Here is a 72,089-nt window from a genome sequence, read left to right as displayed (position 1 = left end):
ACATCGTATGTTCGAACGTCTTGGTGAAACGTTCGAACGTTACGACACAGAATGACTGAGTCGACTCAGCCATTATTGAAATCTCGAAAATTACTCTACAAGGTTCTAAATGCTGAAATGCCACCGTAGAAATGAAGTATACACTTCAAGAAATATTTCTACGGTGATTATTTGGCCAATGGCAAGCCGTAGTGGCCGGAAAATAGAGTAGAAAATTCGGCCACCACTTATCCCGTTTTAAACAAAACTCAATCCAAATATAAAATAAAATACATATTATTTGATTAAAAGATGAATGCCTACCTTTTAGTGACGGTTGTGGCGGAGTTTGACGGCGGCGGCGACGGAGGAGTGGCGGCGTACAACAGAATGATGATGATAACAGTGAAAATGACGTTTCGCCGTTCGGTTTTGGCCTTATATATACGAAACGTTCGAACGTAATTCTTATTACGTTCGAACGTTCTTCGATTTACTTTTCAAAATATTAACTATAATATATTATATTAAAAATGCTTATGTTATATATTATATTGTTATATTTAGCATACTGTATATAATATTATACTATAATATATATAGTATATTATAGTATTTATATACTGTGTATTATATATATAATGTATTATATAGTATATTATATATATACTGTGTTATATATATAGTACAGTATATATATGATATTATATAATATAATATATTATATATTATATGATCTATTATAAACTAATGAAATCAACATTAGAACCACATGCTCTTATTACTAGTCTAAAACAATATACGTTATTATTACAATCTAGTACCCAAAATTCTAGTGTACAAATTCCTAAATAGATTGATTGGAATCAAATTATTCTCCCTAATGAATGACAATTAGATTAATTGGTTTTTTTTGAATTTGTGAGTGCTAGTTATATTTCTAAATTTGAAATAATTGTGATTATTGTTTGTGGATTTTGTGAATAGTTTGCGAGTTTATGGTGTTCATTGATGAATTAATATGTGTATAAATATTGTTATGAGAATATTGTGAATATGTTGTGATATGAATTTAAAATATTGTGATTATTGTTTTTGAATTTTTATTGAATATGTTTAACAAGAAAATTATAAGTTTATGATCTTAATTTTAAGTAAAGATTAAAAACATTTTATATATAGATAATATGAAGTTTAATATTTAACATGGAGTAAGTATATATATACATTCATACTAATTTAGTTAGAATATGATTATTATTCAAATTATAAGTATAGTATAAATTATGTCTTAAAAAAATAAAAAATAAAAAAGTTCATAACTTAACTATATATAAAGTGTAATACTTTTTTTTTTATATAGAAGGAGATCAAAGACGGGGCTGGCCATTAGATCAGTAAATAGCAATGTGCATTTTTTTTGGGAGGATCGATCACTTTTGTTTTGAAAGTAACGTTCAAACACCCTCCATGATTGTGTACGTTACAAGTAATAAATATATAGAGGACCGACTAGCTAGCTATCTTGGTGATCACGTTGTAGTTGCGTACCTTCATTTGTTGCGTTTGTGGTTATGAAGTGCATTATATATATTCATAAGTTTTGTTGTTCGTTTTATTAATTATATATTATTGATTTATATATATGGTATAGTATATATACTATATTATTATGTTATCATATAAAGTATTATGCTATCATACTATATATTTATATATATATATATACATAAAATGTAGAATATATACTATACTATAACATAGTATATAATGCAGAATTTAATAAGTAACAAAGAATGATATATTATTGATTTATATATATGGTATAGTTTACATACAATATTATTATGTTCTCATCTAAATTATTATGCTATCATACTATATATTTATACTATAATATATGCTATAATATAGTACAGTATATGTACTATAATATAGTATAGTATATTAGGAAGGGTATGTTCGAACGTTTCAAGCTAACGTTCGAACGTTAATGGAGGTTTATGATAGTGTATTTCCATGTTTGGACGTACACTTACGCACCTCTTCGATGTTCGAACGTGGAAGAGGTTACTTTCGAACGTTAAACTAAAAGGGTGGAAAATTTCCCGCTCGATTAAGGTATCTCTATGATGATCTGAACGTTCGGACGTTTATACTGTACGTTTGAACGTTAGTTGATGAAAATGACTAGAAAATTATGAATGTCCGAACGCCAAATTTCTTAACGTTCGAATGTTAGGAAATTAGTGCGGGAAGTTTCCCGCTCAATTATGGTAACTCTGTGATGATATGAACGTTCGGACGTTTAAGTTTTACGTCTGAACGTTAATTGTTGAAAATCCATAAACATTCGAACGACAAATTTCTAAACGTTCGAACATGAAAATAAAAGTGCGGGAAATTTCCCGCTAAATGTCATGCTCCATTATCGGAAGGGTACGTTCGAATGTTTATAGAAAACGTCCGAACGTTATGGGTAGGAAAAATTTGTGTTTTTCCTTAAGTTCGAACGTAATCTAAAAGTTGGGTGGGATAATATAATGTTCGAACGTACAATTTAAACATTCGAACATCTGAGCTAATAATTTTAGAACTTAATGAATACACGCACGAGAGGAAGCAGATCATATCTGCTTCTCTCGTGCGAGCAACAAAGAGAGAGAGAGTTGAGAAAGAGTCTTCTGCAGGAGAGAGAGAGGGTTGAGTGAGAGAGGGACGTGAGTGCTAGAAATAACTCTTTAGAGTGAGAGAGTGTTGAGTGAGAGAGACGGTTAGAGTGAGTTAGAGTGAGACATTAGTTAGAGTGAAAATTGTAACAGTTAGAGTGAGAGTTGAGTTGAGTTTTGGTAAGAAAAAATTATTTCTTTTTTTTTTTTTTGAATTTTATGATATTTCTATTGTATTTTTGTTATATAATATTTCTAATAAATTAGTGTTGTATTTTTTTGAATGATTGATTGTTTTGGCAAGTTGGAAGATTTTGATTTGTAAGAGGATATTGTGAGTGCTAGGTATATTTCTACACTTTACCAATATGTTTATACATTTTATGCTTACTCTTGAAATATTGTGATTATTGTTTGTATAGTTTGTAAATAATTTGTGAGTTATTGTGAATATGTTGTAATATGGATTTGAAATATTGTGATTATTATTTATGAATTTTGTTTGAATATGTTTACATGCTTGGAAATATATTGTCTTTAGGTTTTGTTAATACATGTTTATTGCTTACTCAAGTTTAGGATTATGTTAATACATGTTGTGATTTTATGCTTACTCTTGAAATAATTGTGATTATTGCAACAAAATTTTGTGTTTAGTTTTTTGTATTTATGGTATTTATGTGAATATATGTTTATATGGTTAGAAATATATTGTGTTTAGTTTTTGGTATTTATGTGAAATTTTTTTATAAAGCATTTTTTTTGGTGTTTTTTGAATTTGTTCTTTAACAAGAAAATTATAAATTTATGATTTTAATTTAAGTATAGATTAAAAACATTTTGAATGTACATGTAATATGAGACTTAATATCTAACATTTAATAAATAAAAATAATATATTCATACTAATTTAGTTAGAATATGATTATTATTATAATTATAACTATAGTATAAAACTTGCTTTTAAAAAAAAGATAAAAAAAGTATATAACTTAACTATATATAAAATATAATATATACATACAATAACTATAATTAATAATTACTTATTAAATATAAATAACTCACTCAATTAAAATTATATAATAACATTTGAAATTAAGTTTAACAATTAAAATAACTCTTTAAAAATTATAATTTTAGAAATTATATTATAACCTTTGAAATTAAGTATAACAATTAAAATTATACTTTAAGAATGATAATAATTAAAATTATATTATAACCTTTAAAATACTCTTCAATAAAAAAGTCTTGAACCTACCAAATAAGTAGAGTTGGAATATCTAAATATACTTATTTATTATAAACTAAAGAGTAAGTAAATAAGGATAAAATAAATGCTTATATAAAAATTATATACTTATTGCCTATATAAATAAATAACTCACTCAATTAAGTATAACAATTAAAATGATACGACTTTAGGAATAATAATAAGTAAAAATAGTTTATAACCTATGAAATTAAGTATAACAAATAAAATGATACTTTAGGAATGATAATATCCTTTGAAGAAATTATATATAACAATTATAATAACAATTATATAATAAGAATTAAAATTACATAGGTATTAATTAACAATGTCCTAAGATATATAATGACAATTAAATTATAATTGTGATGCATCCGAGATTAAAAAATTAATATTCCATAACTATTAATTTTTTTTATAAGTATAACTATTAATATTCGATACACTGCATGCACGGTTCGAGGTTATAGATTCTATACTCTGGACTGTGAACGAAATAGAAAAACTCAAAACTGTGGTGTGTTGGTTGAGGGAAGTCATGGAACAGATGATATTGACTATTATGGTGTCATATGTGATATTATCGGATTGAAATATCTGGGTGGGTCTGTAACATATGTCTTTAAATGTGATTGGTGGGATCTAGGCGGTGGTCGGGTTTCGATACATAGGGATAATCACTTTACGAGTGTCAATACTGCATCTAAATGGTACGAAGATGATCCATTCGTATTGGCTTGTCAACCTACCCAAGTCTACTACTTGATTGATCCAATGGAAAGTGCTGATGAAGATAGTGGAGAGATAACTTGGCGAGTCGTATAAAAATTTGTCCCTCGAAATATATATGAAGCAGGATCAAGCGCAGATTACGAGAATAGTGGAGATGAAGATGACACTCCGATTGTAGAGGCATACCAGGAAGATGGAGAGGGTATTAACTTGTTTGTTGACCTCGGTGCACTCGAGTTGCTCCCCTTGTGTAGAGATACCCGTCCATCTTGACCCGTCTGTATTAAATGATCATTTAATTCAAGTAAGTGAGGAGGAAGAAGAAGAAGAAGAGTCAGAAGATGAAGACGAATCAGAATCCGGACAGGAGGTGGATAAGGACGATGAAGAAGAGGTGCATGATGATGATGAAGATGTTATTAATGGAGATTCTGAAACAAGCATGGAAAATTCATCCGAAGATGAAGAATAAAAGTACTAAATATTTTTATTCATATAAGTGACTATAAAATATCTTGAATTTTCATAATTTCTTTTAATTAATTTTCTTTAATATAATTAATTATTTTCAAGAATGCCGCCAAAACAAGCGTAAAGAAATGTGCCTCCGCCAAGTTCAAGTCCTGAATCCATTGAGGACTCCCCACTCGAGCAATTCGTTCCTAAAGATCAAGTTAACACAGAAGAGAACAACAGCTAGGCGACACCTACCAGTAAGGAAATATTATCGTTGATAATTATAATTATACTATCTATTATCATGTAGCTGATGCATCTACACGTCGCGGTCGTAGCTATACACATGACATCTCTCTTGAAAAAAATAGAAGGCACGGAAAACTGAATATCACAATTCCTAATAATTCCACAGGAGGAGTGGATGATAGTGCATCAACGCTTTCCTCCTATATTGGCACAGTGGTTCGAGCTTATGCTCCATTTTATGTGCGCTCATGGCGAGATGTTCCGAATGAGATTAAGGAGCACATTCGAAGTCGTGTGTTGGTGAGTTTACTTTGAGAGTACATTTTTTTCACCTAGATTAGTATATCATATTTTTGACCTGATTCTCTTGTTAGGATGAATTCGACCTCGACTTTGGCCGTAGCGAGGATTTGAGAACCGTGAATGAGTTGATGGCTACACTATTTCGACGTCACAAAGAACGATGTCATAACCACTTCAAGAAGTTTGAGACGTTGGAAGAGACTGCGCAGTCTCCTTTTCAGCAGATGAAGTTAGATGATTGGAGAAAGTGTTGTGATCTTTTCGCATCTCCAGATTATCAGGTATTTTACATTTATATATTTTAATTATTTACATTCATATTCGTTCTATATATCATATGTATACATATTACAATTAACATTCTTAAAATATTTTGTAGCACTTGAGTTCTACAAATGCACATAATAGATCCGCTCTGACTGTCCACCATCATGCCGGTTCAAGGTCATTCCACCGTCTTACTGAAAAAATGGTAATTAAAAAATTAAAAAATTAATTTATTTTCCTGATATTCTTTTATTTAAGTATTAACATTATATTTTTAAAATTGCTAATGTCGCTTTGTTAGAAACGTGTGATCCAGAAAACTTTTCCCTCATTCATGTCTATGCTGCTGCTCACACTAATGAGCATAGTGAGTGGATGGATCCTGTCGCTGCAGATAATTATGTAAGCAGTGTTAATTTTGTTAAATAAATTATTTATGTAACATTTGAATAATTTATTTTTTATTTCTATTTCTTTTAATACGTTATTAATTATTTACGATCATTACCTTTCAAATTGCAGGCAAAAATGATGGAGATGCAGTCGGCTTCTGGGGAATCCTCTCCTAATGACATAGACATATTCACGCAAGTGCTCGGGTTGCAATCTAGTATGACAAGAGGTTTGGGACGATCTATCAAGCATAGATGTTCATCATCCTCAACCTCATCAGCTTCACAAATTAATAATCTTACGCAGTGAAGTGCAACGGGAGATGATGGTGCAAATGGAGCGTGTTATGTCGTTGCAACAAAATATCGGTGGACGAGGGAAAAAGAAGAAATAAATTTTATCAGTATTTGTGGCTAGTTTTAATATCTAATTTTGTGCTTTTATAAGACATTGTTACTTGTTAATTGATGGTATGTAATATGATACAACTGGTATTATGTTTTTAAATTTTATGAAATTAGTATTTCTGATATTTACGTTTGAATGTAAATTAAAATCGTTCGAACGTTGGCTCACATTCGAACCAACGTTCGAACGTGAATACATAAAATTCGATAGTAACATTCGAACGTAGGCTTATACGTTCGAACGTACTCACACTCAAACGAACAAACCGTTCGAACGATTAAACGATTAACGTTCGAACAAATCTCCGAACGTACCACTTGCATTCGAACGCTCCTTCGTTTACATTAGAAATAACGTCTGAACGTTAAGCGCGTTACATTTGAACATTTCCGTTTACGTTCGAACAAAAATTCGAACGTTTATTGCGATTAACGTACAGACGAATAAACGTTCAAACGTAACTATGATACGTTCGAACTATAATCAACGAACGTCAAATTCTCTCATTCGAACGCCAATCGGTCGGGTTAACGTTCGAACGTTTATTTTGACGTCTGAACGTTACTTTCTGTGACAGTTTTCAACCGTCACAAAAAATGGAACGTTTGAACGTTATACCAAACAGAACACCTCCAACAGTCACTAAAAATATTTTTTGTGACGGTTGAACAATAAACCGTCACCAAATGTATTCTGTGATGCACTTTAGGTGACGGTCGTGATGACGGTTTTAAACCGTCAACAAATATATTTAGTGACGGTTTGCCATTTTTTTGTGACGGTTTCCTCTGTCACAAAAGATACATTTTGTTGTAGTGATAAAAATATTATAATGTTAAAATATTGTTAGAATATAATTCTTTAATATAATTTTTATTTTGAGATTTGAAAATGTTGAATTATTTTTTGTATTTTATTTGGAAGTTCAGAAAAGTTGTAATAATCAGGTAATGATTAGATGAAAAAGTTGAAGATTTAAAATTAAAAAGTGTTTGTACTTATTGTGTTTGAATATTGATATGAGATGGAAGCATCTCTCCATCCAAACTGGGCCTTAGCCTAAAGAAAGCACGATGCATTATTGCCCTTAGTGTACTCACAAAACACGTTGAACATATATTACCAATCTTTGGACGACCTTGACTAATGATTCTGTGATAGGCGACTTGGAATAATATAGATACGTATTTAAGGTGCAAGTCTTGTGTAGAAATTTTAAAAAAAGTGGGACTATCATGACAAAGTGAAGTTTTTTCATATGGGTCCCACTTTTTACAATGAGCAATGCTTGCACACTCTCGACCTTATACAAATCATTTTCCAAAATTCAAAAATTGAACAAAAGATATCTATTTTAGTGAAGTGCCAAAAAATATTATTTTTGTATAATTTTATGCAATATAACATGAAATAAGTATGATATTACAAAACAATGCAATGCAAGTTTGAGAATTGTAGCACCATTCAAGTGGTGAATATGCCACAAGAGAAAATTTATTTATAAGCATTATTTTTTACATATCGCCGATGTAGAAGCTTTTCAAATTAGCTATGCTAAAAAATGATACTTTTTTTGGTTTTCGTAAAATTATAATGCCACAAACATGATCGATACAACAATAATTGGCATTTTAGTTGGTGACAGACCTGATATGCAAATGTTTACATAGAGGGACTTGGGGGGCTAGTCTTGGATGACCTTGACTGATGACTACTCAACCAAAAGTTAAAGGTGTAATGCTAAAGATGTTCTTTGCAGGGAAAACATAGATTAAGAGACTAAATCATAAATATATATATTTTTTCCTTAATGTTTTCAAAAGCCCATGTGAACTCAACAAAGCCATTAGTAATTATCATGCGCACACACTTTTTGCGTCGCTTTTCTAATTTTTCCAAACTCATCAATCCATGTTCTTGTAGAAGCAAAGGACAACGAATGGAAACTCCCTTCATGGGATATATATATATATATATATATATATATATATATCACACAAAACTAAACACACAAAATGATATGATTTGATTTGATTCCATGTCTAATTAAAATAGGGAGAAGACAATACTAATTATCATATTATTGGTGAATATATATATATATATATATATATATATATTTTGTGTTTTGTTTAGATGTTTAAAAAAATTATAATCGTTAGGTAGTTATTAAATGAAAAAATTAAAAATTATTTATATTTAAGCAAGAATACGCAATGCATTATTGCTTGCCTTTCCTTGACTTGACTAAAGACTTCTATCAAACTTTAGAAGACTTGATTGATGACTCCGTGATAGGGCTAAAGACCTAGAGTCAATGCTTTCCTTTCCTTCCAGCCAAACTAAGACTAGAAATTTATTAAAGAAAACGATACATGGACCGATGCTTCCAGATGGTTTTGACCGAGACTTTATTTATGTTTTTAAAATTTTTTTTATAATTATAATAATTAAAACAGTGATTATCAATAAATTTGTATATTTAAAAAAAAATATTTAAAATAAAAAAATAAAATTTGTTACTATGCGTGGCTGTGTAGATTTGATAACTATCACCCATCAGGTTGCGATTAAGGTCCACATCCTTGCATGAACGTAGATAGACAATTCATCTTTAATTTGTGTAGTCTCTAGTTGCTTTACGGCTGTTTGGATATTATTAAATATTTTTAGATATATTTTTTTCAAACATTACTAAAACACAAATATTTTAAATTTTAAATTTTTAACTTTTTCATATAATCATTTTATACCTAATCATTACAATTTTTCCAAACTCCTAAATAAAACATAAAAAACAACACAAATTTTCAAATTTAAAAAAAAAATGTTAAAAAATTATATTTAAACAATTTTTTAACTTTATAATATTTTTATTCAACTTTTTCTTTTTCAGTTCTCAAAATCCAATAAAATCTTTTAATTCAAACTAATTTTTTTATTATTCACAAGTATTCTAATTAGAAAGTACGATAAAATTAAAGATATTTAATTAGAAGTATGTATATAAATTTAAGAATACTTTAATATTTAACTTTTTGGGATTAATACTTTTAAAAAAGAGGTTTTATTCTTAGGCATAAATTATTTCTTACTATAATTGGTTGATTAGTTTGTACGTTTGCATGTGTTTTTCTTGAAAATGGAGACAATGCATGCTGTCTTGTTTAGTTGCTAATTTGTCCAATGCACGAAAATTATTAAAATTATTTTTAATATCTAAATTTTAAATATTTCTTAGTTCTTAATTTTTTAAAATTTTTAAATTTGAAGAAGAGTTTTGTGAAGACTTTGATTATTTTTTACCATAATCGCTTGATTTGTATACTGCATCCACTGTAGTGACCACTTTTGATAATTTTAGGTCTCCCCCATAATAATTTTGAAGAAATACTGTCTTCATGTCTGGCAAACATGACACCACTTGAAATCTTTGATATCTCTCTTTTTTTTTTTTTTTTTTTTTTTTTTAAAGAAGAGGAGGGCAGCACCTCCGTTTATTGAAAGGCAGCTCCATTTATTGAAAGGCGGAGAAAAATCATGTACAACGACAAGGAAAAAACAACGCCCAACAATCAAACTACGACTAATGGCGAATGTAAGGAATGACCCATCTATCCATATGCACAAGTCCACGAAGTCTCCCTAGACCAAAACCATCTCCTAGGAAGTCCATAACACGTCTCTTAGCCCCTTCTTTAGTCAAAAATCTGTGAACATATTAGCCTCTCTAAAAATATGCAGATGTCGAGATCTATAAATATTATTTTTGCATAATTTTTATGCAACATAGCATGAAATAAGTAATATTACAAAACAATGCAATGCAAGTTTGAGAATTGTAGCACCATTCAAGTGGTGAATATGCCACAAGAAAAAATCTATTTATAAGCATTATTTTTTACACTTCACCGATGTAGAAGCTTTTCAAATTAGCTATGATAAAAAATGATTGATTTTTTGGTTTTCGTAAAATTATAATGCCACAAACATGATCGATGCAACTATAATTGTATTTTAGTTGGTGACAGACCTAATATGCAAATGATTACATAAAGGGACTTGGGGGGTTAGTCTTGGATGACCTTGATTGATGACTACTCAACCAAAAGTTCAAGGTGTAATGCTAAAGATGTTGTTGAGCCTAAAGAAGACCGATTCATTGTTGCCTCTATAATTGCTCAAATTAAAACAGGTATAATGTGTATTCCCAAACTTTAGAAGACTTGACTGATGGACTACGTGATGGGCTGAAGACTTGGGGTCAATGCTTTCCTTTAAGAAAAGGCCCTAAACACGAATATTTTAAAACTTCTTCATGCATCACACAAATATGCAATTAATTTTTGTATAAAAGTTTTGAATTTCTCTTATGTTTGGTTGGGACAAGATGAATTGTGAATAGTAATGAGATAGTGTGTGAATAATATTGAAATAGTTTGAATTAAAATGTTTTATAGAGTTTTGAAAGTGGAGAGAGAAAAAGTTGAATAAAAATATTATAAAGTTAAAATATTGTTAGAATATAATTTTTTTAATATAACTTTTATTTTGGGATTTGAAAATATTGAATTAATTTTTGTGTTTTATTTAGAAGTTCCAAAAAGTTGTAATAATTATATAATGGTTAAATAAAAAAGTTGAAAATTGAAAATTAAAAAGTGTATTGTGCTTTAGGTGTTTGGATATTGAATGAGATGGAAGCATCTCTTCATCCAAACCAGGTCTTAGCCTAAAAAAAGCACGATGCACTATTGCCCATAATGTTCGCACAAAACACGTTATATTACCAAACTTTGAACGACCTTGACTAATGATTCTATGTAGGGTTTTTCAAAAAAGTGGGACCATCATGACATAGTGAATTTTTTTCGTATGGGTCCCACTTTTTACAATGAGCAGTGCTCTCACACTCTAGACTTTGTACAAATCATTTTCCAAAATTCAAAACTTGAACAAAAGATATCTATTTAGTGAAGTGCCAAAAAATAAAAATGGAAAAAAAATTACCCCATTTGTTTTTATTTCTTTGCCGGGAAAACATAGATTAAGAGACTAACCTAAGACTTTGGCATCAATAACATTATTAAATAAGACCATTCTATGAAGTACTTGTAAAGATGCTCACTAACCTAAGACTTTGGCATCAATAACATTATTAAATCTTGAATTTGAATTCTATTCTACATTCAATTTTATTTAATTAGAGAATAAATATAGATAGAAGTCATTATTGGGAACATCCATTTTGCACATATGATGTGGCATCATTTAGACCACACATCTCTCCAAGTGAGTGTTGGGAACAATCAACTAGAAGCAGCCACGCAATGAGTGCAAAGTGTGCACTGCTATATTGATTTCTCTCTAGCATTACTCTTAATTAGATATTTTACGTGCTCCCATCAACTAAATTGATGCTGAGTACTACTTTTACCAAGTCCACTAATAGCTCGTAGAAAATTTGTCTAGTTTATTTGTTAAATCAAGAAAACTCATAAAAAAATAAATTAATTAATATGTTAATTTTGTGAAAACTAAAAATTAAATATCAAAAAAGGCTTTATTGATGAAAGATTTCAATCAATAATTTAAAATTCTAAATTAGGAATAAAAAAAAATTGAAATAAAAAAACTTAAAAAAATCTTGATCTTAAAAATCTCAAAGAAAGAGGCATACGCTATCCTTGGATGAAAAAGTGGATATGTTTTAGTAAGCACTTAGTGACTAACAATTAATTCAATATAATTTACTAACTCCCAATTAATTCAATTATTGGACATTAATAATAACAGTAAGAAAATCTAATTATTAAAAAATACTAACAAATTTCAAGGTTAATTAGGTTATTATTTAATTAAATCAACTGTATTTATTGAAGAAATATTTCAATGATCAGAAATATTCATCTCTTTAATCAAGCAGGTGAAGACAATTAAAAAGTAGGGAGGTTGAGAAATTGGGTAGGACCTCATATTGAGTACTCATCAGTCTACAGCCTATAATTGTTTTTCCAAGTTTATCATTTTTGCTTGAAATAATTTAATATATAACGCATTTAAATTTTATAGAGTTTGGCCTTAATTTCTAAGTCATCGGTCAATGTTGAGGTGTTTATATAAACCCTTTAAGAACAACTTCGCTTATTACCCGTTTTCCGAATGATTGGCTAAACGGGTAAATGGCCAAATGGTTAATCAGAACTGTGCTGTTTTTGGATTGGGTCAGAAATGGTTATTTCGGGTCGGGCTGGGTCGGATGAACAGCCCTACTTATTAGATACCTAAACGTGAAATGGAGTTTGGAATTTTTGGGTGGTGGCTAATGTTGGCGGCCTTGTTTCATATGGGTCCCACTTTTTATAGATACATATTTAAGGTGCAAGTCCTGTGTAGGGTTTTCATATGGGTTCCACTTTTTACAATGAGTAGTTCTTGCACACTTTAGATCTTGTACAAATCATTTTCCAAAATTCAAAAATTGAACAAAAGGTATCTATTTAGTGAAGTGCCAAAACATAGAAATGGAAAACAAAATTGCCCCTTTGGAGGGAAAATATAGATTAAGGGTTAGTTTGGATTAAGAGATGAGATGAGACGAGACGATTTTAGATGAAAGATGAAAGTTTTTATATTATAAAGTTAAAATATTGTTAGAATATAATTTTTTTACATAATTTTTATTTTGAGATTTGAAAAGGTTGAATTATTTTTTATGTTTTATTTGGAAGTTCAGAAAAGTTGTAATTATCAGATAATGATTAGATGAAAAAGTTAAAAATTTAAAAATTTAAAATTGAAAAGTGTTTGTGCTTGTGGTGTTTAATATTGAGATGAGATATAAACATCTCTCCATCCAAACCAAGCCTGGCCTAGAAAAAGAACGATGCATTATTGCCCCTAGTGTTCGCACAAAACACGTTGAACATATATTACCAAACTTTGGAAGACCTTGACTAATAATTATGTGATAGGCGATTTGGAATAATATAGATACGTATTTAAGGTGCAAGTCCTATGTAGGATTTTTCAAAAAAGTGGGACCTTCATGACAAAGTGAATTTTTTCGTATGAAAATCAAGGCTAATAAGCCTTGAGGAGGCTGCTAGGAAATTATGAGAGAAAATGGAAACCCAACAGCCAAAAGACGTTTCTTTTTTTGTTTTTTTTTTTCCAAAAAAGAAAGAGGCAGACGCTATCCTTGATGAAAATAAAGGATCTGTTTTAATAAGTACTCAGTGATTAAAAATTAATTCAATATAATTTATTAACTCCCAACTAATTCAATTATTGGACATTAAAAATAACCGTAAAAAAATCTATTTATTAAAAAATACTAACAAACTTCAAGGTTAAGGTCATCATGTTTTGCATGAAGACAGAGACAATGCATCTTGTCTTATTTAATTATATCAAAATTCTTTATTGAAGAAATATTTCAATGATTAGTAATTTAAAATTTTAAAACTTTAATTGAATTCTATTTTGAAAATTCATCTAAAATATTCATCTTTTTAATTCCAAGCTGATTGCTACGTATTATCAAAAATCAAGAAAGTGAAGACAAATGAAGTAGGGAGATTGAGAAATTGGATAGAACCTCATATTGAGTACTCATCAGTCTACCGCCTATAATTGAGCCATCAGTCAAGGTCTTCCCAAGTTTATCATTTTTGCTTGAAATAATTTAATTCACAAGTTTATCATATATTATAAAGTTAAAATATTGCTAGAGTAAAATTTGTTAGAATAAAATTTTTTAATATAATTTTATTTTTGAGATTTGAAAAGATTGAATTATTTTTTGTGTTTTATTTAGAAGATAAAAAAATTGTAATAATCAGATAATAATTAGATGAAAAAATTAAAAATTAAAAATTAAAAAGTATTTGTGCTTATTGTGTTTGGATATTGAGATGAGATGGAAGCATCTCTTCATTCAAATTGGGCCTTTGCCTTAAAAAGACACGATGCATTATTGCCCCTAGTATACGCATAAAACAGGTTGAACGTATATTACCAAATTTTGGGCGACCTTGACTAATAATTATGTGATAGGAGACATGGAATAATATATATATATATATATATGTATTTAAGGCGCAAGTCCTGTGTAAGAGTTTTAAAAAAAGTGGGACCATGATGACAAAGTGAATTGTTTTCATATCGGTTCCACTTTTTACAATGAGCAATGCTTGCACACTCTAGACCTTGTACAAATCAATTTTCAAAACTCAAAAATTGAACAAAAGATATCTATTTAGTGAACTGCCAAATAATAAAATTGGAAAATTACCCCATTTTTTTTATTTCTTTGGAGGGAAAACATAGATTAAGGGCTGGTTTAGATTCAGAGATGAGATGTGATGGTTTTAAATGAAAGTTTTTATATTATAAAGTTAAAATATTGTTAGAATATAATTTGTTAGAATATAATATTTTAATATAATTTTATTTTTGAGATTTGAAAATGTTGAATTAATTTTTTTGTTTTATTTGGAAGTTCAAAAAATTTGTAATAATCATGTAACGATTAGATGAAAAAGTTAAAAATTTAAAATTGAAAAGTGCTTGTGCTTTGTGTTTGGATATTGAGATGAGATGGAAGCATATTTCCATCAAAACCAGGCCTTAGCCTAAAGAAAGCATGATGCATTATTGCCCCTAGTGTACGCACAAAACATGTTGAACGTATATTACCAAACTTTGGACGACCTTGACTAATGATTATGTGATAGGAGACTTGGAATAATATAGATACATATTTAAGGTGCAAGTCATGTGTAGGGTTTTTCATAAAAGTGGAACCATAATGACAAAGTGAATTCTTTCATATGGGTCCCACTTTTTACAGTGCTTGCACACTCTAAAATTTGTACAAATCATTTTCTAAAATTCAAAATTTGAACAAATATCTATTTAGTGAAGTACCAAAAAAAAAAAATGGAAAAAAAAAAATACCCCTTTCTTTTATTTCTTTGCAAGGAAAACATAGATTGAGAGACTAACCCAAGACTTTGGCATCAATAACATTATTAACTAAGACCATTCCATGAAGTACTTGTAACGATGCTCACTAACCATATATAAGTACACCACCTGCATGCGATATGCATTTCAAATAAAATTTGACAACTCGGTTCCATGTCTAATTAAATTATTTATAATGCAGAAATATCTACACTTCAAAAGTATTTATCTTTATTTTACAGATTCTTTTAAATATATTTTTATTCTAATTTTTAGATTTTGTTTTTTGTAAGGGTGTTGCATGGCATTTATATGTGATCATGTGTTTCGAATAGATGAATTGACAGTAGAAAGACGAGGACTTAGTTATAAAAATTTGCACACTCATTGAGAAAATTATAAATAATTTAAACCCGATGGAGTGATTTACAAATAGACTAAGGTCTCGTTTGGATGTTGAGAAGAGATGATAAATTTGTGAATAGTAAATAGTAGTAAAATAGTTTATGAATAATAATAAAATAGTTTGAGTTAAGATATTTTATAGGATTTTAAAAAAAGAAAAAAAATTTGAATAAAAATATTATAAATTAAAATATTATTAGAATATAATTTTTTAATATAATTTTTATTTTAAAATTTTAAAAAATAAAATATTTTTGTGTTTTATTTGAAATTTTTAGAAAATTATAATAATTAAGTAATTATTAGATGAAAAGAAAATTAAAAATCAAAAATTAAAAATTAAAAAATATTTATATTTATGATATTTGAATATTAATACTACCTCCAGCAAGAAGACACAATGCATTATTGCTTTCCTTTCCTTAAAGACTTGATTGATGACTCCGTGATAGGGCTAAAGACTCGAAGTCAATGCTTTCCTTTCCTTCAAGCCAAACCACCATATATATAAATATATAAAAGTGGTGCTAGGTTGCTGTCACGGATTGTTGGGCGTGCGGTCTAATATAAATTTAATATTTTATTTTATTTTATTTTTCATTTTTTTAACATATCTAAATATTTTTAAAATATATAAAAATAAATTAATACATTAAAATCACTTCTTTAATTATTAAATAAAAAAAATCAAAAAAATTAAATACATAAAAAGATCAAAATGAATAGACAAACTCAGAAGACATATTAATATTTTCCATATTTTTATATATATATATAGTCTACACCTTCGAGATTCCGTCTCATCGTTGCATTGTTTACTAATTTAATTTCTAGTCAATAGAAATTTATTAAAGAAAATGATACATGTACCGATGCTTCTAGATAGTTTTGACCGAGATTTTAGTTATGTTTTTAAAATTTTTTTATTTAATAATTAAAAAAGTGACTATTAATAAATTTTTTAAAAAAATTCTAAAAATATTTAAAATTAAAAAAATAAAAAATAAATTTTGAACTGGTTGACAGATTGGGTGTAAAAGCAATATCGGTTCCCTATCGTTATCCATTTATTAATACTATTGCATAAAAATAATCCTAATAACTTGAGGTAAAAGTTTTAATTGTTAATATTAATATAAACGTTTAATTTGAACTTTTTAATTAGTTTAAACTTTTCAAATAAATAGTGATTTAATTGTAAGATTTTAACGCATAGGTCTTGAATTTGAATTCGGATTCTACGTTTAATTTTAATTAATTAAATATTTTACCTACTGGACCAACTTATTAAGAATAAATCTACCCACACGTGAGCCCCCATCAAGTAAATTGATGCTGAGTATCACTTTTATCTTGTCCACTATTAGCCCGTAGAAAATTTGTCTAGTTTATTTGTTAAATCAAGAAAACTCATAAAAAATATATTAATTAATAATTCATGTGCCGTTCGTAATTCATATAATCTGTTTTTATATGTTAAGTTTGTGAAATCTATAAATTAAATATATAAAAAAAAAAATCTTTATTGAAGAAAGATTTCAATCAATAATTTAAAATTCTAAATTAGGTAAAAAAAATAGATTTTGACAAAAAAAAAAAACTTAAAAAAATCTTGATCTTTTCCAAGCTGATTGCCACGTATCGAATCTCGAAGGTGTAGATTGTTACCATGCGTGGCTGTGTAGATTTGATAACAATCAGGCTATCAGCCATCCGGTTGCGATTAAGGTCCACATCCTTGCATGAACATAGAAAGACATTTAGGCCTTGTTTACTTTGAGAGATGAAACATAAAATTTTGAAAATTTTTCTAAATTTTGTACGATCAGATTTTTTTAAAAACAAACACTCATTTTTATTTCATCTCATTTTATTTTTTATTATTTTGTTACTATTTATCAATTGTATTATTCATACAAAAAGATGTCAGTGGGCCATCCTTTCTTTCTTTCTTTTGGCAGCTAACCCATCGATACATATTAGTGGGTTCCAGTGACAATAACGCCGAAATCTATAATAATAAAAAAGAACAAAATGCCGAAATATGTTGAGTAATGCCGAAATGTTAGGAAACATTAAAAAAAAAAAAAACACAACTCAACGCTGTCCAGGAAAAAGCAAAAAAAAAAAGTACAAAAGCTGCAAAATGGATGTAGGTCCCACAACTATAAATATTTCACAAAAAGGTCAAACTAATCTCATCTCATTTATATAAATAAATATAATTTTATCATATCTCATCTATACTCAACATATCTCAATACTATTCACACATATATCAAAAAATCTTATCTCATCTTATCTTTGAATGACAATGGGCAATTAGACAACTGAACGACAATGGGCAATTGGAGAAGGAGTAATATTACATACAGTCGTGAAGTGTGTAAGTGTCGTACAGTCGTTTTGAAAAAGAGTGTGGTTCACTATTAAAAAATTAATATTTTTTCATGTGAGTCCTGTATATATTCACTTTTTTCAAAGTGATTATACGGCACTTGCGCACTCATGACTACAACTATCATTTCTCTTAGAGAACAAAAATCAAGGATAAAAAGGTTTGAGGAGGTTGCCAGAAATTATGAGTAAATATGGAAACCTAAAAGAAGAAAGAGACAGGCACTATCCTTGGATGAAAATAGAGGATCTCTTTTAATAGACTAACAATTAATTCAATATAACTTACTAACTCCCAATTAATTCAATTATTGGAAATTAAAACTAAGGGGTAAAAAAATCTATTTATTAAAAAATACTAATAAATTTCAAGCTTAGGGTCATGTTTTGCATGAAAGACAGAGACAATGCATCTTGTCTTATTTAATTAAATCAGCTGTATTTATTGAAGAAATATTTCAATGATTTACACATAACTACTTCAACCCAATCACATTCTCCTCATTTTTTAATCTCTCCAAGCTTGAGGTCATCTTTAGTGATGGCAACAACCTGATTGATTAAAAACTGTCTCAAAGATGGATTCCAAGCTTCCAATTAAAGGTTTTCAGTTGTTCAAGCAGCTTTTCTACCAAGTCTAGTAGAATAATTACTAGATTTCTTCATTACCAGTTTGACTTGCAAGAACTACATCTCTTGAAATCACTTTCATTTCTTGACCTTTCCCATAACAATCTGGCTGGCTCTATACCCTCTTGCTTCAACTGGTCCAATATCAAACATGTTCATTTGAATATTGCTAGTGCATTCAAGGGTTGCTCTAATTTAGTCACACTAAATCTTAGAGATAACTACCTTACTGGCAACATTCCAGATTGGATTGACAACCTTTCAAGTTTGAGCATTCTTCTCTTGAAAGCAAATTATTTACAAGGAAAAATTCGATTTCAAATATGTATTTTAGAAAAACTAAGTTTGTTGGATCTTTCCAACAATAGTTTTTCTGGTCAAATACCTCATTGCTTGAGTAACATTACATTTGAGCCAACCTACACAAAATCTGATATATCAAACCTTGGCAATGTCTATTTTGCTAGTTTCGACATTTCGTCATTCTTGGAATCTGCAATGATAATAAACAAAGCCCACATACTTGTTTTCCGTGGTCAATATTATGTGTTACCATTGGTGGAAGTACTATAAGAAGTGGAGTTCTCAACAAAAAGTAGCATTCACTCCTACAAAGGTGACATTCTCAACTTCATGTCTGGGATTGACCTCTCATGTAACAAATTAGAAGGATAAATTCCACCCGAGCTTGGAGACCTGAGTAACATCCATGCGTTGAACCTGTCATTCAACAATCTAACCGGATCAATCCCCACCTCATTCTCGAAACTTAATCAAATTGAGAGTTTGGATCTATCCAATAATAACTTGGATGGTATTATTCCCCCACAATTGATAGAGTTGAACTCTTTGGCCGTCTTCAATGTGGCACACAATAACTTTTGGGGAACAAAACCAGAAAAAAAAAGCTCAGTTTGGTACCTTTGATGAAAGCAATTACGAGGGAAATTCTCTCCTGTGTGGACCTCCACTAGATAATGCTTGCACTAAAATTCAACCACCATCCATTCCAACTGATGACTAGGTAGATGAAGCATGTGGTTTTATGGACTTGGAAGTTTTCTACGTTAGCTTTGCAGTGTCTTACATGACAATGTTGCTGGGAATTGTTACTATTCTCTATATAAATCCGCACTAGCGATGGGTGTGGTTTAACTTTGTTGAATTGTGCATCTCCACTTGCTACTATTTTGTTGTGATCAACACCTGTAAGCTATCTAGCTTTAGAATTGTGTAGTTTTGTGTTTTGATGTTTGAATTTTCGTATGTCATGTGTTTTTCTTTTCTTCAATCACAAGCTTGAAGTTTAAGTAACATATATGAGACTTGAAAGTTCACCTTAGCATCATAACTTTAGTAGTCAATTACTTACCAATAAGGCAAGATGCTTGAACGATAGATATTCCTTTTCAAGTCAATCTTATGATTTATTTTCTGCCAATGTTGGTTCATAAAAGCTCAAGAAAACAATAAACTATTTCTTGTCCAAGTATCAAAGCTCAACTTGGAGAAAACAATAAGCCCAACATATGCAAAGAATTGATAAAGTCAAACTTAAACAAAAATGTAAACATACTAATGTTGAGCTATAAGTCATAATAAGAAATTAGTCAAAACCAAAAGTGTACAACTGATGGTGACTATATTCTTGCAAGCAATAATAAGAGGTTGTTGACCTACTAAATTATTGTTAGAAATACTAGATCAAAGTATCCACCGGAAGCAATATTACATTGTTGGCAAATTGTAGATCTAGTGCAGTTGTTTTAAGGATTCTCCGTCGTAATTGTTGTTCATCTGAAATTCTCTTGTATCGATAGTGGAGTGTGCTACGTGGTACTACCAGAGCAACACTCACAAATTCAACAACCTAGATTCTAGGACTAGAGATAATTCTTTTGAGAGAGAGATCATTTTTTATTTTGTTCCACACACACACTTCTCATCCAAAGGGGGGAGCCTCTAAGTGTAACCCTTGGCTGGCCATTAAGGGACAACCATCAAGGCTCATGAAATGGATTAAAAGCCACTTTGTAACCCCCAAGAGAAGGGAAATGGGTGCCCACTATGGGTGCCCCTTTCTTTCATCTCCTACACACATATAGTGGGCAAGACCCCAGGTCTGTATTTCTCAATATGTTCCCAATCTTGTTCATACTGGCAAATAGGTTGTACGAATATCAAGCCTAGCTGTAAAAGAAAAATGGGAGTACTATATCAAATCTCTCTAAGAGAAGACTAGCATAGTAACATCCCTAAAAGTATCTCATTATAGCCCGACTCATTTGGTCCCATCATACTAAGCATCCCTAATCCCTCTCGAGTCTGAATGACTCATAGCAATGCTCAATCTCCATAAAACATGATGTACTCATAGCTATGTTACAATTCCCAAGAAGCAACATAACTTGCCAGTAGTGAGTACACACCATTATCGATGTGTTATCAAATAGTCTTCCATTCGCCCTAAAGTCATTTAGTTTCAGTTCTATCGCTTTTCTAGCAATATTTCTTTAGACCGTGATTCATGGTCATAGATAACATGCCAAAGTAGCAAATACTAAAACATCAACCTCGTGACATAATCAAAAGTCTCCTGAAGGCATAAATAAATTAAGGTCATCAATTATGACCTACAGAACTCACAGTGTAAAAAAGCAAGGATCCATTCACTCACCTCTATTGTTTGTCGCAAAAGCACATGTAGTATAAAATATATACTACGATAGAGTTCTCTTTCCAAAGAAAGAACGTATATCTAATCTCAATTCACTGTACATATGTTAGTCTAGTCTCTATCTCAACGCCCAATCTGAGTCCCTCCATTTGCTTGCTATCTAAAGTGCCAAAGATGATATCGCATCTGGGTAAACTACAGGCTACATGAATTGTGGGTAATCATACACGTTCCTTTTAAACTTGATGGACCTCATTTTGGCTTTCACTAAGGCAACATATCTTTTGTATCATACAACTTATCCCTCTCTAAATAAGTATCGAGTGACACATTGTCTCATATTTGCTTGCTATCCTTTTGTAGCACCAATGACGATCGCTCATGTGAGTGAGTCGATCTCTGTCTGTCGACATACCTTTTTCATCATAACTCTCAAATCTATGGTGAATGTGTGTGCTTACATTAGAAAACAAAATTACACCCACGCCACACGATCATAGAACACATCAGTGTCATGTGCACGACGAGCATAACCATGATAGAGAGAAATCACATGGTCAACTAAAAAATAATCAAACCACAACTCACAAGTGTTGTTTAATGACCATTTTTCTTCATATGTAGTAATTTTTCAAAACATGCTCCAACTAAGAGACTATATTTTTATGTATAAAAGTTCTTTGTGCAAACATGAAGTTAGCGACTCATCACGTATCTCCTTTAAGGCCAAACTTACAGTATAAACCTTAGATTTTAGTTAGCCAGTCCAACTGCGATTATTAAGAATCTACAAGGTGACCACAAATGTCATTCAACAAACTTAATTTGAGACTTCAAGGTTTCATATAAATCTCTTGTACTCAACAAAATCATGTGAGATGACCATCATTTATTTTTCATTAAGGGTAAAGCGATTAGGGTCTTTGCCCCCAAAGACAATCACAATAGTCTAATCATTACTTTTAACAACAATTGCATCACAAACTCACTTTATCAAGTAAGCCATATTTACCCTCTAACAAAATGTCAACATCTATCTCCCATGAGCAAACCATAATGGAAACACCAAATAGTATAAGCAAAATTAGATTTTTTAGTATTTTTCATTTTATTAATTGTCTATGGATGTTGAACAAGAACTCATAGAAACTGTTTTTCTTATACATAGTCTCACAAGATGTGAAATCTTAGTTACTTTTCACAATCCATGTTCATCACCTCGTAGTATGGAAAGCCTCTCATCAGGCTACAATTAATAATCTAAGATAACCAGATCATCATATCTCTTAGGAGGACAATTTTCTAAGATTATCAACAGCGTTCAAAGAACTTCATTTTATTCAATAGGTTGTTAATAAAATACTACTAGGTACATTGTGTATCTTTGAATCGATGGTTGGTTTAGGCTGCACGAAAACTGTACTAGCATTATTCAAAGTACTTTGTGCCTAAACATCACAAACTAACTAACCATCTAAACGAAGCTATATTACAAATATTCTCTTCTAGTCTCTAAACAACAAAAGAATACTAATATATAGCTATCACACTATTTATAAGGATCTTTATATTCTATAACTTTTGAGAGTCAATATCACTAAAGGTACAACATCACTAGTTAGTGAATTACTCCTACTATTTTCAGCGATCTTTTATAAAAAAAAATTAAAAATATTAATATTAAGGTAATGTGGAAGAAAATGTTCTTTCAAAACAATAAATGTTATAAAAATCTACAATACCACACCCTCGCCGAAAATACGAGCAATTTTTTTGATTCAACCAAAAATGATCAAGCTTAGATTCTCTAGGTTTTTAATAGAATTTATGTTTGTACAAAATAATCACTCAACCTTTCTTAATAGCGAATGAACTTGATCTAAAGACGACAAGTCAGAATTAAGGCCAGAATCCCACGTAACGAGTGCTTTGTGCCATAATTTATTTAGAATTTGGTGTCATCTTCCAGCCTTTTCTGCTCAATACGATGTTTCCAATACGTTGGCTGTACATTTGGATCATTCAAATGTACGTACAGAATCAAACTAACATAAAAACCTCAAATACTAATAATTAAATATTAAGCAAAGATGTTGTTGGGCTATTCGTTAAGCGTCAAAAGGTTCGGAGACCAATGAAGACCAAAACGTCCCTTTCAAAGGAGGAGGTACATTATACATCCTAGGATTCCTGGTTATCATGTTTTACCCAATCCGATTAAGGGAATTGTTATGAATCTCGAATTTAGAATTCGTTCCGAATAAGTTTTTTATTTTTTATTTTTTTTATGTATTTTTTAAATCATCATAAATATTTTTTAAAAAAATAAAAAAATCACAACATCATTAAAAAATATTTTTTTAATCGTTCAGTAGAAAAAAAAAAAATTACATTTAGGACACATTTTAGATTTCGAATTCAAGACCCAAAGCATTTCCGATACGATTAATTGAAAACAGTTTTGTGCTTTCGGTGTAAGAAAATTTGTATCACTTTTTGTCGGTCTATAAAACGACTTAATGGGAGACATTTGAAGTCAAAAAGTATTATAACTTGATGTCGTACTTAATATTATAAAATTATTTTTATGGTAAAATAAATTTATAAAATTATATAAAAAATTAAATTATTATAATCGTTTTGCGTAGAAATTTCTCTTATATAAAAATAATAAATCTTAAAATGTGATCCTCTTCTTAAAAATGTACGGACACCGGTGGTTTTTTTTTTTTAATTTTTTTTTATTCGGTCAACCTTTTACTTTCCACCATTACGATACAACATGTTGGGTTACCATGCAAGGGACCCAATTAAACATAATCTTTCTGGGTACAGAAGAAACCTATTTAATTTGATTCTTGAGCCTCTCTTGTCTGTCCTATTTCCAATCATTATCTTGAGATTTACGAGTATAAATTAGTTATTTTTTTTCTATTTTGGTCTCATATTTACTTATTTTTTTAAAAAAGATTATGTAACGCTGGTACGATAAATATCATTTCTTGAGATTTACAGGATGAAACCTCTCGGGAGAAAACCATGCTTTGTCTGCATGCTAATAAAGTCTTATGAAATACAACCACCCTACTGTTAACAGGGGGGCATTATTTTAATTGGGAGAGGGCCCTTGGATGAATTAGAACCCAAAAAGGTACTAAAAAGTAAATTGAACCCAAAATATTAATAAATGTAGTTTGCATAAAGTACATACACACCGCACCCTATCATTCCATGATAGCACACCAAAGTATTGTAGGACAGTGGCAATGATATGTGTAGAGGATGATTAAAATATGATATTATATGCTAAAGAAAATCTAAAAATGGTGGCAGTAGCCCGATCCAAGAGAAACAAAAAAATACAAAAATGGAAGGGAAAGGAATTAACCTTCAAAGTTTGCGTAAACTAAATCTGTGTACAGTGCAGATCAATCTGCTCTCACCCTGTAATTGCAGGGTAGCTTCCATAGATCTCTCAGGCTTTCTTGAAAGTTTAACACATCCCTATAATCTTCTCTTCATAACAAGTTCCTTCTCTAATCATTTTAACCCTGTGAAGAGACCCATCTATGCCCAAACAGCTAGCACTGTAGGAGAACACTGATAAATGTATGAATCTCCCAACATAATGGTCACGTACTACTCAATGATTCGTCCGATGGTAGCAAACACTCTTCTGGGTTGGCATAGAAATAATCCTCTTCTTTGGGTCTGTCTGGGATCACCACCCTTTTACTTGGCCTACCCATGCGATCCGCATGAGTTTTCTTCACTGCTGATGAGAACTCATCCCAAGTAAGTGATCCAATATTGTACTGGTCTATCAAGTTTACCAGCTGTTTTCTGTCCAACAAAATTGTTTTCTTCAACCTAAGAAATCTGAAAAAGACAACAGACGTCTCAGTTAAGATAAAATGTTTTGGTACAATTAAAATGGATTAAAATAAAGATCATAAGCCACGTCCAAAGCCTCCCCTTGATCTGCTTAACAATTATCTTGACACTAGCCATGAAAAAACAATAACCTCTGGTAAGATAAAAGGCCCAGCATTGGCAGTCTTTTAAGTAAAAAGAGCACCTTGCTTATGGTGTTTTTGACTTCTGCTTTAATGGTCATGCACAAAATGCAGTGGGAAAAAACCGAAAATTGGGATCTCACTTATGGTGTTTCAATTCCAACTCATTTATCCTTGACAAAATGAAACCACTAAAATAGTTAAAGCAATTACATCACACTTTTCAGAACAGTACGTGCGGTGGCCTTCAACAACTTTGGCTGTCATGGGTGCCTTGTGGAGGCCTTGAAGAACGGCAGATCCTTATGAAGGCTGAAGGAGTTGTATGCAAGAGGAGTTCGAGGGAGTAATAACGGTATTAACATAATGGGGTCTTTAATGAAACGGAGAGTTTTGAGGTTTAATGTGGAGGTTTCGTTCAAAGTGCAAGCAGCTGCGTTTTCATGAATGAAGTTTAATGAAACGGGGCGTTTTGATTGTTGTAGCCTTTTATAGTTGCGTTTTATCTTTTGTTGTTAGCGTTTTTGATTCCTTCATCTCAGCCTGCGTGTATATAAGCAATGCTGGGGGAGCTTTTCGATTGTTGATTGATATTTGAAAGAATAGTGTTTGGAGGTTGAGAATCGCTCAAAGATTCTCTGCAAGTTTCATAATGGAATCTTGCTAGTTCCCTTCTTGATCCGAGTATTCCTTCTTGTGTTTGATTGACTGCTTGTGATTAGTTGAAATTACAGCAGATCCTTAAAAGAATCTTACAAGTGGTATCAGTAGTAGTCGATCCTTGCAACTGTGATTCTGACGGTGGAGGGCACACGTGCAGCATTGAAAGGTCAGATTGAAGGTTCTCAACGACAGCAAGAAGTAATGCAGAAACAATTGGAGCATCATCAACAAGCAATTTCTGGTATAACGGAAAGGTTAGATCAAGTTTCTGAACTGTTGAAATCTTTGGCTGATGCTATGAATGTTAATACACGTAGAGATAGAGAAGTCTCTCATGAACTTAGGAATCAGGAAGACAGAGGTAGTTTTCATAGAAGTGTTAAATTGGATTTTCCACGTTTTAGTGGTAATGATCCTGCTGGTTGGACTTTTAAGGCTAATCAGTACTTTGATTGCTTTCAAATACCTTTCTATCAGAAGTTAATGGTGGCATTGCACCATATGGAAGGTGAGGCATTGGTGTGGTACCAAAATGCCTTAGATGCTGGACAGTTTAATTCATGGGAGTCTTTAGTAGTGGCTTTACAAGGGAGATTTGGACCATCAGCATTTGATGATCCAATGGAGGCTATAACAAGGTTGAAACAAACTACTTTAGTTAGTTTGTACACATCACAATTTGAAACCTTATCTAATAGGTTGATAGGGTTGTCTGAGAAGCATAGAATGAGTTGCTTTATTAGTGGATTAAAGGATGAAATTCGGATACCAGTGAAAATGTATAATCCATTAAACCTAGGGGCTGCTTTTAGTCTGGCTAAGTTGCAGGAAGAGCATGTACTGTCTTCAAGAAAATCTTGGAGGCCGAATAATCACTATGCTGATAAATGGCCAGTAGAGCAGGTGGCACTTGCTGATCTAGCTAATAAAGGTCCAAAGAATTTTTTTTCTTTGAAGAAGGTAAATTCTTCTTAGATTGATGATAAAAGGAGGAAATGATTGTGTTATCACTGTGAGGAAAAGTGGAATCCCAACCATGTTTGTAAAAATCCGAGGGTGTATTACTTACAAGGGGCATGTAATGCTGAGCAGGACTTAATTGACAGTTCTGAGGCACAGTTGGTACCAGAATTGCAGGAAGAAACTGAAAAAGAATTTGAGCAGTTAAAGATTTCAATCCATGCCATTTCTGGATGTATCGATAACAATGCTATGAAGTTGTTTGGGAAAATTGGCTTAGCTTCTATTGAGATCTTTGTAGATTTAGGGAGTACTCATAATTTTTTGGATCCAATGGTAGTGGAAGCTGCAAAGTTAAAGGTAATTAAGGATGAGGCTCTTCAGGTAAGAGTGGCAGATGGTACTAAAATACTGACTCAAGGCAAATGTGAATAGTTGGTTACTGTCCAGGGAACTAAGTTTCTAGTTCCTTTCCATGTCCTTACTTTGGGGGGCTGTGACATTGTCTTAGGTGTGCAGTGGCTCAAGACATTGGGTTCTATCCAATGAAACTTTATTGATATGTCTATGTAATTTGAAACAGCTGGAAGTTCAGCCTTAATTGGAAGAAGTTTTGCAGCAGTTCAGCTCAGTATTTGAAGAACCAGTGGGGTTGCCACCCCCTAGAGCCTTTGATCATCAGATTGTGTTGAAGGGGGGTAGTGCACCAATTTCAGTGAGACCTTATAGGTATCCTCATTATCAAAAATCTGAAATTGAGAAAATTGTGCATGACCTGTTATCCAATGGTTTTATAAGACCAAGCCAAAGCCCATTCTCATCACCTGTTTTGCTTGTTAAAAAAGCTGATGGTAGTTGGAGGATGTGTATGGATTATCGAGCCCTTAATCAAGAAACTATCCAGGACAAGTTTCCAATTCCTATCATTGATGAGTTACTTGATGAACTTTATGGAGCTAAGTTCTTTTCTAAACTTGATCTTAGATCAGGTTATCATCAAATAAGGGTAAGAGAATAGGACATTCCCAAAACAACATTTAGAACTCATGAGGGTCACTATGAGTTCTTGGTAATGCCTTTTGGGCTTACCAATGCACCTACCACCTTTCAAGGATTGATGAATCATGTTTTCAGACCTTTCCTTCGAAAATTTGTTTTGGTCTTCTTTGATGATATCTTGGTTTACAGCCAAGACTTTGGTGAACACCTCGAGCACTTGAAGTCAGTTTTATCTGTTTTACATCAACACACTTTATTTGCAAAAAAATCCAAATGTAGATTTGGGGTGACTGAGGTTGACTACTTGGGACATATTATCTCTGAAGATGGAGTGAAGGCAGATCCTACAAAGATCTCTTCTATGTTGGACTGGCCTGTTCCCAAAACAGTGAAAGCATTGAGGGGCTTTTTGGGCCTTATTGGCTACTATCGAAAGTTCATCAAGAACTATGGTTCTATTGCTGCCCCCCCATTAACAATGTTGCTAAAAAAAGAACTCCTTTGTCTGGACTCTTGAAGCTGAAGGGACTTTTAAAGAGTTAAAATCTGCTCTTGCAAGTCCTCCTGTCTTAAGACTTCCTGATTTTTCTAAGGAGTTTACTATTGAGTGTGATGCTTTAGGGGTGGGATTGGGAGCTATATTGATGCAAAACAGCCAACCAATAGCCTTCTTTAGTAAAGCCTTAAAAGAGAAAGCATTGTTTTTGTCAACCTATGAAAATGAATTTTTAGCATTAGTGTGTGCAGTGGGGAAATGGAGACCATATCTGTTGGGTCAGTCCTTCAAGATCAAAACTGACCAACAGGCTTTAAAACACTTGTTGGAGCAAAGAGTGGCCACTGAGGCTCGACATAAGTGGATCTCAAAGCTCATGGGTTATGATTTTCGTGTAGAATATAAAAGAGGCAGGGACAATAAAGTTGCTGATGCACTTTCCAGAAAGTCTGAAGAAGATTCAGCTACCTTGGCTCTTATCTCATTTCCCACTCCCTTGTGGTTAGAAGAACTTAAACAAAGTTATGCTTTTTCTAGTGATATCACTAATCTGGTTGTGGCTTTGCAGCAAGGGCAGCAGGTTTCTAAGGAATTTTCTTTACAACAGGGTCTCCTTTTCAGGAAAGGGAAATTGGTGATAGTTCCTTCATCACCATTTCATGCTAAAGTCTGCAACATATTCATCACAGTCCAGAAGCAGGTCATGTAGGCTACCATAAAACATTACAAAAGGCTAAGATGGATTTTTTCTGGCCAGGCATGAGGAAGGATATTAAAAAATTGGTGAGGGAGTGCCAGGTTTGTCAAGTGAACAAGCATGAAACTATCCTTCCTGCAGGGTTACTTCAACCTTTGCCTATTCCTCAAAGTCCTTGGCTTGATATTGCCATGGACTGTATTGTTGGTCTTCCTAATTCAAATGGACTGACTGTCATTTTGACTGTGGTGGATAGATTGACTAAGTTGGGGCATTTTTTTCCATTGGCTCACCACTATACAGCTTGTAAAGTAGCTGAGGTTTTTTTCCAAGGTGTGTTTAAGCTCCATGGCTTACCAAAGACTATTGTCTCTGATCGAGATGCAATCTCTACTAGTCCTTTCTGGACAGAACTGTTTAAGATGTAGGGAACCACTTTGGCTTTTAGCTCAGCCTATCATCCACAATCAGATGGTCAAGCTTAAGCATTGAATAAATGTGTGGAGGGTTATTTGACATCCTATGTGGGGTCTAAGCCAAAAAGTTGGAGTTAGTGGCTACCTATGGCTGAGTGGTGTTATAACACTACTGTCCACTCATCAACTGGTTTTTTACCCTTTCAGGCCTTGTATGGGATTCCACCCCCTCGGTTGATTTCTTATATTCTAGGCACTACTGTACATGCTGAAGTGGATCACCAGTTGAGTTCTAGAGAGGAAATATTATCCCTTTTGAGGGAAAACTTGAGAAAGGCTCAAGAGAGGATGAAATTATATGCTGACAGAAAAAGGACTGAGAGAGTTTTCCAAGTGGGGGATTGGGTTTTTTTGAAGTTACAGCCATATAGACAGAAGTCTGTGGCTATGTGGCACAATATGAAACTGACTCCAAGATATTATGGCTCCTTCCAGGTCATACAGAAAATAGGGACAGTAGCATATAAATTGAACTTACCTTCTTCCTCCAAAATACATCCTGTTTTTCATGTTTCATCCTCGAAGCAAAAGCTGGGGGACCAAATTTCTCCTTCACCAACATTACCACCAGTAGATGCTGAAGGCAGTGTGCAACCTGAACCTGAGTTAATTCTGGATAGAAGGATGAAGAAGCTAGGCAATCATGCATCCATTGAAGTCTTGGTCAAATGGTTAGGTGCTTCTAGTGAAGATAGTTCTTGGGAATCTCTGTGGAAGCTAAGGTCATTGTATCCCCATTTACTGGGTACAGTCCTTTAATAATTGTCACGGGTGCCTTGTGGGCAAGGCCTTGAAGAAGGGGGGATTGTCACGGGTGTCTTGTGGAGGCCTTGAAGAACGGCAGATCCTTATGAAGGCTGAAGAAGTTGTATGCAGGAGGAGTTCGAGGGAGTAATAACGGTATTAACAGAATGGGGTCTTTAATGAAACGGGGAGTTTTGAGGTTTAATGTGGAGGTGTCATTCAAAGTGCAAGCAGCTGCGTTTTCATGAATGAAGTTTAATGAAACAGGGCGTTTTGATTGTTGTAGCCTTTTATAGTTGAGTTTTATCTTTTGTTGTTAGCGTTTTGGATTCCTTCATCTCAGCCTGCATGTATATAAGCAATGCTGGGGGAGCTTTTCGATTGTTGATTGATCATTTGAAAGAATAGTGTTTGGAGGTTGAGAATCCCTTGAAGATTCTCTGCAAGTTTCATAATGGAATCTTGCTAGTTCCCTTCTTGATCCGAGTATTCCTTCTTGTGTTTGATTGATTGCTTGTGATTAGTTGAAATTACATCAGCTCCTTAAAAGAATCTTACATTGGCCATGTTTCCATCATATGTAGGAACAAAAATATCACTCTCCAGTGAAAGTAGATAATCCAATGCAGCCATCTGGGATGAGTGATTTTTGAAAAACCTAAGGTCAGTTGATTCCAACAGTGTCTCTTTTCTTACCTGTATTAAAAAGCCAGAGGGGCTCAGTAAAGAGAAGAAAAACAATAACCAAGTATCAAAAGCCAAGGATTTTGCTTCAGCATTATCTACTCACCAGCTGCAATAACCATATATTTCAGCGCCCTCAGAGTCAAAGCATTTTCCTCAGGTGTCAAGGGGCATAAACCATCTTTCCTTTTCAATTCGGAGTTAATTAGTTTCTCTTTCCACCAGGGATAAGCATACCTGTGAAAATATGCAACATCAAATTAATTTTGGGAGTTCAGAATGCCTGGTGTAGTAGCTTGTTAAGAAAATACACACGGCTTACCTCATTCATGTCAACTACTCCTCCACCGCCTCACTGTTACAACCTTGAGTACAGCCCGAAAATGCCAACATGGGATCCCCATATACCACCTACCCCTATCCATATCATATATCATATGGGGTATCACAATCTACCCCCCTTAAATTCTCGACGTCCTCGTCGGGCCTGTCCATTGTAGGTGGCACGGCTCAAGTCCCACATTTCTGGTTGGGATAGGCTCTGATACCATTTGTAACCCCCTAATGAAAGGCCCAAATCACATGGCCTATACTCCAAAAGGACTAGTCAATGATACAATTGGAGCCCCATTAGATTCTTATAAAGAGCAAGAACTTCTTCTTCCAAAGTAATGTAGGATCCCATACACCACCTACTCTTATCCATATCATATATCATATGGGGTATCACGATCTACCCCCCTTAAATTCCCGACGTCCTCGTCGGGCTTGTCCATTGTAGGTGTCACAGCTCAAGTCTCATATTTCTGGTTGGGATAGGCTCTGATACCATTTATAACACCTTAATGAAAGACTTAAACCACATGGCCTATACTCCAAAAGGACTAGTCAATGATATAATTGGAGCCCCATTAGAACCTTATAAAGAGCAAGAACTTCTCCTTCCCAAGCAATGTGAGATCCCATACACCACCTATCCTTATCCATATCATATGGGTATCACAATGCAAGTCGAACAATCCTTGTTAAAGGTTGTGGTAGATCCTACTGACGGGTCATTTTCAAGGATGTTTTAAGATTTGCAACTTCCAATGTTCTGTTACTCTTGCCTGACATAAGGGTCTAACAAAAGAACAATATAAACCCCTAAATAAGCACAAAATTCAGGATTAGAAAGAAACAGGATTGATCACAACTTACGATGACAATAACTTAGAACATCATCTCTCTATTCACAATTCCCTGAAACTATCAGTGTGCCATCAGATTTAGCTCCATTCTCGAAAATCAGTTCCTACCTCCAATGCTAGCAGGCTAACTGAAAATGGAGCTACTCAAAATTCCAGTTCCTACCTCCAATGCTGGTGAGTGGGGGGTCGTGTATTAACTTCATGTCTCCCTTCATGTGTCCTGTCCAAATAGACCTGGTTAGGTGGCGATTTGTGCCTCAAGAATAAATTGGGCCTCTAAAATTTGAGCCTGGTGGTGCTGCACATACTTCTGATCGTATGTTTGGGAATTGATAGTGGAATTTACACCAAGTCATAAATTCATGTACTGCTGTAATGTAATAATTGACATTATCTCCCTTGTTTGTAACAGAGGAACAATCACAGACCTGTGGACTGTTATGCTGATCAATCTCGAGGCATAAATAGTGGGTCTACTTCTGCATTAGTGTTTGCTGGGAAGTGTGATGAGAAAAATATCTGTATCTCTCCAACCGTTGTTGGGAGTGCACAGAACCCTGTAGAATCTGACATTAGTACTGCCACTACCTTTAAACAGAAGGATCATGATCCTGGAATCACCAATACAGCAATGCCCTTTCCTATGTCACTGCAGCCAAACTTCTTCACACCTGTTAGGACTAGTGGTTCAGTACCTGGAATTATAATACACCATTTGGGAGCAAGTAAATATGACTGTACATACCATATTTTCCAACTAGTACTTGATTATGTCATCGATTCATACATCGCAACTCCTGTGTTTGGATCCACCTGCAACAGAGAAAGATACTTTCACTTTAGTCACCTTGGTTTTCTTTATTAATCATACAAATCTCTAACCAGTCCACTTTGTATTCCTTAATTTTTCCTTGTTAAAAACATTAGCATGACCTCCTGGCTAAAGATATTCTCAAACCAGTTTCCAATCCACTTGTGACTGCATCAGCGTTCAGAAATCATATTCTCAAGATCTGATGACTAAGCATGTAAAAAATAAGCTATGGAAAACCAGAGACTGATTATGTTGAATTGGAAAGTTACTTTTAACTTATTTTGTGGTTCTCATTTCTCAAACATGTTCCAATGGACTTTTCAAGACATCAACAACTTAGGATTTCTCAAGACATCAAGCTGAGGATTTGGTTTTATTCATCCCCAGCAACCTCAAAAGTCTTCTGTCTTTAAGATTAAATTTGCTATTACAATCTGATCCTAAAATCACAAGATTCGACTTTAAGATTTGGGATTACTTAAATGGCTCAAATCATTCAGATTTGATATGTGACACGCCATCAAAGATTTATGTGGCAGTTGAAACTGTCCAAAACTATGTGATAGTGTAATCGTGTGCATGAAGTGTGAGATAGTTTCAGTTGGGTTATGTTTAACAAAATTATGCAGAAGAAAGGTGAAATAATTTATACAGAAATTAAAATATCACTTAAAATCAAATGGAAATCCTTCCGACAAAATGGACAGCTTTAGTTGATCCAATATATAGAAAGATCAGGAAAGAAATATGTCGTTAGTCTTTATCCATCCCAAAGGCAATAGAAAATCATAGTTGGTGAATGAAAGTAAGGATGATAAAACGCCTATAAAGGAAAGTCAGCTTCAAGGTAGTTCACTGCCTACTAAATCCAGCAGACAAGAAAATGATACCTTTCAAATTGATATATCTCAATAGGCTTCAAGGTAGTTCACTGCCTACTAAATTGAGGACCCAAGGTAGTTCAATCTCATTCATTTCCCAATAGACTTTCTCAAGACTATATGTTCCAATTCCAATTGTACCATGTGGCTATAGTGCATATTCTCTAGTGCAGAAAGCTGTATAGAAGGAAGGTTTGCTTCAATGGAATTCCTGCAATACAGGATCTTAATTTGCTCTGATACCATGACTAATATAAGATTTGGGAGAAAAGTAACTAAGAAAAACAGCTATCATTAGAATACTTAATCTTTGACAATCGTTGATACTTAATTTCGTAGAACCAATTATTTCTCTTTGATGCTTTGCCTGCATGGACACTCATGCATACAGTCATGCATTAATCTTGAAACAGCACTTAATTAACCACTTTCTAGCTTCCATTTGATAGGGGAATGCTTCTCTCACTGTGAGATTGAAGTTTTTTAGTTTAAAAGAAATGAAAAGGATCATTGAATTTGAATTGAATTGAAATCATAATTTAAAATAAGTGATAAGTTCATAGAATATTGTTAGCACAAGCAACTTAATAGCTACAACTCAAGGAAATAAAGCATGGTCAATAAGACGATTTTAGCAGATGAACTACCTGAAAAAGTGTGATGACATTTGCACACGGGAAATTGTAAGAAGAAAGGGTTGCTTTATTGAACATTATCAAGAGAATTGCAGGATGGAGGACAACATTCTCATTCTCATTTTCACAAAATATGGCTACCAACAAAAAACCTATTAACCGGTAAATGGTAAAGTCGGTAGCCAATACCTGGCACAATTATTTGTCAAAATATTTACTCTGTATTCATCAATCATCTACACAATCGTTTGTTACAAATATATAAGACCAGAATAAATCTTCTATTTTTGGCTTTACAAATCAAGTTCCTATAATCATGCTCTCGTGTGATGGAAAGAATTTCTCCTCTTCCTATAATTCCTCCCATCTACCCATATATTACAACTCACTCCAACACTCCCCCTCAAGTTAATGCATACAGATCCCTTATGCACAACTTGACTAGTAAGTTGTAGAATTCTTTGCTGGACACGGCTTTGGCAAGTATATATGCTAGCTGGTCTTCAGATTTGACAAATGGAAATCGAATTGTCTTTGCCTCGAGGTTATGTTTGATGAAGTGCCGATCCACCTCCACATGTTTAGTTCTATCATGCTGAATCGGATTATGAGAAATATCTATGTCAAAAAAGTTCACACAAACCCTTGGCCATCCCTCACAACTCTGCTTCTGCACTAGAGAGTGTCACCACCTTTTGTTTCTTTCTTCTCCATGTCACAAGGTTCCACCAACATGTAACGCCCTAGACCCAGATGGGTCGGAGAGTTACCTCTTAACACTTAAAATCATATCTCATTGTACAAATATAAACTCAAATTCCTCAATTACTCATAGACCTCATTACTTTAAACCATTTACTTCAAAATAAAGAACTAAGAATACAAGCCAACTACCCAAAGTACTAAGTCAATAGAGCAAAACGAAACTATTCAATAAAAATTCTCCAATAATAAGTACCCTCTTTGTATTTAAAATACTATGCTCAAAAAGCCTTACCCATACTTCCTATTCTTGAACCTCCGTTGAAGTATCCAAAATATCTGAAAAATATTGTGGAGATAAGGGGTGAGTTATCAACGACTCAGTAAGCAAAGGACATATGCTAGCGTGCAAACATGAGTATTTACAAAGTACAGTATGCAAAACAAAATATTTTCCAAAGTTATCATGCAGAACAAAACATGTTTTCAAAAGTACCAGAGCGGTAGTTTTAAGACCAGTAAAACCCAGAGTACTTTGGCATAACATAACCTGAGCATCATCATCACATCAAAATAGAGCATCTCATAGAGCAGAGACCTTGTTTCACCCCCGTGGTAGGGCTGTGCTAACCCCGGTGGCCAAACTAGGCAGAGACCGAGGTGAAATCTTTCCCTTATTACTCTCGGAGCCCTGAGTGTGCACACAGGAAAGACCACATAAACCACTTTGTTTCCAAAGTGGGTGCACTCAGAGACGGAGAAGTTGGTACCAACCCAAACAGAGCAGAGTAGAGCATAACAGAGCAGAGCATGACAGAGCATAGCAGAGACACAGTCAAATACAAAATCAGTACACCATGCCAAAGGTTTTCAGATGCAGTATCAAAACAAAATAGAGTACCAAAACATAACCAGATCATTCTCACTTACTGAAAAACAAAATTCGAAGCATCTTTCTAAATCAATGCACAATTTTTCAGATTCTCAATATCGCTCTTTTTCAGATTTCAGAGACAACATGAAAAAATTTAGCTCATGTCTACACAATGCATGTCAGAAAATATTTTTCTTTTTTTTCATAAAGATTTCATGAGTAATGCAAATAAGTAACTGATGTTGGTTTTTTCCAAGTTGTCATTTCATCACAAAATATGTAAAGTTTTCAGAAAGTCAACCTCAGTCTCAATAACTCGTATAAAGCCTAGAATAGGAACCCCGCTTACCTGGACTTCTTAACTTATCAGAAATTCTCAACAGCAGTACTAAATGAAAATCAATCGTCACCTATAAAATAATAATGTAACTTCCATAAATTTCCAATCTACGTATTTTAATATCTAAACCTGAAATACCTATTTTAATACCTCAAAACCTACAATTTCTCTTAACTCTAAAATACCATCACTTTTTAAATTCATCATTTTTCCGACTTAAAAACTTGGACTAAAACATTAATAATAACTAATATAATTTTGTACTAAAATATTTATTGAAAACTACGTAGCCCCATGGAAAAACATGTCCTATCGAAAACACTTGTTCAAGAAACATTTGGCTAAAAGGGTAAAACTGTAATTATCACTCAAAATATTTACTAAACCCATGGAAGTTTACAGGAACAACTAAACATCTATACTAGAAACAAAGCAGCGTCATTGCGGTTGGAGAGAAACAAAGGACTTACAAGAGAAGTTTCGATTTGCGAAAAGTGGCTAGGCACGGCGGTTGGGGTGGATATGCTGGCGAGCTGGGCATGGGAGAGAGAGAGTGAGAGAGACCTCACGTAGAAAGAGTGAGGGACCGAGAGAGAGCTCGGCGTGAGAGAGCTCGGCATTAGAGAGAACAGAAACTCACCGTGAGGCAGCGAGGCATGCAATGGTCTAGGGCTGGGCGTCGACCAGGGCAGCGTTTGAAGGTGGAGGCTCGTCCTCCGGCGTCTTTTGATGGCAGTGGCATCGAAGTGGAGGGGGCTAACGACGTGGCTCACGGTGGGGATGCTTCCCCTGTTTTGGTGTGCGAAAATAGAGCCCTTCACGTCCAAAGCATATCAGCAGCTGGGCACGGAAGTGTAGGGCAGAATAGGGGTGGCTGACTCGAGTTGGGCTTTTGCGATGAAGCGGCATGCAACAACTGGGCTTGTTGCTTCTGGTGGAGATTTGTAGTGGCGCGGGTCATGCACAAAGGTGGTTGGCCACGGGTGCTATGGTGGTGGCGTTAGTTTTCATTTGATCAAAGATGGAGGCCGATATGGGTCTCGGTGATGGTGGTTGAAGGAGGTAGCAGCGACTGCAAGGTGGTTATATGAAGGTGCTTGGTGCTGCAGTTACACGTTGGTTAGGTATTGGGCTGGCGGATTTGGCCGTGCAGGATAGAACTAGCGAGCGTGGAGATGGAGGTTGGCGTCGAACCAGGAGAGGTTGGGTGATTCTTGTGGTTGGTTGCAACAACGATTGTAAATAGGCAATTCCAAAGGCATGAGATATATGTGTATATTTATATGGGTGATATGAAAACCCTAGAGAATGAAAAGGGGCTTGACGTGCATGGGTAGTGTCGTGCGAAGGGGGAGTTGGATATCAAAAAATGAGGGATTTTCGGGATGGAGAGGAAACTGTTGGAAAAATCTGCTGATCGTTTTAAACGGTGCGCTTTGCACCAAATTGGGATGGCTGTGGCATTGGGCCATACGATGATCGAGTAGAGCCCCTTTCAAAAAAATTTAACTACAATGACGAGTCTATTAGAAAAAATTTGATAACAGTTAAAAACTAGTTTGAGCCCATAAAATAGTATTCAAAAGATTTCAACTGGGCTTATCATATATGTAACTCAAAAATACAAAAATAGGCTTGGCGCTAGGCCCGGGTGTTATACAACAAATGTGAAATACCCTGAGGTTGACTTCCTATTTGAGATGTTCCCGACCCAATTTGCGTCTGTATAACCCTTGACTTCCAAATGATTATTATTAGAAAACATAAGCCTTTTCCCTGGAGATGACTTCAAGTATTTCAGTATTTGAGTTACAGCCTCCATGTGTTTCTCACTTGGACAATGCATAAATTGACTCACCACGCTCACGGCTTATGCAATATCTGGACGAGTATGAGATAAATAAATTAGTTTGCCAACTAGCCGTTGATATCTCCTCTTATCAGTTGGTTTATGATCTGGATAATTCCCAAGCTTGTGATTCTGGACAATCGGGGTATCTATCGGTTTGCACTCCAACAATCCAACCTCAGATAATAAATCTAGGATATATTTTCTTTGGGATAGAAAGATGCCATGGTTTGACCTGGCAACCTCGATCTCTAGAAAATACTTGAGCCCACCTAGATTTTTCATTTCGAATTCACTAGCCAATTGCCCTTGGAGCCATGATATTTCTTCTCTATCATCTCCTGTTATAATCATATCATCAACATAGACAATTAAAGCGGTTACTTTGCCCTGTTGTCTTTTTAGAAATAAAGTATGATTTGAGTTGCTTTGTTTGAAACCATACTTCTTCATTGCCAAGCTAAATCTCCCAAACCATGCCCACGACGATTGCTTTAATCCATACAAAGCTCGCTGCAATTTGCACACCTCATTAGTTCCCATGGTCACTGAGTAGCTTGGAGGAATGTCCATATACACCTCTTCTTCAAGATCACCATGAAGAAAAGTGTTCTTCACGTCAAACTGATGTAGTGGCCAATCTAAGTTCGCTGCAAGAGATAACAACACTCTAACAATATTTAGTTTAGCTACTAGTGAGAAAGTTTCTTGATAGTCTACACCATATGTTTGTGTATACCCTTTTGCCACGAGTCTTGCCCTGTACCTCTCTATAGAACCAAAAACAAAATAAAAAATTGATAGAGAACACCGACTTGCACCCAACTGTTTTCTTTCCTCTTGGTAATGGTACTACGTTCCATGTCTTATTTTTCATTAAGGCTTCCATTTCTTCTTTGATGGCTTGAGTCTACTTCAGGTCTTCCATGGCTTCCTCCACCCTTGTTGGAACATGATGAGTAGAAACGTCATGCATGAAGGTCTTGAGGGGTTCGGTCAGCCACCTTGTGGACACATAGTTGGCAATGGGATATAGTGATCTTCTTTCTTCGATATCTAGTGAGTAGCGGCTTGGTGGTTTGTCACGATTGTGCCTATGAGGTATGAGGTAATACATAACCAGTAGGAGATTCTATAATATTGGCATTCAAAAAGCTTACCTTAGGGTCATTCTCAGGAGTTGGGTCTTCAGGTACTACAAAGGGGGAAGAAATTGCAGCTTCATGATTGACTTCTTGATGATTAACTGCTTGATGTTCAGGAGCTTGAGAAACACATATTGATTGCATCGGCTCCACATGTGCTTTGGACAAGCCCGATTGGTCTAGTTCCACCCATTTCGGCAACTCTTGGCCAGTCTCCACCTAAAGAGGAGAAGTGGGTGGGAATAAGGTTTCGGTTCCGATGAAGGTGACATCCATGGAGACATAGGTGCAATGAGAAGTTGGGTCATAGCATCTATAGCCTTTTTGGTGAAATGCATACCCCAAAAATAAGCAGCGACGAGCACACGAGTCTAGCTTAGTCCACTGGTTCTTATGGAAATGGACATAAGCAACACACCCAAACACATAGGGTGGAAGCATCAAGACCGTGGGCAGGGGAGGATGTGCCGCAAGAGCTTATAATGGTGTTTGGAACCCCAACACTTTAGAGGGCATTTAGTTCAGAAGATGCACGGAAGTAGTAACGGCATCAGCCCAATATCGAGGACGAGCGTAGGCACCTATTAAGAGAGCTCAGGCAGTCTCAAGAACGTGTCGATTTTTTCGCTCAGCAATACCGTTTTGATGAGGAGTTTGGGGGCATGAAGTTTCATGAAGAATTCCATGATGTTCAAAATAATCCCGAAATTGGTGATTAACATATTCACCACCATTGTCCGATTGAAACACTTGAACCTTAGCAGAAAATTGTGTGTTTACCATAACATGAAATGACTTAAACACACCGAAAACTTCATCTTTATGTTTTAGCAAATAAAGCCAAGTCATGCGGGTACAATCATCAACAAACAACACAAACCATCTGAACCCATACACGATAGTAATTGGGGAAGGACCCCACACATCGGAATGTATCAAGGCGAAAGGAGTGTCTTTTTTATTCAAATGCAAAGGATAAGAAACCCTATGACTTTTTCTAAAATGCAAGTTTCACATTGAAAATCAAAATGCTTCAATTTAGAAAGCAAATATGGAAACAAGTGTTTCATGTAGGTGAAGGACGAGTGTCCTAAATGACGGTGCCAAAGCCAAATCTCCTTCTCTTTGACACCAATAGAATGCTGCATGTGATGAGCTCTGCCCACACTAAAGTCTTCCATATAATAGAGCCCCCCTTTCTTAGTACCACGCCCAATTATCTCCTTGGTGAGAATGTCTTGGAGAAGACAAAAAGCAGGGTACATAAGCACAATACAATTAAGGTCAGACGTCACTTGGCTTATGGAGAGAAGCTTATGAGATAGTGATGGAACAAGTAACATATTAGGCAGCCGCAGAGTAGGGGTTAAGGTCACGGTGCCCACGCCAGTAATAGGGGAAATAATGCCATTTGCATTGGCAATATTGGTACGTCTCGGTAAGGAAGTCTGTGTAAAATCCTTAGCATCAAACGTCATGTGGTCAGTGGCGCTGGAGTCCAGCATCCATCCACCACGTTTAGCATTACTAGGTGAACTAAAACAAACACAACCAAGATTACCTGAGTTAGCAAAAGAAGGAATGTCCGAACTATGGGAAACCGATGGTGTAAAAGACAAGTGAGGTTCTGCATTAACCACTACTGTTGTACCAACCCTCATCTTTGTGAGCTATGTCACGACGTTTCTTAGCCTGGGATCATTCCACCAATCAAGATACCCATGCAACTTAAAAGCAAGTTTCACGTGTATGCTTCTGATTTCCACAATGAGTTCATTTCAAGCCTTCAGACGACGCATGAGATTTCTACTTCCCATTGTGCACAGTAGACGTGGGGTTGGCAGGCCCAAGTCGAAGTCCTTTGGTGGCGAGTGCAGCGCTAGGAACAGCATCTGCACTGCCAGTGATAACAACAGTTTGGCGAATTGCTTCGCGGCGGAGAAGGCAAGTAAAGACTATGTGGACAGGAGTTTGTTGAATGTGATCCTTGAGGGCAAGGATATTCTTGAAGGAAGGGGGAATGTCAAAATCATCAAAAACCGCCCTAGGACAAGGTCCTAGGCATGCATGTGTAGGCAAGAGAGGGCCAATGTCGTGGGCCCCACACCGCTATCACTTATTTATTTATTTATTTTATTTATCAAGAGACATATTAGGGTTTCCACTTTATTCTCTCTATAAATAGGACCCTTAGCACCTTAGTTTGAAATCTTTGATCATTTGACATTTTCCCTATGTGGAACTATTTGGCTTGTTCTTGTGAACACTTCGGTGCTTTTGCACTTAGGCTACTTGGGTGAAATTTTTGAATCCCTAGTAGAAGATCATCACCTTGCCATTCATGAATAGGTGTTGTCCATCTATCTATTTTTGATTCATCACCTTGCAATTTGAATAGGTGTTGAATCGTTTATCTATCAATATATGAGGTTTCCTTTCATCTATGTGCAATTTGTGAATCAAAGGTGATTGATTTATCTTTTGTTATCTTTGTGTTCCTTCATTGTTCTTATATTTTCCATATTATTCATCTACACTTTCTTGCATATCAAATTATCCATATAAATAAAAAAGAGTCTTCATATTCCTTTGTTGAGTCTATTCATCTTTGTGCATTCTCGAATTGGTGTTGAAGTTGTTCATCATGGTGTTCTTGAATATTCATACGTGTTCATCCATTTTTCTTGATGTTCATATCTTGTCTTGCATATCAAAATATCCATATAAACCAAAAAGAGTCTTCATATTCCTTTGTTGAGTCTATTCATCCTTTGATCATACTCTTCCATCTTGTTCATCCATATTGTTCTTCCATATTGTCATCCATTTTGTTCAACCATATATTTCCATTGCCCCATTCAATCAATCCATACACTATAATTCGACCACTATAGTGTTTGCCCTAGTTGTCCATATCCCATATTTACCCTTCATCTATCATAGCCGTTAGCCCTAGCCGAAACTCACTAAGCCTCCATCTTGCCATACACAAATCTTGCCTTAATTGGTAACCCTAGCCTTCCATAAGGATTTCCTAAACTCCAGGAATCTTAACCCTAGCCACCCTTCATCCAATCCATAAACCCTAGCCAAAACACTTGTCTTCCATAAACCCTAGCGATCCCTCAAGAGTCACACTTGACAACTTCCTTAATCTTAGGGAAGTTGACTCATTCAAATTCCATTCATCTCTTATCCCTTAAATCTCTCCATCCCTCTAATCACTCAATCAATCCCACCAATCACTCATTCCCTAGAATTACTCTAATCAATTAAGACCTTCTTCACTTACCAAAACCGACACCCTATATTTCCTTGATAGATTCCTACCACTTAGGAATCTTTCCTCAATCATCTCTATCTTTCCAAAATCCTACCAATCCCTAAATCATCTCCTACAAGTTAGGAGTTCATCTTCCATCTTCCAAGTCCTCCAAATTCAAAATACATCCATTGCCATAGTCAAACTTCCAATTTCTAACAACTCCATACATCTTACCATATCCAAATCCTCTTGTCATATTCAAATCACATCTCCCTTATCTTATCCTAGCCAATCCTTTAATTCTAGGAATTTCCCTCCAATCACTCCATCAATCCCTTAAATCTCTCCAACTCCTTCAATATACCAAGTCAACTAAAGACTCCATCCTCTTACCATATTCAAATTCCATCTACTACATCCAAATCCTATCTTGCCATATTCAAATCCTATCATCTGACTCCAAATCCCTAAACTCTAGGAACAACCCTAGACTCATTCAAACACCATCCATCTTCATCCACTTATCTTATCTAAATCCTTTCTTCCTCATCTTACTTTTAATCAATCCCTAAAGTCAAGGAGCAACCCTAGACTCATTCAACCACCAAATCCTAGCCACCAAACCCTAGCCTCATTCTTCCACATCATTTCCAAACCCTAGCAACTCATCTTAGACTCCAACTCTAGGCCAACTCTACCAATCTCGAAATCCTCCTTAGCCACCACACAAAACCCTAACTACACTTCATCAAACCTACCCTAATCATCATCCAATTGGCCCCAACATCAAGGGCAACCTTCCATCCATTCCACATTGCATCAAACACTCATATTCTTCCATTAGATCACCCGAACTCATCATCATCATCATTCCATCACTTAAACAATAAATCTTCATCAACTTAAGAGCCCATCATTACCACCATACACGGCCATTATAGTCCAAAGACCAAGGAAGTTGGTAAGGTCACTCGGTCATCATTCACACCAAGGCAAACTCGTGGTCCTTAGTGTTAGGGACAAGACCGAGGTCCCTAACACATAGACCTGAAACGTGTCACTACCATCAAAATAAGTGGTAGCAATGGAGTCCGACACCATTTTGGCAATAGGAATCCGAATGAAATTCCCTATCAATGAGGAATCCATTGAGTTAATTAGCCACCCTTTGACAATGGTGTTATCTGTACGCCATTTGCGAAAGGAGGGATCCGTCGACAGTGGTTGTGGAAAATCACCATTGATATATCCCAACTTGTCTTGCCTGAGATGTATATCTCAACAACTTGGGACCAGAGGGCATAGTTGGTGCCATCCACCTTGATGCCAATTGGAGCAGTAGGGGGTTCGGTGGACAGGGTCGGTGTTTGGACTTTGCTAAGAGCTTCAGTGATTTTTGAAGTGAATTCGGTAAACATGGATTAGTGCTATGTATCAGAATCCGACGACATGGTTGGCGAGGTAAGTGAAGGCAAGTATTAGGGTTTTCAGGAACGAGAAGGCCCAAGGTTATTCTCTAATACCATGTCAAAATATTTACTCTGTATTCATCAATCATTTACACAATCCTTTGTTACAAATATATAAGACCATAATAAATCTTCTATTTTTGGCTATACAGATCAGATTCCTATAATCATGCTCTCGTGTGATGGAAAGAATTTTTTTCCATCCCTCTTCCTATAACTCCTCCCACCTACCCATATATTACAACTCACGCCAACATTATTCAGACCAAAGTCTTCCTTCTCTCACTGTGAAATTGAAGTTACTTAAAAAGCAATAGTGGAAACACCATAGGTAATAGCCAAGTTTAAACAGATAAAATGAGCTTCGTTGTAATTAGATTAAAAAATCTTTCAAGAGTAATCAAGAATTTTTTTAAAGAAAATAATTGGTATAAACTATGTACATAGGACATGTACAAGAGAGACACCTATGCATGATTAACAACCGAATATAAAAATCCCTTCTTTTCTATCCTTACAGCATCCCCACTACTCACAGATAGAATAATCTACAGTTCATATGCTTACTTATACACATCTAGATCAAGACACTCACATATAGTCAAGTAGAAACCAAATGTGAACCCATAAAGAAAAGGAATTGGTATAGGCCTAAACACGTACGATTATTGTGAACACCTTCTACAAATAAAAAAATGAAAATCTCATTCCCATGAAATTATAAAGTCACTACAGACACTATATAACACTGTGTAACACGAAATTATAAAGAAAACTACAGAAATTAGGTTGAAATTAGGCAAGAAATTAGGGACACATAGGGGCTCGATTCCTTAGGGCTTTGTGAATGGAAAACATTTCTCATGATCTAATGCAACCAAATCATAGTAATGAAAAACAGAAATGGTTGTTCTATGTAAAGAGAAGGGGGTCACCGAGCGGCGGTTAGAGAGAGAGAGAGAGATAGATCAATTGAGCCTAAAATAGTGAAAGAGAAACTCACTGGTGTTGGTGAGGTGACCAGAAGCCGGCGACACTGGCAATCGGAAACCACTTTGCAAAGACGAGAGAGAGAGAGAGGGAGAGAGAGAGATGGATGGAAACCAAAAATATGAAATACAAACGCACCGGCATTGACGAGGCTGAGAGATGGCGGCAACAATCGCACCAGAGTTGACAATCGTAGTTGAGAACAAAAGAGAGAGAGAGGGGGGAGTATCGGGAAGTGTGGGAAAAATAAGGCTCCCGTGGGGGGATGTTGAAAACACATTACTTCCGGCGCTTCTCTCTTGTTGGAAATAACCAATAATTGGTCGCAAAGAAGTCGGCATCTATTTTGCAGCTATAATTTGGCTTTTTATGATGATAATGTTCACCGTAAAACATATCTATTGCGTCGATTATCCTGTTTGACGGAAAGCAAATGCCGCTACAGTTAAAATTACCTAATGCAACGACAAAAATCGCCACAATAGGTTAAAAGTCACTACAAAAAATGCGAATACATTCTCCCTTTTCAATTGCAACTTCGCGCTGGAATTTAACAACAACATGGAAATTGTTGCAAATAAGGAGTATTTGCAGTGATTTTATTTGCGGCGGTCTTAAAAACATTGGAAATGACCGATTTTGTTGTAATGAGGTGAAAGAGAATTCTCTTTTCCTAAATGTTATTTATGTGTTTTACCACCACCACCTCACGATCACCTGCAACTAAAGTGTAGAGAGCACGGGGGTCCGGGGGGAGGCCTCTGATGCCTAAGTCAATAATTTGAGGATAACAATGATAATAACAATAATTACATCCCTTTACTTACCTGGATTTTTCCTTTATATAGAGCTCTTGTGAGTTATCTTTGCTCCCTTATGGATTGTGGTTATCCTTTGTTCAAATTCAAATTTAGATATGAGGATTCATCTCTTAGAAGATTCGAATAATAATTTCCTTTATCATTTACCATTAACTGGATAGTTATCCCGTCGATATTAGCTTATCCAGTCGTTATTGGCCATGGACTGGTTTCCTTTGTGCTGGGCTGGGCTCCTCAGTTATGATATGGGCCTGAATCGTTAGTAAGGGCCCAGATCCATGTTAGAGGCTAACCAGTTGGGATATCCTCTCCAGTTACCCCACGAAGTCTCATTGCGCATGGCGTGATGGGACTTAATTATTAGGCGTTGTTCTTTCTTCAAGGCGTGTCAGTACGCCACTTCATTTCCTCTTCTCGGGCACGCCAACTGTCATTTCATTTCAACTCCTATTTATTGCCCGTTTTCCCTCTTCTTTTGGCCTTCTATCACGTTTCTTACTTTCCTCTTCTTCTCTTAGTTCTTGCATATTCTTTTATGGGTTTTTACATTTCTCTTCCCCTCTCCAAGTTCTTTGCCTCTTTGTGATTTCTTTCAATCCTTCCACGACTTCCTCTTCTTCCAAGGGTAAGGCAGTTGCTGCTCCAGACTCTTCTCCACCTCGCGACTCCCCTCCCCGACTCGTTTTCACCCCACCGGCTTCCATTTTTACCTATTCTCGCTAGTCCTCCCTCGTCACTTCGCTTGAGTTTGAGGATGCTACGAATAATTTCAACATTTCTAATTCTGTTGAATTGAAAGCTCCAGCTCCCAACTAGAAACTTATCGACGCTAAAGGTATGGAGGTCTTTGTTGCACTTTATCTAGCTATGTTCACCATGGGGCTTCATCTGCCTTTTGTGCACCTTGTACGTGACGTGCTAGATGTCTTAGCACTTTCTCTTGCTCAGTTGGTGCCCAACACGTAGAGGATTTTGATGGCCTACTGTGTTTTGTGGTAACGGGTGCTGGAACTCGTGGGCAATGAGTACCCAAACCTAGCATCCCGTGAGTTTTTGTCCCTTCATCGATTTAGGCATATGGATGGTAATCTCTGTAGTTTTAGGACCCGTAGGGCCGTGGTTGACTTAGAGCGCAAGTACTCTCATGTGAAGGAACGGACCAATAAAATTTTCTTTATTACTGGCTCTGGTTGAGAGTTTCCCGCCGATGAAGTTCCTAATCGGGAATTCTCCATTAAGCCTTGTTGGTCTCCTGTCCCTGACGGGGATGACTATGAAGTGAATATTTCTCCTCTTGAGGAGGCTCGTGTTAGGCTAGTGGAGTCTTGGGCCAAGTTCACCCCAAACTGTGTCTCTCAGATGTGCTTTTAACCTCTAGAAACATTGAGAGGTTCGTGATGGTTCCTAGTCGGGCTCATATTTTGGGGTGTGAGTTTTTGGGTGCTCCCTCGCCCACGGGAGATTTGAGAAAGAAGAAATGTCCTTGCGAAGGCAGAAAGAAACAAAAGAAATGTCAAAAAAGCTCGTGTCTTGCCTTGCACTGATGAGTCCATTTCATCCAAAGGTGGTGTTCTACTTCCCTCGGCGGCGGGAGGAGATACAAAATTGGTACCTCCTAAAATATAGTGTGGGACCAAGTTGAATTCTTCTCAGGAGCTACTGAGTAAAACTACCCCCAAGAAAGGTGGGAGAGCCACGGTGGCCACTTCTCAGGAAGAACTAAGGTTATGGATCCGCTGCCTATTTCTTTGGATGATGTTATGTTGTAGGCCAAGAAAGACCTCGATAGTATACTCGACATAGAGACGGCTGCCGAAGCTGCTGCACAGCCTTCGACGACTCCGGCTGATGACTCCAGGTAGCAATGCGAGGATACTCTAGATGAAGAAGACATTCTTGTTTTGGGCCCTTTCCTCCTTACAATGCCACCATCCGCTCCTACGAGCTTCCTGCCTTTTGAAGCTTCTATGCCCTACTGACCTCGCCCCCGCCAATTGTTTTTGTGCCTTCTGACGCTCCTTTGGATCTACCTAGATTGGAGGGGGCGAAGGGGGGAGTGCTCAAGAGTTAGTTGCAGCACTTAGTTCCGCCTTGCCTCAACGACTTCGGGTGGGGTTACTCAGGATTTGCCCTTTATCTTTCCAGCCCTCTCCCATGTTAGTGGCAGCAAGGTTTCGATTCCTTTGCCGCCTTTTAGTGTGTCTCCTCGAGGGAACGGCGAAGCATCTTTGACAACTCCTAAGGAGGGTTTCAGGACCGATCAGGCTGTACCCCGCCAGGATGAAACTGGTGAGATAGGGAAGGCTAAAAATTGTTTGGTCCCTCCCGTTGAACCATCTGTTTGCCACCCTTTATTTGTACCACTGAAGCCATTTTTCCCTAGGAGGATTTTGCTAATGTCTCCTCGCTGGCTGCCAACCTGAGAGGCTCTTCTAGCTCCCATCCGGTGGCTTCCCTGGCCTCCCTACATACTCGCTGAGTAGAGGCTATCAATGCCTTTGTTCAACAGCTCCGTGGTGTTTTTGCGCCGGTATTGTTACATTCTTCTTAATGCTTTGGTCAATAATTCCAAAGAAAATATGTTTAATCCTTTTTTCCCTCTTTTTTTTTTAGGGAATTGATCATCTTGTTGCCGACCTAGCTGATGATTGGATGCATTTGGAGGGTGAGAAAAACCAACTGGCCGACAAGTTGGCTCTTTTCTAGGCTTGCTCCCATTCTTCTGATGATGAGTTGGCTACTCTTCATGCCCAAGTTGCTTCACTACAAGAAGAGCTGGCGACTTCTTTTGTGGATGCTGACCATTATTGTTAGGAGGTGGCAACAATTAGGAAAGAAAGTGATGACCTTGCTACTCCCCTGAATGAAGCAGAGGGAGTTGTGCGTGAGAGGGACAACTTGGTTGTCTAGGCAAAAGCTTTTAAGAAAGAACGCGATGAGTTGGCTGCTCAGGTGGAGCGTGTTTTGAAAGAACGGGATGGCTTTGCTGCCAGCTTTGATCGCGCGAACTTAGAAATTGAAGGATTGGCTAAGTCCAAATCCGAATATGCTTCTCGCCTGGCCTCTCTTGGAAATGAAAAGAGGGAGTTACTTGTAAAGCTAGGGCGGTTGAATGGATGAAAGCTGAAGCCGAGAAAAACTTGGCTGAGGTGAAGGGCCTTCTTAAAAATAGCGATCATCAATACCTTCAGCTTGACGAGGTTGTTAAATTCGCGAAGAAAACAATTTCTATCCTGGAACACCAATTGGCTGAGATGGGATCCGCTTTGGAGAACCCTTAGAATGACCTCAATCTAGTTCTTCCCCAATTGGCTGCTGCCTCCAAGATTCGATTACGAGCCTGGGGTATAAGCTTCTTCTTCGCGAACCCACAACGAACCTGCACACCTTGGAAGGGAATTCCATTCGAGCTAGTGAGGTTGCCCTTCATTTTGTGACTCCCTCGATCGAGCAAAGATGCCTGCGCTTTTCGCCGCCCATCCTGACGCCTTCTAAGTTTGGAACTTTCTCTTTTGATTAAAGATTTTGTTTTCCTCTTTTTTACATATTGGACTTTTGTAAGTCCTTTTTTTTTTAGGCTTTTGAATCTTGTTTGTTGGTTGTGAAATATTCATTGCTGCTTCTATATCATGATATCAATCCATGCTATTCGTTCTTTATGTATTGGCTTTATGTTGTTCTTGACTATGGGTGTTATGTCATCTGTCGCTAGGAGCTTCTTTTGAAGTCCTTTAACCCGTTAGAGCTAGCGGAAGAGTTCCTCGACCACGTCGCCTTCTAGTGAGAAGGTATAAACGAGAGGTTTCCTCGACCATTTTTACCTTTAAGTTTTTAGGCTCGTGGAAGAGTTCCTCGACCACATCACCTTATGGCGAGAAGGTGTTAATGGGAGGTTTTCTCTACTGCTTTAACCTTTAAGTTTTTAGGCTCATGGGAGAGTTCCTCGACCACGTCTCCTTTTGGCGAGAAGGTGTTAACAAGAGGTTTCCTCTACCGCTTTAACCTTTCAGTTTTTAGGCTCGTAGGAGAGTTCCTAGACCACGTCGCCTTATGGCGAGAAGGTGTTTACGGGAGGTTTCCTTTCCCGCTTTAACCTTTATGTTTTTAGGCTCGTGGGAGAGTTACTCAACCACGTCGTCTTATGGCGAGAAAGTGTTAATGAGAGGTTTCCTTTACCGTTTTAACCTTTAAGTTTTTAGGCTCGTAGGAGAGTTCCTCAACCACGTCGCCATATGGTGAGAAGGTGTTAAAGGGAGGTTTCCTCCACTGTTTTAACCTTTAAATTTTTAGGCATGTGGGAGAGTTCCTCAACCACGTTCTCTTATGGCGAGAAGGTGTTAACGAGAGGTTTCATCCACCGTTTTAACCTTTAAGTTTTTTTTTAGGTTCATGGGAGAGTTCCTCGACCACGTTGCCTTCTCCTTTTATATATATTTTTTTAAATATTGGATACTTATTGAAGATTCAAAAGGAGCAAAACGAGGGAAATGGTGGATAAAGTGTGTTGGCATTTATTGAAAGCGATATTCATATGTAAATCAACAAACGAAATAAAAGAAAACAACATATCTTTCCTTTAAACGTAGTACTTTCGTAGGTGTTCTGCTTTCCATGGGTAAGGTAGCTAGCGTCTTGTGGCATCCTTGAGGTGGTAAGTCCCTGGCATGTGGCTTGCCACTACAACATAAGGTCCCTTCCACCGAGGACCTAATTTCCCTTCTTCTCCCGAGGTCACGCCGGTTTCCTTCAGCACTAAGTCCCTTGCTTTGAATGACCTGGGCCTCACTTGTTTGTTAAAGTACTACTCCACCTTCTTCTTAGAAGCTGCAACTCTAACTTCTGCATCGACCCTTATCTCCTTTAACAGGTCTAGGTTTTCTTCTAACCCTGCTATGTTTGCTTCTGGATCACAATTTCTTCTTATGTTGCTTTGTAACCCGATGTCTACTAGTGTCATCGCCTCACTTCCATAGGCTAGAGTGAAAGATGTTTGGCCTATTGAGGTTTTTCTTGTCGTTCTGTAAGCCCACAAAATTTATGGGAGCTCGTCGGCCCATAGCCCTTTTTTGTCGACTATCTTCTTTTTCAGTATTCCTATGATGGTTTTATTAGCTGCTTCCACTTATCTGTTTGCCTGGGGATGGCCTGGGGAAGAGTACTTGACCTTGATTCCTAGCTCTGCACACCATTGACGATAATGTTCGGAGTTGAATTGCCTCTCGTTATCAGAAATGATACACTGAGGTATCCCGAACCTGCATATTACCGCCTTCCATAGGAACTTTGTTATGCTTTGAGTAGTTGTTGTAGCCATTGCCTCAGCTTCTGCCCACTTTGTAAAGTAGTCGACAACAACAATGATGAATTTGGTTCCTCATTTGCTAGGGGCATTGGGCCTACCAAGTCTACTCCCCATTGGGCGAACGGCCATGGGGACGTTATGGACCGCAACTCTTCAGGGGGTGCACCTGGGATTGGTGCATGAATCTAGCATTGAACACATTTTCTCACAAACTCATTCACATCTTTGAGTACATTTGGCCAATAGTACCCTGCCCATACAATCTTTGTGGTGAGAGATCGTCCTACTGAGTGACTCCTGCAAATCCCCTCATGTACTTCCCTCATCACGTACTCAGCTTCTTCTTTTGTCACTCATCACAACAATGGGTTTGAGAAACCCCGCCTGTAGAGTACCCCGTTAATGATGGTAAAGCTGGTCGCCCTGCTTTTTAACTTTCTCGCATCTTCCTGAGGTGCGGGAAGTTCACCTGTCTCCAAATACTTTTTTATATCAGTAGCCCATCCTAGCGTGTTCCCCTCAATATGTAAACTTTCTTCTCCTATTGCTGGTCTAGCCATTGCTTGTAAACCAACCTTACGTGGTAGTGTTTCTTCTTGATTTGCTGAAGTTGAGCGTGCCAATCTGTCAGCTTTAGAATTGTCTCCTCGAGGTATCTTCTCAGTCAAAAGTACTTAAGATCTTTGCTTTGTTCCTGTACTTGGTGAAGGTATTTTATCAACTTGGATCCCCTCGCCAAATACTCCCCTGTGATTTGTCCGGCTACCACTTGTGAATCAGCTTTCATCTCGATTTCTTCACCTCTTGATACCCTCGTGATCGCCAAAACGACGAGAACTACTTCATTCTCAGCTTCGTTGTTTGTCACCTTGAACTCCAATCGGGCAGCGTGGTACAATTATTTCCCTTCACTTGTTACTATGTCAACTCGACTCCTCCACCTACCCGACAGGCTGATCCATCTACATAAACTTGCCATGGATTCTTCTCAGGTGGTTTGTGGACTTCTTCTTTGAAATTGGAGAACTCTACTACAAAATCAGCTAGTATCTGCCCTTTCACAGTGCTTTTTGGTATGTAGTTGATGTTGTACTCACTTAATTCAATTGACGATTTGACCAACCGTCCCGATGTGTCTGGCTTTTGCAACACCTTTTGTACAGGCCATGAAGTGATTACCTTTATTGGATGGGCTTGGAAATCAGGCCGTAATCGCCTTGCTACTACTACTACAACGAAGGTGACCAACTCCACATTTGGATATCTGGTCTTTGCTCTGCTCAATGCCTTGCTTATGTAATATACCGATTTTTGCTCCTTCCCTTCCTCTCGTACCAACGCAGTAGATACTGCGTCTGGAGTTACTGCTAAGTACAATGATAATGGCTCTCCCGGCTTGGTGTGACTAAGCAATGGTGGCTTAACCAGATACTCTTTCAACTGAGAAAATGCTTCTTCGCACTTGGCATCCCATTCTCGCGCTCTCTTCAGCGCCTAAAAGAAAGGAAGACATTTATCTATTGATCGGGATAGAAACCTGTTTAGAGCTGCAATCTTGCCCGCCAGTTTTTGTACTTCATTCAAGTTCGTGGATGACTTCATCTCTATTAATGCTTTGAGTTTCTTAGGATTTGCTTCGATTCCTCTTTTTGACACCATAAAATAGAGGAACTTTCCCGACTGCACTCTGAATGTGCATTTTGTTGGGTTGAACTTCATTTGGTACTGACGTAACACCTGAAAAGCCTCTCTAAGGTCTTCTATGTGTTGGTCAAACTCCTTGCTTTTTACTAGTAGATCATCGATGTACACCTCCATGCTTCTTCTAATCTAGATTTTTAACATTTTCTTTACCAACCTCTGGTAGGTAGCCCCAGCGTTCTTCAAGCTAAAAGGCATCACTTTATAGCAATACAGCCCCCAATCAATTATAAAGGCGGTTTTCTCCTGATTAGCCTTCTTCATTCTTATTTAATTGTATCCCGAGTAGGCATCCATAAAGCTTAACGTTTTGTGCCCTACTGTTGAGGTCGATAAAATCCACACACATTCGCCACTTCTCATTGGAATTTTTTACTAACACCATGTTAGATAGCCACTCTAGATAATGTACTTCTTTGGTGAATCCAGCTGTCAATAACCGATCCACCTCTTCTATGATTGCTTCGTACTTCTCTATACTAAAGTTTCTTTTATTATGCTTTACTGGGCGTACCTTTGGGTCTACGTTCAATTGATGTTCAATGAGTTCCTCGCCTATCCCGGACATATCTTTATGACACTAATACATCTTTATGGTCTAGAAGGAAATCTATTAGTTTTTGTCTTTCCTTTTGTGCCAATTTTGTCCTGATCTTCACTTGGCTTTTGGGATGGTTCTGTTCAAGGGTGACCAGCTCTAGAGGCTCATCTGCCTCCCCATTCTTCAGGGTATCTTTGTCTCTAGTCTCTAACTCCGTCGCCATTACCTGGGTCCCAGCAGGACGATCGTATGCTTTTCAGAATCCACCATACTGACCTCCCTTTGCCCTTGTCTGAGCTCCTGCACATAACACTCTCTAGCCAAGACCTGCCTGCCGCATACTTCGCCTATTCCTCTTTGTTTGCATACCTCGCATGTCGGGAACTTCATCTTTAGATGATAGGTTGAGGTAATGGCCTTTAATGCATTCAACGTGTGCTTCCCAATGATCGCATTATATGTTGATCGAGTTCTCACTACTAAAAACTCAGTCATCACAGTGGCAACATAAGGGTTTGTGCCCACAGATATTGGTGTACTGCATCTCCACTGAACCCTTTTAGTGTAGTTGGTGTTGGTTTCAATTGCTCTTCGCCAATCCCCATTTTGCTGAAAGTATCCCAGAACAAGATATCTGCCGAACTTCCATTGTCAATCAGTATTCTTCTAGTGGTAAAATTTGCCACCAACATTGTTACAACCAAAGCATCATCATGGGGGTACACAACCCCTCGGCAGTCTTCCTCGTCAAAAGATATCTTGGGGGATCCTTGTACTCAGGGCTGTTTGACGGGCCTCTCTACGTTATAGATTTCTTCATACCTTGCCCACCTTGCATAGGTCTTTCTCCTGGAGGAAGTTGGGCCACCTCTTGCATATCCGCCAGCGATGGTGTGTATCTCGCCCAAAGGTTGGTTTCTTCGAGTTTCATCTGCTCTCGCTCTTCGGTCCCTAGGTTCATTTGACCTCCTCTCCCTGTACGGTGATTCTCATCGCTTGGGGCTCTTACTTCTTCTCTTCTTGTGCTCATTCTTCCTTTCGTTTGTTCACCATGGGGGGGTCATGTTCTGGGCTATCAATCGTTCTAACTCGCCATTGTTCCTCATCACTTCTACTTTTCGTTTAAGGTTGTAACAGTCCTCGGTTCTATGCCCCCTGATTTTATGATAAGTGCAGTATTTCTCGATTTGTCGATCATTCTTAGCTGGTTCTTCTTCCTTTGTTTTTTCTAAATAGTGTACATAACCGCCACTATGCCTTCTTACATTACTATCCTGCCTTAACTCTTACTGGTCTCTCTTCGCCTTTTATCCTCCATTTTGATCTTTCCTTTGTCCTCCTTTCATTTCCTATTCGCTCCTTTCTGGTTGGGTGGTCAAGGTGATCAAGGTGTCTTCAGCATTAACAAAGTCATTAACCCTATCCATGAACTCCCATAAAGTGGATGGGGGTTTTTCGAGCCAGTTCGGCCATAAAAGGGCTTCTTGGCCAAACACCTCCCAATAGTGCTACTAGCATGATTTTCTCGTCTTAGTCATCGGTTGTCATCTTTTCTTTATTGAAGCATGTTAAATACGCTTTCAAACTTTCATCCTCTCATTGTTTGACAGTCAACAAGTATGTGGCGGGTCTTCTGAGCTTTTTACTCGCCATGAACTGGGTCAAAAATTGTCGGCCCAGCTCTTTGAAACTCTCTATGGAGTTTGGCTGCAGTGCACCAAACCATCCACTCGCCTTAGAGTCAAGGGGAAAGCTCTACAAGTATTTCCCCCGGGAAATCGTGAAGCGTCATATGGGCTTTAAAAGTCTCAGGGTGCTCCACGGGATCCTTCGAGCCGTCGTACAGGTCCATCAACGGGACTTTAAATTTCATGGGCAGGGGCATCGTTAGGATTTCCATAGAAAACGGTAGATTTGTGCTGGATAGCAACTGGTCAATTGAAGAAGACGTTCCTATCTTCTTGGCCATCTCTTCATACTTGTCCATCAAGCTACAAATGTCATGGTGCAATTTCTTTGCTTCCTTATTCTCATTATGGCCCTTTCATGCACTATTTGCCTCCATCTCTGCCCTGTCAGCTTGACTAGGTGTTGTATCCTCCCCTGACGGCCCATTTCGTGACTTGAGAGTCTCATTTTCCTTATGCAAGGAATCCATATCCGTGGTAAGCTTCTTTATCATTTCCTCCATTTCTGCGATCTTCTCCTCCATGCTTTGTGAAGTTTCTCTCTGATCTCTAGTTGCTTGAGATCGAGTAGTGATGGGCATGTGAAAAGCACGCAAGGTGTGAGACTTAAAAGATCCCATAGATGGAGCCAACTGTTATTGACGTGTTTCACCGCTACCACCTCACCACAACCTGCAACTAAAGTGTAGAGAGCACAGGGGTCCGAGGGGACGCCTCTGATGCCTAAGTCAATAATTTGAGGATAATTTCATCCATTTACTTACCTGAATTTTTTCTTTATATAGAACTATTGTGAGCTATATTTGCTCCCTTACGGATTGTAGTTATCCTTTATTCAAATTCAAATTTAGATATGATGATTCATCTCTTAGTAGATTCGAGTAATAACTTCCTTTATCATTTACCATTGACTGGATAGCTATCTCGTCAGTATTAGTTTATCCAGTCGTTATTGGCCATGGGCTGGTTTCCTTTGTACTGAGTTTGGCTCTTCGATTATGATATGGGCCTTAATCGTTAGTGAGGGCCCAGATCCATCTTAGGGGCTAACCAGTACCCACAACATGTAACATGTAAAATGTGCTAAGAATTGTATAGGTTTTTAAATTGATCCAGATCGACATGCACATTTTTTAGAAACATGATTAATTTTTTCGTTGGGCTAAGAAAGATTAATAAATTTAATTAAGAATGTGGCTAAAGTCCAGTATCTCGTGTACTTCCATCCTTAAATGTCCGAATTAAAATTAGTATAAGACTAGTCCATATATAATAATATATATATATATATAATATATATATATATATATATATATATATATATATATATATGTTAGACTACTTAACAGTTTGGCCGTGCTGGCCGACGATCGACTTGATCTGATTCTTAAGTCATGACTTTTCTATAATTCTATCAGGATACGAGTAGTCAATCTAATATTTATACCATACGTTAAATTTATATTATAATAAAATTAATTTTACAGTTTATCATATTATACTAATAACGTCAGTTTATACCTTTATTTTTATAAAATCTTTTTATAATTAAAACAATTTCCAAAAATACTAGATCGATTAGATGAGAATAAATAAATACATATATACATATAAATATATACATTGATCGTATAACAGGATTATTTTAATTTTAAAAGGACTATATGAGCCTTAAATTTCACATACATTTTTTCTTAAGAGTACCATTTATAAAGTTTAATTCAAAGTGGATGATGCATGGACAGCAGTTAAGTTCCAGCTGGCGCTGGGTTCAGTTTTGACCGACAAGTGTTGTGATCTTAGCCTGAAACCTCAGGTGATAAAACTCAGCCACGAATTTGATGTGTGGAACCTTTTAGAATCCACGCGTTCTAAATATACAATTAGTCTATAGCCAGCATTTTGCATTAGTACGTGAGATCGGATCCCAAAATGATCACAAGTTTCAGAAAACATTTAACATAAAAATGTTAGCAAAAATTATAAGTAAATGACTAGGAAATGACCATTTTGCCTTAAAAAGCTTGATAACCCTTCTATCCAATTCCTGTATCTGAGTAAGTGAATCTCAGAGCACTAAAATTTACTCTACAGCGCAGCTTCTGAATTTCCAAATTACGTTGGCCATTACTGGTGACTCGAGCATCAGTTCTATAATGATTACATTGAGACTGAAATCTCAAAAAAAGAAAAAGATCGCAAATATGAAAGTATAATGTTGCAAGTCGAACCATCCTTGGTAAAGGTTGTAGTAGATCCTACTGTAGGTTCATTTTCAAGGATGTTTTAAGATTTGCAACTTCCAATGTTCTGATACTCTTGCCTGACAGAAGGGGCTAACAAAAGAACAATATAAAACTGACCTAATCCCGATAGTAGGAAATGTAAGAAATATAAAATTCCGTTTCATAAATAATGGGAGAAAGTCTAGATATCCTTTTAGAAACTGTGGACATTCACATGCTTCAAATGCGCAAGGAAAGAAAAGTTAACACACGTGAGATCCAGCCTAAAAGAACATTTAATGATCTAAGGGTGTCAGGTCGTGTTCATGTTATGTCAAGATATGTACATTTTACTTAATGGATCAATCAGAACACGACCTGTTAAGAATTTCATGTTAAAATCTCAAACCTTAGCATAATTCATTAAGATAACGAGTTAACACGACACAATCTATTTTGACCCGTTATTGAATACAAAATATATTGACACGATACAACTCGACCCAACCCCTCTCAACCCGTTTGATTTAATTGATTTTATATAAATATTAAAATATAAACAATATCTATAAAAAAAAATTAAAAAAAAATTAACTATAAGTCTAAAATTACAATCCAAATAATAAAAATACTGACTTTAAAATCTCAACAATACCAAATATGAAAAACACAAAATTACATAAATATGATAAACACACATTGTAATAATATTAAAGTTACAATCACAAATACGATAAAAACAAATTGTAAAATATTAATGTTACAATCTTAGGTCTAAGGGTATATATGTAAATTCAACTTTCTTAACAGATCATAACGGGTTGATCTGTTAGTGACCTATTAAGTAATTGTGTCTTATGGGTCAACCCATTTTCACCCGAACCTGTTAAGGCCAAACCTAAACCAGCTTTTATCGTGTCATGTTCGTGTTGGATTAAAGGGTCGTGTCACATATTGACACCCCTAATTTTATCTAGCTCAAGCACTATAAGTGTGACATTTAAATATCTTGCAATAGCAACCATGTCAAATATCCGAAAACATGGAAATATAAGACTCATCACCCTTTGTACACAATTCCAAATTTACCAATATTAGGCCTTTGGAATAATTTCTATGTTTCTTATTATTGAATTATAATAATTATTATTATTATTATTATTATTATTGAAAAATATTTTTGGGTACAGGACGAAAACCAACGCATGACTTTCTGCCACTGTGCAGTCATTCTAGTGCCCAACAAGATCCAAGACCACCACCATCCCCACGTAATATTTTTTCCCTATTATTTAAGATCCCAAAAAATTAAAAAACAAATTTTTTTTTCTCTTTGAATTATAATAATTAATTTTCATTCTAAAATTATAGTGTGATATTCATATTTTAAATAATTCTTTATATTAAACACTTAAAACATGTTATATATTATTAGTGCAACGAGCAAAGATAAAATGTTCCCCAAGCAAGGTCTTAACATTAAATTTATAGAGTATAAAAGCAAGGTCTTTGTACGGCAGGAAACGACCTAGTAGTTTGTTTTTTTTTTTTTTGAAATAAACCTCAATACTTCATTAATCAAACTTTAAGTGTTACAAAGTTTGTATTTTTCCAGACAGTTTACAATAAAACCTCGAATTTCTTCAATCCATATCTCAGCTTCTACTAATTTCAAAGCTGCTTTAGCTAGTGTATGAGCCACTGTATTTTTTTTCCTATATGCAAAATGTAAAGACCAATTTGGTCAATTTTTGAACACTGAACGTATATCTTCAACTAAAGGACCAACATTGGACAGATCCTCCTCCTCACTGCTGACAGTTGTAACAATAGCCTTGGCATCTCCTTCAAACATAACTTTTTGAATGTTTAACTCATTTCACAACTCTAATGCCTTCTAGAATGCATGGCATTCTGCCACCGTTGGGTTATGAACATACTCCCTTTGATCATAAACATCCACCATTGCCTCTCCCTTCTCGTCTCTAATCATAATTCTCACTCCCATTATCTTTCACTTCAAGTCAAATGATGCATCTCAGTTAACATTTATGAAATTAGCCTCTGGTTTCTGCCATTTATGTCTGTTACTGTCTACACTTGATAGATAGTCATCCTTCCTCTATATCTTTTGTGAATTCTTGTACTCTTCAAGCTCTTCTTTTATTGAAGTAAGTATTTTTCGAGGACAAGAGAATCTCTCCTAAAAAACACTTTCATTCCTCATGAACCACACTCTCCTGAAAAGAACTACCATCTCTTCAAGCTGTGACATATTCAATCTTGCCATCAATTTCTCCCACAACTGCATAAAGTCCACCTCCACAACTCCATTTATGAACTATACTTCTCTCATCAGCCCATATATCATTTGCTGTTGTGCATTCCCAAAGAGCATGCATGACTGACTCTTCTTCTGTAAAACAAATGGGGCATTTGGGGTCTTGCACAACTTTCCTTTTAAGTAAGTTCTTCTTGGTGGGAAGTAGATTATTTCCTACTTTCCATAAGAATAACTTGACCACTCCTGGTACTTCAAGATCCCAAATATTCCTCCATCTCTTATCTTCCATTTCTTCATCTGAACATGTACCCCTTCTGTTTCTCAGTCTTTCAAGTTGCAAATAATAGGCACTACTGACAGTAAAATCACCTTTCTTTGATGGACCCCATATTATCTTGTCTTGTACATTGCCTCTACACAAGGGAATGTTGAGAATTTGTTCAGCCTCTTTACTTGAAAAAATAGCTCTAATTCTTCCTTCATCCTATACCCGATTCTGTTTGTCAATCAACTCTTCCACCTTTGAATCTTCCCTCAGCACAGATATGGTGACTGTATTGAAAAAGATGATGGAGTTGGCAGCCATTTTGAGCCCCAAATCTGAATCTTGCTCCCATTCCCCACTCTCCACCTTAAGCCCTCTTGAAGCAGATCTCTTGTAGACCAAATACTCCTCCATATTAATGAAGGTTGATAGCCAAGTTTTGCTTCCAATAAATTTGAATGCCTAAAATACTTCTCCTTAAAAATCACAACTGCTAAAGAATCAAGATACTTTAGAAGCCTCCATCCTTGCTTGGCTAAGAGAGCTAGATTAAAGCTCTCTAAGTCTCTAAATCCCAGGCCTCCCTTCTCTTTTTGCAATCCCAGATATTCTCATTTTCTCCATTAAATGCCTTGATCCTTATGCTGCTTCCCCCACCAGAATTTCAAAAATAAACCATTCATTTCCTTGCACAGCTTCCCAGGATGTTTGAACACACTCATAGTATATGTAGGGATGGATTGGAGCACAATCTTTATCAAAACTTCTTTTCCAGCTTGTGAAAGGAAGCTGTTTTTCCAACTGGAAATCCTCAGCCAGACCCTTTTTTTTAAGGCTCCGAAAGAATTGTACTTGGATCTTCCTACCAAAGTTGGAAGACCTAAGTATTTCTCATAACTACCACAAGCAATAAAAGCCCCAGCCACCATAATCCTTCTCTTGTCTTCCTCTTTGGTGTTGCTACTGAAAAAAAATAGATGTCTTCCCTTTATTCAGAAACTGTCTAGAGGCTTTTTCATATCTGTTCAACAGCACTAGAATCTTGTTCCATTCTTCCAATTTAGCTCTTCCAAACAGTATACAATCATCTGCAAATAGAAGACGATTGATACTTGTTCCCCCTTGAGTCACTTGCACACCTCTAATAAATTTTTGTTTGTCATAAAAGTTAAGCATCGAGCTAAGCCCCTTAGCATATATGATGAAAAGGCAGGGTGACACTCTGCCTTAACCCCCTTGAGGGCTTAAAAATGTGGCCTACCTTTCCATTAATCAGCACTGAAAAGGTCACTGAACAGACACATTTCATGATGAGCTTCACCCATTTCTCACAGAAACCAAGCCTTAACATCACTGCCTCTAAGAACTTTCATTCCACTCGATTATAGGCCTTGGACATGTCCAACTTATTGGCCTTACTTCCCACCCTCCCCATATTCCTTGTTTTCATAGAATGTAACATTTCATATGCATCATAATGTTGTCACTTATCATTCTCCCAGGTAGAAAGGCACTTTGAATGGGAGAAATGATAGTTGATAACACTTTCTTGAATCTGTTGGAGATGGTTTTTAACACAATTTTATAAATAACATTACAGAGACTGATGGGTCTAAAGTCAATAACCATCTTAGGGTCTTTTACTTTTGGTATCAAAGCTTTGAAAGTATAATTAAGAGTAGGATCCAAAGAGTTACCATTTAGAACAGATAAAGCAGTCTGACACACTTCTTATGCTACCACACTCCAATGGTTTTGGAGGAAACAATCTCCAAATCCATCTAGGCCAAGGGACTTCAAGGGTCCTATTTGCTTGACCCTCTTCCACCTCCTTCCTCGAAAAGCTCATTGAGGTTCAATCATTCACTTATGGGGTAACCTTTGCTTCAATGCCTCTGATACAGTCCTCTATCTCCTCTCTACTAGGATTGCTTGTCTAAAAGAGGTTCATAAAGTACCTTCTGAAAGTTTCCTCAATTTCTTCATGCCCATTGACTCTCCTACTGCTTTCATTCACCACTTCTGTAATAAGATTCCTTTTTTTTCCTTTGATTAGCACAAGCATGGAAATACTTTGTATTTTTATCTCCAAGCTTATACCAATTTGTTTGAGCCCCCTGTCTCCATCTCAGATCTTCTTTATCCAACAGCAAGTTCAATTCTTCTTTCACCCCCTCTATAGCAATTTTGATTTTTCCTCAATTTCCTTTTTCCCCCATTTTTTCACTTCTTGCTCCATTTCTGAAAAATTGCTTTGTTGCTATCAAGTAACTTAAACCACCTTGTTCAATGGGTTCCTCCCTTCAACTTCCTTCTTCCATATTGTCTTTAGAACCTGTTCACAATCATCTTCTAAAGCCCAACTTGTTTCATACTTAAATGATCTCCTCTTAACCCTTTCAGCTTCTTTTTGTTTTTGTAAATGAACTAACAAAGGTTTATGGTCATAAGTACTCACCACCAAAACCTCTACCCATGACTCCTTATACTCCTCTCTCCATTTAGGGTTTGCAAGAGCCCTATCTAATCTTTTCTCGGTAAATGATTCATCACCATGTAGATTACTCCATGTAAATCTATCCCCCTTCCAACCCAAGTCGTAAAGGTTTCCATCATTAAGAGCCTCCCTAAATAAAGCCTTCTGACCCTCTAGTCTAACTCTTCCTTCTTCTTTTTCACTGTTAACAAGGATTTCATTGAAATCCCCCACAACACACCACCCAACCTGAGTTTGTGGTTTAAAAGATTTCAACAAGTTCCATGACTCCTTCCTTTTGGCAGTTTCAGGCTGACCATAATAACAAGTCAACAACCATTGCCTATCACCCTCTTCATCCATAATCCAAGCATTAATATGCCTTTGGGAATAATTCACAATTTCTACATTCCAAAATAATACTGAACCACCCCCTTTCCCCACTAGGTCCACAATAAAATAGGCCTCACAATCTAATCTTTTCTTTAGACATTCAATCCTTCAACTTCTAATCTTGGTTTCCATGATGAAAACCAGATTGGACTGTCCGAGGATTCCCCAATCCTCGACAATTCTAACTTAAGATTTTCATAATGACTGGCAGGGCTGAAACTCAACCTCTACCACTTCAACCACACTGTCTTCTCCCTCTGCACCGCTGCTCCATTTCCCCTTCTTTCTATTTTTTCCACTTTCTTTTCCTTCTAAAACAGATTCCCCATTCCTCTTTTTATTATCAATCATAACTATTGAACCCTCCCTTTTTCCTTTTTTCCTTGCTTTCCTCTTTCATGTTCCTTTCTTTATAGCCTGCACAACTCCCTTCCTGCACCCATCCTGAACTGCAGCCTCGATAGGACTTAACTCTCTCTCCCCATCTTCAAAGCTCATACGACCAACTTGAAAGGCTACCTCCTCTCTCAACTCCACCTCAAATAGTTCTACCATAGCCTTCTCTACATGATTTTGTCTTATCCTCACACTCATATTCACTTCCTCTTTATTATTATTCTCCCCTTCCCTCCCATTGTTAGAACTTTCTAAAATGACATCTATCCTCACTTCCTCACCTCTCATTTTTTCCACCTCAGCTTCATCTCCCCCCTCTAGCCCCCTCTTTTTCTTTAGTTTCTCTACTTCCCTCACCTTGAGACAGCCTAGTTACTTCCTTCCTCCATTTATTTAACCCTTGTAGAAAAATTACTAGAATTCTTACTCCTTTGAAACTGAGTAGCCCTCATCCAAGCACCATATTGCTCATCCTTGTTCTCTGATTCTTCCAATAAACTACAACATCCATTTGTCCCGTGAACAATGCATCCACAAGAAAAGCAAATACGCGGCATTTTCTCATAATTGAAAGGGATCTGACACTCTCTCCCTTCACCTTAAGAGTACGTCCTCTTGTCAAAGGCTGTGTCAAGTTCACATAAACTCGAACCCTCAAATAACTCCCCCAGCCTCAACCATCAGCCTGAACATCCACTAACTGAACCTTCCCAACCATACTACCAATTTGTCCTCCTCTTTCTTTAGTCATGCATGATAAAGGCAAGTTGTACATTCTGATCCAGAAGCTTTAATGGTCAAAATTTATACAATGCAAAGGAATATGACCCTCAAACTCCCTCAAGGCTAATAGATTGTTATAATAAACCCAGGGCCTCCCAGCCTAAACTCTTTGCTTATCCACTTGGTTCTCAAAAACTAGGACAAAGATTTTCGTGCTACCTTCCATGAACTTAGTTACCTTACTAATCCTCCATATCTTCGCCATTGTTGCCTCCAATGCCTCCCTGCTTATGGTTCTCGACGAAAGCATTTTTCCAACTAAACTTCTCTGCTCCTTGTACCTCAGTTCCTCAAATACGTTGTCTTCTATTATGATATCTAAGACCTCCTCTTCCAGTAGCCTTAGCTTCTTCCATTTCTCTTCCAAATCCTCCATTGCTCGTTCTTATCACTTCTCAAAAACCACCGTCAGAACACCTTAGGTCCCTTACGTCGAGCCCCTTCTCTGAAGATTCACTCACAGATGCCTACAACCACCGTACTCAAACACTTTTAGCCACCATACGAATATTTTGTACCACTCTGCACCACCCTAACCTCCACTACTTTCTGTTATAACCGTTTCCACGTACCACTCACTTCGCTACATCCTTTTCTAGAGAGGAAAAGGAGGAGAATCCAAAATTGTTAGTTTTTGACCTAGTAGTTAGTCAAAAGGTGGATTTTGTACTTGAGATTATCTTTGATATTTACATGGGGATACTGCACAAATACACTACACTAGTAGGGGAAAAACATACTGTTTATGAATAGTAATTATACCCTAATTAATCTTTTGATCATATATTTTGGATTTAATTCTGTATTATGAGTTTTCTCATATTACCTGATGCACGGTTTTGGGTATATTGGAGGTTTTTTTTTTAGGGATGTGTTAGAAGGATTTTGCCCAGATGGATCGATAAGGTTCAATATTATTAATCAATACGAATAATGCTAGGTACAAGCTCCAAATAACTAAGCATTGTGCAGACCCTTTGTAAAAGAGTGGGTCACACTAAAAATAAATATGTTTTTTCTTTATACTTTTTGAAGTGAAGTCCACTTTTTTATAAAGGGACTGTGCGAGATTTGTCTATTTAGGACTTAGTACTAATCATTTCTTTAAACAATACAATGTCAAAAAAAAAAACCATTAAACAACACTTTAAATGAATTTTAATTTTTAACCGTTTGGATTCAGATATGAATTGAGATTAATTGAGATTATTTTAGATAAGTTGAAAAAAATATTGTTAGAATATTATTTTTTAATATTATTATTGTTTTGGGATTTAAAAAATTTGAATTGTTTATTGTATTTTTATGTGAAAATTTAAGAAAGTTGAAATGAGTTGAGGTGAGTTTCCAATCCAAACTGGGGCTAAATTGCTTATTTTTCTTAAATAGATAGAAGAGACCTAATTAAAAAGCACATGCAAGGAAATCGATCCTAATTAAATTGGATAAGGTTAACAAATTTATCAGATCCACATATTCCATGCATAGGATATATTTTGTCCAATATGTATAACACCCATGTGAATTGTGAAATTGAACAAAAATACTTGAAGATTTACGTACGTTAGAAATATAATTTACATCACACAACATATATGGTTGGTGTAACCTAAATCTAAGGGGGACGGGTCTTTGTTTCTTAATTTATGAGGATACCTCAAAACTCATGATTTCCTACAACCTCTAGAGCGGACATGAAATAGCAGTGCAAAGCAGGAAGAAACTGGAGTTGAGATGTTGACTGTGGAAAAGTAGGCGCCGCCTCCTTCCGTTGATAACATTCTTCCTGGAGGGATTGTGACTTACAGTATAAGCCACATTTCATATTTTAATCAAAAGGTTCAGAAGCCAGAGGATTCAATATTTACGGTAGCACAAACAAGTAGTACAAATAGAAATGATGAGAATTCCAACTGCAGTTCTTATACAAGAAGTGGTTTCACCATGTGGGAAGAATCTGCGTTGAAAAAGGGAAAGACAGGGAAGGAGAATATGAGAGAAAACCCTGTTGTAAGAGGTAAAGTCGTACTATATTTATGTCTTTCCATTGTTTGGCTTTCATATCCAACATATTCATGCATGCAATTCCAGACACATGTAGTTAATAATTCTGTGCTAAATGTGCTTAAAAAATTGTCCAAAGTTCTGTCACTAGCTCTAATTTTCTTTAATCTTTTTTGGAATGGGCTGTTACTAAAACAAGAGAAAAAAAAAAGTGATCCAAAGATTATCGGCCTGGTTCAGATAGTAAGATACTCTCATCTGATATCGTTTTAATATCTAAATACCATAAATACAAACATTTTTTAATTTTAATTTTTTTCATATAATCATCACCTAATTATTATAACTTTTCCAAACTTTCAACAAAACAAAAAAAATCAAAATTTTCAAATTACAAAATAAAAATAATATTCTAACAATATTTTAACTTTATTGAAAAAAATTGTTCATCATATTTTTAACCATCATTGAAAAAATATTTTTATCATTCCTTTGATTGAAAAATGAGTAAAAATAAGACATAATTTTTTAATTATTTAATATTAAATCAGAGGGCAGTAAAATTATAGTATTAAAAAATATAATTATTCTTTTTGAAATAGCTCCATTGATTTAAATGAATAAGTACTATTCGTCTGATTTATTACTATTCATCTTGTATTTGCCTTCGCTATCATATAAACTAATCTAGTGCATTTGAAGTGATTTTTTTGTTAAGGAAGCCGCATCAGCCAGTGTCATTAAGGATGATAAATCTACGATAAAATATAATATTTTTCTAAATTAAATACAATTTTTAAAGGATAACTTGTCTATCCTTTGGCAACTATAAATAATCTTAGCTAAAATTAATGGGATAACTACTTATTCAGATAAGTACCCTTGCACTGGCACTATGATTGTTTTTAAAGTATTAACGGTATTAATATATTAAATATAGAGTAAAGAAGATGAAGAGCAATGCATGAAAGAAATGAAGGTGTCTCCGATCTTTAAAATTCCAATTGCATAATATTTATTAATGACCTCTCAAATTAATTCAAACTTAAAGAGGGATGATGTGTCATTTATTTTCACAAGTGAAGTGAGATGAGATGAGATGAGATTAGATTAAAATTAAAAGTTGAATAAAATATTATTAGAATATATATTTTTAATATTATTTTTGTTTTGAGAATAAAAAAGATTAAATTGTTTATTTTATTTTGTATTAGAATTTAAAAAAATTATAATGATGAGTTGAAATGAGATGAGTTGAGTTGAGAAGAATTGTAAAAATATTTTTCCATTTAAAAAGCATTTTGTTGATGTGTTAACAATAATTAATACTTTTTTTTTTTTTTTTAATGAGTGCTTTTATTATTTTGTTTTGTAATGATATTTTTTAAAAATGCTAACTGAAACTTCAGCTGATTCTTTGGCATTGTGCCATTGACAGAGGCAGTGGCGAAATTGGGGCAATGGCCAATGGCGGAGAGGCCGTCACATTCTTCTACAAACAACAACCACCACAATAGCTTCGGCTCTCTCTCCCCCTCTCAGTCAATCACTTTCTAGTTTCTTCTCCTTTAGGTCTCCTATTTTTGACGTTGTTTTTTAGTTTAATGGACTTTTTAAGGGGTAACGGGATTTTGGCGGGGATGTAAACAGGGCAACTGGGTAGAAGAACAAGAGCTTCGTAGAAATGATAAAATCTGCCAAGGTTGGTATTACCCAAGAAGACGATATAGACAACGAGGAAGAGTTTGTCCTTAAGAAGGAGCCCTCCACTACTGTCACCACTACCCACAAAGGTATTGTGAAATTAGCCTACCTAGGTTTCCGTCAAGTCTTAAGCTTCTGCTGGTATTGTTGCTCTATTTGTTTATAAAGAACGGGCACTGTGGCTAATTTCTTATGTTATATGCAATAAGAAATTGCTTTTCCGTCCTTTTCATTTGATTTATAAAAGCGCAATGTTATACATGGGAATTGAGGGTAAAAGTGGACGCGAAGACCTCTGATCAAAAGGCTAACACACCACGTTCGAAGCATTCTGCCACAGAGCAACGTAGAAGGAGCAAAATCAATGATAGGCAGGTCTTCCTTCCTTAGATTGTTGGCATGTTTCTCGTTTCTCGCTTTATATCTGTATTTATTGCGTATAGTCCATAGTGATTATGACCTTCCTGATCCCTGCTTAATAATCGTTCCCTTCTTTCCGTCACTTATTTGCCACTTGAGTGTGACTACAAAAGTGAATGATACAACTTCAAAGGTCTCAGAAGCATGAAGAAAATCCATGTGCCCCTTTAAAGTTTTCGGCATTCTGTTCATTGTTAAACACAACATGTGTTTTCTTTCCCTAATTTTGATTCCCCTTTCTTTGTTGAAACGGTTGAATTGATCTTTGTTCTGAATCTAGAATGCTTGAGCTATCTGCTTTATTAGTTGTATTTTGTTTTGTTGTAGTTTCATACCATGTGTGCTTGGGGGGTTGGTAGTGCCACCATAGCAGTATAAGGTCTCTGATAAAGGTCGGAAGAATGTTGATGAGTAAGAATAAGGCGTTTTGCAAATTAGATTAGAGTGGCTAAACAATTTTTTTGGAACATGGAGTGGGGTCAGATTTTCTGTAGTTGCCTTGTTGCTTTTAATACACACACATTATCTGTATGCGTTTTGCTTGTTTGTTTGTATGTGTATATACATGTAATTTGATGTTCAGCTTAAGTATAGTCAACGAAATAATTCCTTTCCACTAGGTTAAGCAGAAAAACAATATTATGGTTTTTTGGGGGCATAGATTAGCATTATGGCCCATTTTCTGTTGCTGCCCTAGTGCTTTTAATACACACATTATCTGTATGCATTTTGCTTGTTTGTTTGTATGTGTATATACATGTAATTTGATGTTCAGCTTAAGTATGGTCATTGAAATAATTCTTACCACTAGGTTAAGCAGAAAAACAATGTTATGGTTTTTTGGGAGCACATATTAGCATTATGGCCCATTTTCTTACTAGAAGCAATTAGTTGATTTTATACTAAATAGTCAGAGTAAACATGCAGATTTCAGATGTTGTGAGAACTCATTCCTCATAGTGACCAAAAGAGAGATAAGGCATCTTTTCTATTAGAGGTATTTCCTTTATATCTTATAGCAATCTATTGTCTGAATTCTTTCTTTCACCTTAAAATGTCACAACTGTTGAAAGATGGGGTTTTTGAATCTTTTTTCAGGTTATTGAGTACATTCAGTTTTTACAGGAGAAAGTACAGAAGTATGAAGGTCCATACCAAGGATGGAACCATGAAGCAGAGAAATTGATGCCATGGGTAAATTTTATTTTTGCTTCTGCATTATTTGTGTAATTTGCAACATGGTAGTTAAAGGAGCGGCTTAGGATGAGTTGTAAACATAGACATCCTGAGTTTGTCCTGCACTAGTAGTTCTTTTAGTTTATCTAGTATGTGGTTCTGGTGAGTGGGGTTGTGTATTCGGAGTATACTCCCCAAGGATGGGTGACGTTCCATGTCATAAAAAAGTATATTAATTATTAACCTCATGCTACGTTCATGTGTCCTATCCAAATAGACCTGGCTAGGTGGCGATTTGTGCCTCAAGAGTGAATTGGGCCTCTAAAATTTGAGCCTTCTGGTGCTGCTTATACCATTGATCGTATAATTCATGTACTGCAGTAACGTAATAATTGACATTATCTCCCTTGTTTGTAATAGAGGAACAATCACAGACCTTTGGACTGTTATGATGATCAATCTCGAGGCATAAATAGTGGGTCTGCTTCTGCATTAGTGTTTGCTGGGAAGTGTGATGGGAAAAATATCTATGTCTCTCCAACCATTGCTGGGAGTGGACATAACCTTGTAGAATCTGACACTAGTACTGCCACTACCTTTAAATAGAAGGATCATCATCCTGGAATCACCAATACAGCAATGCCCTTTCCTATGTCACTGCAGCCAAACTTCTTCACACCTATTAGGACTAGTGGTTCAATACCTGAAATTCCTCCTAAATTGGCTTCTGATGTCGAAAACATTCCCTCTCAGCCTCAACCACAGTTATGTCAGATGAGATCATGCCCTTCTGATGGCATTGCTACAAGTGACAAGCTGAAAGAACGAGAGTTGACTGTTGAAGGTGGTACCATTAGCATCTCAAGTGTGTACTCTCAAGGGTAGTATAGTTGTAATTTACATAATCATTAGGTTGTGCATTTTTTGAAAAGTAAGTCTATCTTGTTTGCACATAACACCCACCCTGCTTAACATGCTTAGTTATCTAGACATGGAAGCCTGGAGAGGACTCTCCATGAGGGCTGTTGTTGTTGCGCTTCTATAATTCCGTGGTTAGAGATGCTAGTTGCTGCATAACTGAGTCAGACTGTCGTTTTGAGTGCTAACATTTTTGTTTTCATGTTTTTGAGCCGAGAATCAGTAGATTTCTTGAAGTCTGAAGACCTGATTATTCCTTCAAATCTGGAATATTTGGTGCTGGCCAGAGCTCCTTTAGAATAAGAGAGGGGACTAAAGCATTATTAGATGGAACTAACTAGATCCAAAGAAACATTGACATGAAGTAGATGCTTTGTCTCTACAACAAGTTCTCACAACTGAAAAACCAAGAATTCTTGAGAAGGATCCCCATACACTAGATGCCAAGTCACAACAAAAAAAAATGTGTTCGACAAAACTACTGCACTTGGATGCCAAGGAGATACCGCATTTCATAATGTTGACATCAAGGGGAATCGGCCTGTTATGTTACAGTTTCCATATGAAGACACTGATTTTGAGAGGAAGAGTAGGATTCCATAAAAATCTTTGCCATGGGGAAGATAGGATGATGGGATCCAAGGAGCTGACTCCATGCTGATTTGGTGGAAAAATTGCCATCATAAGTATGCTTGCACACTCCTGATTTAACACCATCCTTTAGTATAACATTATGTTTGTAATAGCCTGCATTAGGTTTTGAATTCCAATAGCTGCAAGCTTAGGTAGCAATCAACCTGTTAAGGAACATGCTTCTTGTAAAAATAGCACGTCCATGACTAGGGAGAGATCCCTCACCTGAGTAAGAAAGGATCATCAACTCTATCAAAAGCTTTGGCTATATCCACCTTCAAAATTACTTGCCTTCCCCTAGTTTTATTGTTCATATTATTTGCCAATTCTTGGGCCAAAGTAATACTATCGGAGATAAGTCTACCATTTACAAAAGCCCGATCCCTATTATGGGGATATAATTTTTTACATTATTGTGAATAATCTACTAGTCAACATCTTTAAAAGACTTTATAAGACATTAAATAAAGGTTGATTGGCCCAAGGTCAGAGAGTACTTGGTGAATCCAACTTTGGAACCAAAGTAATAAATGAATGAGTAAGAATGAGCCAAGTAGTTACATTTGAAGATATCAAGAGCAGCATGAACAGTATCCTAGCAGTCTAAAGCAGACTCTGCTTTAGACTCTGCTTTTAACTCTTTCAGTGTATCCAAAAAAGCACATTAGATACCACAA

General features: G+C 36.0%; 2 pseudogenes; one reads left to right on the top strand and one right to left on the bottom strand.

The window, feature by feature from the left end:
• Positions 1-25,311: 25,311 nt before the first annotated feature.
• LOC108993903 lies at positions 25,312-57,969 on the bottom strand (annotated as a pseudogene).
• A 181-nt stretch (positions 57,970-58,150) lies between these two features.
• Positions 58,151-70,991, top strand: LOC108993920 (annotated as a pseudogene).
• The last annotated feature ends 1,098 nt before the right edge of the window (positions 70,992-72,089 follow it).

The sequence above is a fragment of the Juglans regia genome, chromosome 6, assembly GCF_001411555.2.
Source record: "Juglans regia cultivar Chandler chromosome 6, Walnut 2.0, whole genome shotgun sequence".
In the NCBI taxonomy this organism is placed as follows: Eukaryota; Viridiplantae; Streptophyta; class Magnoliopsida; order Fagales; family Juglandaceae; genus Juglans; species Juglans regia.
The sequence above is the reverse complement of the archived record's forward strand: the minus strand, read 5'-3'. Positions and strand labels throughout refer to the sequence as shown.